Source organism: Rhea pennata, chromosome 12 (genome assembly GCF_028389875.1).
Source record: "Rhea pennata isolate bPtePen1 chromosome 12, bPtePen1.pri, whole genome shotgun sequence".
Classification (NCBI taxonomy): Eukaryota; Metazoa; Chordata; class Aves; order Rheiformes; family Rheidae; genus Rhea; species Rhea pennata.
The window spans coordinates 22152374-22224462 of NC_084674.1; positions in this window are offsets into that span (position 1 = coordinate 22152374).

A 72089-nucleotide genomic window follows, 5' to 3' on the forward strand; every position below is an offset into this window, starting at 1 on the left:
AGATATATTAACTGGAGTAATTTAAGTCAAGTGCAAAGTAACAAAAACGTCGTGTGGCCTTGGGGAAGAATCTGAAATCTTAGTTGCTGAAGACGTTTCAGCAGTTGGTGAGTTTTCCTTTTTTAAGTGCAATGTCTGGAGAAATTCTTTGCTTTCCCCTTGTAATCTAGGACTTGTTAGAACAATTTGCACCTTCTGACAGAGTTAAACCAACGGGCTGGTTTTGCCAGCCTTCTGTCATCAGGGAATGAGAGTGCCATGCCCCTCTCCAGTCTCTTTTCCTTTACCAGCGCAAGAGCAGAAGCTTCTATGATAGCCCGTCATCTGCACGTCCCACATGCAGGTGAAGTCCACAAGCGACTGGGCAGACCAGCTTCAGAAGTGGCTCATGTTTCCAGGCCAGCACAAGGCAGCTCGAGTAGAACTGAAAACCTGCTCCAAGTGTGGCAGCAAGTCTTACACATCAGTATGGTAAACTGAAATAGCTCACAACCTTGTCTTAACTTAAGCGAAAGTCTTTGAGTCTCAAACCCCTCACATGCATTTGTGTTCATCTCCAGCTCTTCTTTTTCACTTGTGATTTATTATATTTTTTTCCCTCTAGGACTTCAACGCTTGTACAAGCCTCTGTGAAAAATAAAGCAGCCCAAAGCCTTTTGGAATGCTGTTAAGTACAAGAAACATGAGATGATTAACTTCCTAGCTCTCTAGTGCATTTACATTTCTTTTACTCCACAGCCAAGGTTTTGTACAGGTTTTCATTGGTTTGGTATTATACGTAGCACAGTCCAACAAGAATGGGTCTGGATGTGCAAGAAAGTCCTGAATTTTAAAGCAGCAAGACTAGATTCTAAAAACAAGGAAATCATTTCAAGCAAAAAGTCTCCAGTGGCTTTCCCCAGCCACTGACATTAAAACTAGTCAAGAAGCAGCTAACAGAAATTATGGAAACAGCTAACTAAAGTTTCAAAATTAATACTGTGTTTAATATCAGGGGTATTTAACATCAGTAACAGATTGACCTGCCTGATCAGTCTCTATCAGTGCTTTATGCTCATATCACACAACCCTATGGTGCATGTTAGCACCGGGACACATTAGGCTTCCCAGTCACTGTCAGGAGCGCACTTTTGGCCCTCTGCACAAGCTTCGGCCTGATGGAAGATCTCTTATCTGCCTGAGGTCTTCCGAGACCCTGTTCCACCCTGCAGAGGCATCTGAACACACACTATGAATTGTCCACCTTGCAATAGGGCACAGCAGTAGCATCTACGAGCTTGTATGTTATGGTGAATTCTTGGGTAATCTTAACTGTTTTTTTTCCTTATTATTTATTTTTGCTAACATTTTTTTTCCCCAAATACCTTTGTGTTTTAACAAAAAACAAACTCTGTCACTACAAATCTTCCCCATGGCCTAGTTTCGTCCTTTCTCCTCCTTCCCTTCTACTCACAAGAAATTTTGCATGTGTATGGAAACACAAGATTTCTACCTGACCTCTCAAACAGTTGATGTTGAGGAAGCTCAGAAGCTGTTATTAGCCAAATGACAAACATTTTTCTCCCTGAATTTCTTATGCCTTGGCCTGTCCTGTGTTCATTTTGCAAGGACATAAGACTACAACTTTTGATTGAAATAGATGTTACTGTAATACCCAGAACAAGAGCTTGCTGAAGCAATATCTGGTTCATTACCTTAAACAGTATATCATCACTTTTTCAAATGTCAAACAGAACACAAGAATCCCTGTTGTGTCCTGATGCCCTGAACTTTGCTAATTCTCCATGTGCTACCCAGATGCTGCCCAGCTCCTTACCTCCGAGCTGTCAGATGCACGTGTGGTCCTCTACTCTCACTCAGCAACATGATGAAAATCTCACAGCAGTTTCTAAAAGAGCACAGCTATCTGAAGTTATCCAAGATTCTATTTTTTGTCCCTAAGTGAATGTCTGGGAAAAAATTAATTCATGGGAGAGATAAATATCATTATTGAAAACAACTAGTTAGGAAGTTAGTCCAGTATGGAAACAGCTAGCTAAAGTTTCAAAATTGTGTTTAATATACTGACCAAGCTTGAAGGCCGCACATGGAAAAGCTAAATGCTCAGACCGGCTAACATAATTTTAGAGAATTACCTAGAAGAAAGAAAGGTAGAAACAGAAGCCCTGGAATACAGTGAGACTGAACTCTTCCCTAAAACATCAGCTAGCCAAGCAAAGGAGAGGGAACTCTTCCTAATGCTGAGAAAATCCATTCCAGGAAAGCGGGTTACTGGCTGTTAGCTCAGAAACATCTATAAATTTGGCCCAGGTTCTCCCACAATTTTCAGCTGAATGTTTTTCTTTTCAGAGTAGACTCACAAAATTGAAGAGGACAATAAACCCCGTCCACCCAAGACTGCAATAATAAGGATATTTACTCAGTAGGTGGAAAACCCAGACTCTGAAGTTTCTGTTCAATTTGTAATAGGAATTTGAAACACATCTCCACTTTTCCACAAAGTGCTTTTGCTACTGAACTAGAGGGTGTTCTGAGGCTGGGCTCTGCAAGCAGGTGAGCACACTCCCTTGGTGAGCATGGAAGGTCTCTAGAGAAGAAGCAAATCTCTTGGGCTGGCCCTCGGAAGCCTGAGGGAGCAGGAACACAAGCCGCCAGGGTGGCACAAATGGCCCAGCCTCTCCCCCTGGAGCTCATCCAGTTTGTAACAGAGACCAATCGCTGCTGAGCTGGCAATGAAAAGAAAGTCGCTCCGGCCTGATTAGAGCATCCACTTAACAGGCAGGACGTCAGGGTATCACTTCTACTCTCACAAGTATTTAAATATTTTAAACAAACCGGAAGAGTACAGTGGAAGACTGAGAACCACCCTACAACCTCCAGCACAGCAGCTATCGGCTGTTCAAGTCCTTTCAGGCATGATTTTGTCATGTCTCCTGCAAATAATCTCATCCCTGAACTGAAGATGAAGGGCATCTGCACTCCCTCCTACCTCTCTCCATTACTGCTCCATAAAAATGTGTCTCTTCCTTTCCTTTGCTCTACAGATAATAAAGATACGTTGAAAACGGAAACAACTTTTCTCCAAACTGAGTTCTGAGTTTGAGCCCAATTCATTTATGTAGTATTTCTCATCTTAAAGAAATATGTGATAAAATTCAAACAAAATTGACATTTTTCAGCAATAAAAGCCATCATTTATGCAGTCATAACTAGTACTTCCTGTGAACAGCGAGAACAAGGAGGAGTAAAAAAAGATGCTTTAATAATAGTAACAATATTTAGGGGTTAAAACAACTTTGCATTCCTTCTTGAAGTTGACAGAATTATTCATTTTTGACTCAGGGAATGGGTCTGGGGCACTATTCAGTGCCTCAGACTGCTGAAGCCCATGGTAGAAGACAACCACAACCGGCGGCATGCTCAGTGGATTACTCTGCCCATAATGCCACTTGTCAATCATCAGAGGACTTGTAGTCAAACACAAGTTCAAGTGCACACTCCATTTTATAAGATACTCTCGTCACTTTGCTGACAGTTCAGCACAAAAAATGCCATTTTTTCTGGTTTTCTGTGTTTTTTACTTTTTAAGAACTGTAGTAAGATGTTGCCAAGCATCTGTCTGTTCTTCTAGCATCGAGCATTTTCTAATGGCACTCTCAGCTCCTTTAGTAACTAAAAATTGAGGCTGGATGGTCCATTGACAAATTGGACCCTGATATTACCAAGTGTCCAGTTTGCATTTTTTCCTGTATATTCTGAAGTGGAAAAAACATGGGCACCACCCTTACCCTGTGATCTCTACAGCAACCTCAACAGTTGCCTCTGACAGTGGCCCTCACCTTTTCACAGACACTGTGAGCCCATTCCTCATCCAAACGTTCTTCACTAAGTAACTACTGTGGTGCAGCAGAAGGCATCCTTGGTCCAGCCAGGTGGGACATCTCACAAAGGACTACAAAAGACAGAGTCAGAGATCAGAGTTTTAAAGCAAGGGAACTCGGGAGCTGCGCAGCTCAGCTACACTGTGAAAGCTCCCCAAACTAACAGCCTGCCTAAACTTCTGGATGGTACAATCCAGTTGGGAACGAGCCTTCTTCGGTCCCCAAATAACAGCACCTTTCTGTTCACCTCACAGTTTTAAGCAGCTGTCTGGATGCAAAGCCACGATTCCCCTACAAGCTGGGTCATCATTACCCTCAAACTTGCTGGCAATTACTGTGACTGCAGCTCGATGCAGCCCACAATCAAGAAGAACCGAACTGCCCTCTCCTGGGAGCACTATAGTCAGCAGGGTAGCCTCTAACAGGCAAATGGATCATTAGCAGGTGGAAAAAGCTGTTGAAATGGGAAATGAATGCATCAGGCAGCCTTCTCCAGATGGACTACCCAGCTTTTCAATTTGCAGTTTTTGCCGGCGTTGTGCTTAGTGTTTGGGATTCAACTTAAATGGCATTTCTTCAATAGCCTTCAGAAATAGGTCTTTTTGCATCAGTTTCTTCTCACAGGTTTACACCGACAGGAACCTACGTGTATTTTTAGATTAAATCGATAGGGCAAAGATTAAGTGGATGCGGTGTCAGAAGAGGAGTGTACAGAGAAGTTTAACGAGACAGATATAATACGCCTGAACAGGAGACTGCTACCGTGTACGGCAGAAGCTTATTTGCACCTAAAATTTTTCCAAATCGCCTGTTAAATTAACAGAAATAAGAAGGGTCCCAGGTCTGTGAGCGATGAGGGAAAGCAAATCAGCCTGCAACTGCAGCTGAAAACACAGTGAAAAGCTGAACTCATCAAAATCAAAAGCGCTTGTGTTGTTACGTACTTTCACGATGCCAGACTCGAAGCAAGGGACCTGTAGCGTCATACACCTTCCAACGCCATCGGTCTGCCCTTCCAAGTCCCTGCTCTCCATTTGAGAGAATTACTTTACAGAAGCTGCAGGCTTTATTTTATGTTTTACTTTTAAAGCTACTTCCAGCAATGAGAAACTGGAACAGACAGAACCATCTCTTCGCCAAGCTGCTGAAGAAATCACAAGGTGGGTGATTTCTGTGATTTAAAGAGTGTGGAGAATGGGAGTCGTTATGCTAATTACGAGAAGATCCAGGGGAAAGAGCTAAAGCAAAGCCCATCAGGAGTAAGATAGGTAGCTATTTTTATGATAAAAAACCCAAACAAACTGCCTACCTTAGCCTTGGATGTCCAAATGCTTTGGGTTGTTAGCTTTTTAAAAAACAAAGCTATGTTTCCCCAACAGCTTATTCTTCCTCTGCAGTTGCTTGAGAGAAGGATCATCAGGTGAGACACTTCAGGAATACTCCTGTGCCCATACAGCGCACACGGGACATCCATCAGAATTCATATTTCTTTGCAAGGTTATTTATTGGAGTAAGTCCTCCCCTCAAAGTGCTCCTGCTGTTCTCAACATAGTAATCCTGACAAACTGCTCCTCTCTTCAACGCTCTGTAAGCAAGGAACGTGAAGACTAAGCGCTGCTACATTACCACCCATTACTCCGCTCATTGCAAAGAAAACACCATATTTTCAAACACATTTCTCTCCCAACAACAGATGCCTCTCCACATTTTAGAAGCTTCAATTTTTAAGTAGGAAAAAACACCTCAGCTAATGTTGTAATTATTAAAAATTCATTCGTTTCTGGCTACTTACTTTTCGTGCACAAATTTGGGGGACATTGCCATTCTTTTCTGAAAAATCCTGGGTACTTCCAGCCCGCCAGCCTACCTGGCACCCTTCACAGGGCTCATGAGATACACACATCTGGTTGAATATTTTTCAAGTAACCGGATACAACAGCTAGATCCTCACGCTGATTTAAGCTGGTGTCACTCCGCTGAGCGGAACGAAGCTAAGCAATTTCTACCTGCTGAGGATCTGCTGAGCTTTCCATGTACGACTTTCCCATCTTCATTCTGCTCTAGTTAAATTAATTTCTCTGAAGAGCAACTGGCTTTTTTTTAATTGCATTTTGATCATAATCAGGTTCACTAAAGTTCCAGATACGTAGGCGAGTTCAGACAAATTCGAGCATGCTCCACTGTTTGCATTTGATTTAAGGCTATGTCACAACTAGGGGAAGGGATATCCAGAAAGGCGCAGAGCTGGCAGCAGGATTTGAAAGTCAGAGCAGAAATGGAAGAACCACCCGAAGGCCACAAGGCCTTACGGATGAAAGGGCCTTATCCTGCCCACACATAGGGGATGGAGAAGGTATTGTTTAGAGGAGGGAGTGGGAAGGAGAAGCAAAATAATAGAGTTACTCACAGTAGACTTTGGGAAAGTAGATAAACCAGACTCTGTAAATGAGGTTTCCTACCCTCCTTGCCTGAGACAAACTCAGAGCTGCTGGGAAGCTTGCACAGAGTAAAGCACTGGCAGCAGGCGGTGCCACCTGTCCCAGACTAATTCCTTCTCGCTCAATTTAAGACCCAGTTTGTGATGAAGGTAAAGAAATAAAATCCATGACTGCCTTACAGCCAGACAGCGGGGGAATTAGAGACAAGGAAGCAGAAGGCTAATTTTAGTTAAAACCACGAAGTGACAGTCGGTCAGTGCCTTCTCTCCGCAGTCTCCCTCTCATCCCTGCCCCTGGAGTTGCACGATTAGGTAGAAAATTAAACCGCCAGCCACGCTGCATGCCCTTTATGTAACGTAGGGTGAGAAGATGCTGAATGCTTTAAAAGGACCCTAGCACTATCATGCTTCTTCCAGCCTTTCTGCTCCACACTGGAGGGAGGGCAACCTTTCAGAAATGGTTGTCTGGACATCCCCGTCATGCCCCACACCCATCCTTGCAGCCCGGTCTCCACCGCATATGCTCAGTCCTTATGCACTTTGAAACTCTTCTCTGCAGACCACTTAAGCAGCGTGAGTGCAACCACCCGTAGAAGCAGCACAGCCTGGGCCAGCTTACACCATCGTATGGGTGCCGAAATAGCTGTACTAAAAGCTGGGGAATGATGTCTTGGTGTCGCAGCACTAGGTTTCCATACGTGTTCGTGTTCTGCTGCCGGGCAAGTTCAACCACGTGGAAAACTTACCTCCACTAACCTCCTTCCTTCCCGTACAAACCCCATGCCCCAAGCCAGTAACACTTTCCACCTGACCAGAGCAGCACCTTCGTCCCCGGAGCGCCCCTTCCACGCGCAGCGGGCAGGCGAGCAGCGGTGCAGAGCGCTCCCCCGTCACTGCGCAGCACGCGGAGAAGCAGCTCTCCTCGCCCCGTAAGGCGCCCGCTTCCCAGTACATCTGTGGTAGCGAGCTATCGTTATTAACTTGAGTTTTCCCCAGTTTCCCCTATGCCACCGCACGAAACGAGCGCAGACGCCAGCTGGCACACCCAGCCTTGCCTCGCGCCAGCCCTCGCGCAGCCGCCAGGTTTGCGCTACTTCCGTCGGTGCTGCTTTGTCGGCGGGCAAGATAAGGGAGCTTCTCTGTCAAACTTACTGCGCACCTCACGGACAGCGTCCTCTCTTATCTCTATTTTACTACGTACCTTGCATATTAAGCACCCCGGTAAATGCCGAGCAGTTAACATCAGCTCCGTGTTAGAAACAAGACCCTGCTGCAAGCTCACAGAAATTATCCAAGACGCGTTGCGCTCTTTGTCTCTACGCTGCGTATAGAATACGAGAGGCAATTTCCTTCACGCGATGTAACAGCGACTCGGACGAAGTTGGGTAGAAAGAAATAACAGTTTGTTCTCTGGAACTCACGACTTCTTTGGAGCAGATGTCAAAGCAAGCACCTTAAACACAAGGTAAAAGTCATGTTATAACAAAGCAGCGACACCCTCTCAATTTATGAGCTGCAAGAGTTATAACTAAGCCAGGAGAAAAATAAAGGGATTCCCTTCTGAATGATCAAGAAGTGACAATAAGTATTTGGCACAGCTTAAATTGATTTTATTTTGGAGTCATTCAGAATTTAGAGTTTGGAGAAGTTCCTTATTGAGGCAAATAGAGAATTTTGCTGGCATAACGAGGAATAATTTACCCCAACAAATGAAATAGAGTTTAATTTGCTTTAATTCCCCAGAGGTACAGTGTTCAATATTCTTTCGCGATCTGTGTTTCCACTAGCAATAGTTGTGGCTTTGCTATGCTAGACATCTGCACGTTAGAGACATTTTGCATAGGACGCTCTAAGAGACGCTCTCAGCGGAATCAAGATACCACCACGCTATTATTTTATTTCACTACCTTGCCCATCCAAGCACTGAATTGTGAGAAATACATCTAAACAAGTTGTTCAATACAGAGAATGTATCAAGATAAAGATAAGAGAGGAAGGATGGTTCTGGAGCTGGCATAGTAAGGAGAGAGAAGCGAATCCCATTTGCTGTGCCATGTCCTTCCTAAAAGCAATGCCTGAGCCCACTGAAAAGCAACATCAGGCACCTTTGCAAGTGGAAGAAGAAAGTACCAAACCAGTAGTTTCCAGTCTTGTTAGTGAGCAAGGAAAGGACCACAAGGTCAACCTAAGGGATTTAAAAGACACACGGGGAAAGAAGAGTTACTGGAACAACTCCACAACAGGAATTAATTCTGGAGATTAACTCCGTTTCTGATTCCAACTTTCATGCAGCAGCACCACAAAGGCCCTCTATCCACTGCCAGGGCACCCCTTCTCCCGAGATAAATAGCATTTAGCAAATACCAGGACATGCGATTACTGCTGCTTGTACCCTGACTTCCCATATCCTAAGCTTACCTAATCTTTTCTTACTTCTTTTTGCTTTTAAGCCTTCACTCTCTTGTTCTGTCTAGGGCTAAAGGTAACTGTGCTGGAACATGGCACAAGTCTCACTTTCCATCCAGCACCATTTCACAAACTGATGTTTTTCTTTGGATTTTCAGGAACACTGAGTATTTTGCAAAAACAAGCAAATAAAGCTTCTGGGAGGTTGCCCTTCACACTCAGCATGAGAACTATGTCTTTTTTTAACAGACCACCAACATTTGGCCTTCAGCACTATAATTTTCATCAGGTCCAGACCTCACATCCACTTCACAGAGGGTGACAGCACAATGAATAGTCACTGTATAGTAGAGACGCCCACAATTGCTCTGGGGATTTCTCCCATACTATAGTAACATTCAGCACAACTGAAACAACAGAATTTTTTGGACCTCTCTCCAGGTCCTGAGAGTAGCACACGTCAGTCTGGCTGTGTAACGCTGGCCACCCTACAAAATAGAGCTGAAGCTACTGACCAAGGTCAGATAGTGACACATCTCCGGGTCCTTCACGCTTCTTACTCCAAGTGCTTCCCTCCAGACATCCATGGCAAATCTCAGCCCCAGATAGCTTTGACCGTTTGCAATTACATGGCTGGAAGGGGTGTTCACCTGGGAACTTCCAATGGAGCATTAATATAATGCAGACCCTCCTATCTTCACCAGCCTGGCACAATCTAGAAGCCTGTGGCTATGTCACCATGTGACACGACCCCCTTGCATCTTCACTTGGGTGCTTTGTGCACAGATCCAAGCACTGTGCTGCCTGCAGAAAGCTGTGTTTCCTGCACAACCTGTGAGCAAGGGGTCTGTAAGCATCCTGATGCAGTCTCTCCCCCAGGCATAGAGAGGAGGAGAGCACCCCAGGGCTGCAGCTAGAACGGGCAACTTGTGATGGTGATGGGGGGGGGGGGGTGGACCCAGCAGCTGCCAACACTGAGCCTGGTGACCGCTAGCTGCTTCCACTTGTGCAAGGGCGCTCTGCTCCCCACTCTGTTCTGAGTGGTGCGGCACGGAGCTGTGCTTGATCCCGCAGCTCGGAGAAGGGGCACGTGTGTCACCATTTGGGAGTCCTTTCACAAGCCATCAAAGTAGCTAGGTGGCTGCAGTCTGAGAACAAGAACTACTTGTGGTCCACTTGCAGATGGCTTCTCTCTTGGCACTGCAGAAGGTCGCTAGCCATTTAGCCCATAGACCTAGAGAGAAGAATGGCCTCTCTCAGACCATTTTAAGTCAGCAGCAAACCAGCTGGAGTAGCCAGAGCAGGGTTAGTACACGGATGAGCACAAATACCTCCCATTCCTCCTCATCCCCTTACAAAGGACGTAATCAGAGTTCAGAGTCAAAGCTGGGGAAGCAGGGGGCTGAGAGAGGAATCAAGTTAAAATAGCCCCATGTCACTAGCAGCAAAAACCATCTTTCTTCTAAGCATGCAAAGACATGGATAGTGAGCATAAAGACATCTCCTGTTCTATCTGTATTGCAAGCACCAGAGCATGAAAGCTTCAGGCCTCCTTTGAAAAAATCCTCTGGCACAAAGCAGCGACCCAGCCTAAGAACGCTGCATTCAACAGTGACGAAGCAATGGAAAACAACATTTTCCTTTCTGCTGTCATTTTGAAGTCTGTTTTCAATTTGCAACCTTAAAAGGAAGTGAATTACCTCAAAAAAAGGACGCCTGCCTCGTCTCCATAGAATACCTCAGTACCAGATAAACGTTTCTCCTACAGAAATGAACGCTAGCCCCCACAGCTGGCATGTTTCATTCTGTGACTTGCCCAATTACTTCAGAAAGAGGTAGTGCTACTGTTGAATGCTGATATAAACACATTGATCTGTTCCCAGACTTACCAGTACACAACGGATTGGAAACACTGCTGCTCGGAGTTTCTAGAACATGCCTTATTGATTCTCTGAAATGCCACTCTCTGCATTTGTTTCCATACATGCTGCATTGCAAAGCCCTTGTGCACAGAGAATGACCATTCCAATTTGGGGCTTTTTTTTTTATACTGAAATATTTTCTTGTATGAAAAATTAAATCAGATACAAGTAATACACGTGGATTTTTGCTCGTGCTTATGGCGTGGTTTTAATTAGAAAGAACAAAACGTGGGTTTGTACAACGCACGAGTGATTTTTCGGCTCAGAAGAAGGTTTAATAAACTTGTTCAGATCCATCTTAAGAATGCTGGTCTCTACGTGGTTCATCGATTGGTTTGTCCGGTCAGGACTCTGGTGCTCTGCCTTCACTTGCAGAGCCTGTCCATAAAAGACATGAGGGAAGAAGCGAGTCAGGCCTTCCCAGATCTGCAGCATACAGTCACTGCACATACATATGCACAGAGTTTATTTCAACTCACATAAAAGCCATTTTGCTTGGAAAAGCCCAGGAAAACAGAAGGCAAGAAAACATCCAAATGCCACATAAACCTTAGCACTGACTTCAAGGGTGCTTTCAAGCTACTTTAACACTATTTATTGTAACTAAATACTGCGAGTAGGATGTTAATGTCTAGCTTGGTTTACTATCGCTAGGGTAGTTCCTAGTCAGGAAGATTTTGCTTTCTGACATGTCTGTTCCCTTCACCCTCAAAAAAAAGTTCTCGCTGATATTGCTTCAATCTCCAGGTGTGATTTTTCTGCCTATGCAGTTCTCGTGCTTTTCATGATACTGTGTGCCATACCAGCAAGATTGGTGAGAGCTAAAAGAGAACCATTTTGCACAGTTTGTTTTGGAAGAGATCAAGATTTTCCCTATACTAATTTTTATCATATTAATAGTTATTGCAGCCCACACAGTTTCCCCTGGAGCATAAAGATCTCAGAAGGCCACATTTGGTTTTGTTACACACGCAACAGACTCAGCACAGAGTGAGGCAGGAAGCAGACATAACTTCCTAATGGTTATAGTTTTATTCCGGTGTCTCCATAGGCTCTCATCAAAACTAAGAGTCCTTTGCGACACACAGCAGACGCTAGGCTCTCTACAGGGTAAACACTGTGGTTTTTTCCTACCTCCTTTCCAGGTAGAGATCGATCCCCCCGTTGACACACCGTCTGCGTGGCTGTCTTGGGACGGGTAAGTCGCTTGCCTCCAGTCCTCGGTGGAGCTCGAATACATCTCTGCACGCTGCCTCCCATAAATTGCATGGTGCTCAGAGTCCTCGCAGGGCCCGCTAGCGACGCACAAGTTCCTGTAGTCAAGAGTGGGTCCCACCAGCGCTCCTGAGCAACAGAAAGGGGAGAGAGATCATCAGCACTGACTGGGTAACCAACTGATCTTTGGGGACCTGGATTCTGAGGAGGAGCAAGAGAGAGAGCAGCAAAGGGGAAAAAAACAGCTGCCTGCCTGAAGACCACCTTTACCCAGCTCTCACCAAGGGGGGGATGATTTGTTCCCCTCAGTGACCAGAGAAGCAAGAGCTTATCCCATACCGACACGAGCCAACTACAAGAAAAGCAGGTTAATGTGTGACTCCATGATCCATAAGCCGTGTGCTCGCCCTCTCCCCAGGGATCTGTTTTACCTCTAGAGTCTAATTAAACTCTCCTCCTTAAGCAAATAGCATATTCTTAAGAGATTCTGGTGGACAATTTATTCTTCTCAGTTTATTTTCTTCCATTATTGCGTTTGGTCATCTTTTATTTAAATCACACCTTCTGCATATTCTATGCAGCAAACATAAGCACCCCACAGTTAGCATGCTCTAGCTGTACAGGCTTGCTCCAAAAATTACAGTCCTGGCCTGATCCCAGCCAAGTGCATGACGTAAAGATCAATTTAATCACGTCTGAAACGGACTGGATTTAATCCTGTCCAACGCATTTAAATAACAGGTCAGGAGACATAAGACTTCGTATGGTCCTGAGCTGAATTACAACCAGCGCTGAGGGAGCAGACTGGAGACGTCAGCCGTGGAATAGCCTCCTAATGTTTATTAACTTCTCTATCGATGGGAATCACTGCTCCTGCAACAGCCTGGCTTGTGCAAAGTCACTGTCCATCTACTCCCAGCTCACTTTCAAGGGTAAAGTATTTGCTTTTCTTGCTGAAGCAAAATGCAAAATCAAAAAAAAAAAAAAAGTATTCCGACTTTAAGAAGTACTAGAAACGGCTCCCCAGAGAGGCGAAGGCGAAGCGGCCAAGCGCAGCCGGAGCCGGGCGCGGGAACGGCGCGAGGCTCAGCCGCTTCCCGGCAGGCCCCACCGCAGTACCGCCCGTCTGCAACGCCACGCGCTGCTGCTCGCTGTTAGCTCACGTCCAAGGAAAAATGTCATTTCAGCATCTCCACAGCACGTGGTAAAACGCTGCACAAAAACCACGCAGCAGCCAGAAGTGAGTCATTAAGAACCGTAACTTCTGGTGCTTGTATTACATGTATAAATGAGTTAATGGACACCCTCCTGACAAAAATCACTACTGAGAAGCCTGGTACAAGTCTACGTAAACGATTAGATCCAGGGTTTTAAAAAATTCTGTTTCCTATTAACTGTGCTGTGCCACCTAGAAACCTTCAGGCCCCAGAACTAGATAGGTTCCACCAGGAACACTGTCACGATGATATCAACTAAATAACAAAACTACAACGTAGAACAAATAATGTCTAGACAAAAAAAAATACAGTGGGTGTTGGAGGGTTTTTTCTGTGGAGAGAACGCAGACGCGTGCGTTATTCTGGAGAGAAGTGAAGGATGACTTACCTAATTGAAACTACGGGGGTGCAGAGGTAAGGGGCGAGCAAGACAGACGGTAATTACGGGAGCTGGAAAGGGGCCAGGACACTGGGGTGAGCAGCTCCACACTTCCAGAAACTGTCAGGAGATCTGATGCGATTACAAACCATCACGAACCTAGTTTTAATTCTCGTCCAAGTCCAATTTGGCAGCAAGGTATCTGCTAATGTTTCAGGGCACCGCTTTCGTTTGGACTGAAGGACAGAAGTCACCTATATCCTCATGGCCCAATCATTTATGGCCAACTTATTTTGGTGGTTGCCTGTCCACGAGAGCCGTTCTCTGGTGAGATCGTCACGTTTCTGGCACTGTTTGGCTCTTGGCAACAGCCCCGTCGAGCGAGGTTTCCCAAGCCCTGGCACGGGGAGCATACAAACACGGCAAAAGGATGCACGAGCCCTGTCTGAGCAGTCAAACCCCTGCACACGGCGCAGAGCAGTCACCTTTGCTGGAGGTGACCTCCAAACCTGCTGACGCCCAAACCTGCTCCTGCTTTTGGAGATGCCCTTGTGCACTCCTCTCCACGTGGCACACAGCCATCACCTCCTTTGGGGACCTCCAGCAGGCTCGCATCAGCTTTGGCGCTGCTGTGCAAAGCTGACAGGGACTCTGGGCACATGCTTGGGCTGCCAACCCGCGTGGACGCTGCTGCTGCACTAGTCAGAGTCGACACAGCCTTGGTGAGGCACTGTCACCACCCTTTTGGCTTTACAGGAGGGCGCCAGACCCAGGGGCTCAGATTAGCTTAGCATCCACGGCAGCTGGGGATTTCTACGACCGTGGCTGCAGGGAGCGGAGATCGTGCTGCTCCCAAGAGACCGTGCTTGTTTCTGCTTCTCACGCTCTTATTACGCATTATTGCCTAAAGTTTTATTTGGAAAAGCAGCAGTTCTCCATTACACTTTGGCACTGTCAGCAGCAAGGATAACACTGGAGCTATTCATTACCATCAGACTTGCAAGAGACTATCACAAGAGTTCACATGAACTGCCAGTACTGTGACCTGCTGTTTACAATACAACGCGTGTTACTTTCAGACACCATACAAAAGTAGCCTAACAGCTTAGGCATATTAAATATGCCATAAACATCTAAATTGCTTTGGATATTTTTAAAGGATCAAAGCGAGTTAAGTGAACTCACTTAACTGATAACATTTGTGCCATCGCCACAGACCCGAGAGACCACTGCAATCAATAGACTCAGCTACCAAGGGCCGGGGAGACAAGCACAGAGCACATTTTGCCCTGCAGAGAGGCTTCTCATTAAACCCTGTCTACGTGGAATTCACACATATTGGTAATCAAAGGAGCCAGAGGATGAGATTTCAAAACAGACCTGCTATCCGAGGTCCTGGCCCCTCACAGCACATCAGCCGAGCCGTGTTTTCCCCCTAGAACAAACCGTTCGTATTAACGGTGTTAATATGATGCTTGTATAACGTTCCCGTGAACATATTGGAGTTTTGGAGGTTTTTTTTTTCCCCCCATTTGTTAGTTATTCGCACTGCTGCCCTGAGCAAAGTCTGAGTGCTCAAAGCAGGAACGGGGCACAGAGGAGAGCGCAAAACCTGGCCATTAGCAGAGCCTGCCAGTTCTCAGCAGCACCCGACCCGAGCGTACTTCTTTCTCTTCCTGCTTCAAAGGCAAGACTCTCCCTGTCTCGCAAAAGCGGATCTACTTCAGAACAAGCAACATGAAAAAAAATGCACCTTTATGTGAAGGAATTACATTCTAAGCTTGAAACTTCCTAGCACGTACTCCTATGTATTTCTTTCCAAACTTCAGCCTCATGCATCATTCAGAGAAAACACTATATAATAGTTAATACTGTAAAACACCTAAGTTGCTATGGAAAAGGCTCTTTGGGCACCCCAAAAAGCCCAGTGGTCAGAAGCATGTCACAATTTAATTTCTTACAGGCTTGCCCAGGACACCGGTTTCAGCACTTATAGGTACCTAAGGCACTAAGCTAGCACTACGGTCTACTCGGCCAACTAGAGGTCCCTCAAAGGTCCACTGATTTCCCTCTGAAGAAAACAGTGCACACGCCGCCACGAAGGATGCTCCTGGCGTATTTTTTTGGTGTGATGCATCCCAAGTGTCAACCCCATGATGCTTCACTTGGAAAATTATATTCCAGATTAGTAAACAGCTGAATAGAAGGAGTTAAACACGAGATTGCTTCATTCCTCTGAAGCTAGGGGACGAGATCAGTTATTCAGCACTTCAGGAAATATTTGCCCTCAGAAGTCATCTTAAGAGAATGCCAAATTTGGGGACATTTTTGGCCCCAGATAACACTAAGGAAAATAAATAAATTGAAAATCAAGTTCATTCTCCTATTAATAAAAATTTTCTCATCTCTTCTCTGTAAATTCCTGCTCTCAGGGGTTTACATCTTGGTCATTTTTAAAATCACATCAGGCACCAAGCTGCCACACAAGTCACAAACCTCCAGGCAGTTATTATTCAACAACGGACTTAAAATTAATGTGGCAATTTTTAGCTACCTTCAAGCAAAACAAGAACACATTTCCTAGAGTTTCCAGCTTAAAAAAGAAAGAAATCTGTGTCTTCCCTAGGCAGAAGCAGAGAGGATTCATACTAGTTGGATTGCAGAAGAGAAAAATAAAGCAACATAAGGAAGATTTATTATTCTAGGTGCTGTTCACTGTCTGCAGCATATTTTCACTGGGTTGAACGTCACCTTTTGCAGGCCCAGAAGCTGCCGTGCTTCCCGCAAGCACAGCAGAGAGGATGGCCTCGCACACGGCCGTCTGAGGACTGCAAAAAAGCAAGCCTGGATTAGGAGACATCACTAAGGGACAACTTCTCAAAAACAGGATTTTCCAGCATACATTTGAACTTCAAAAAGAAAAAAAGAAAAAAAAAAAAAAAAAAAGGAAAAAGTGGAGAAAGGGAGAAGAGGAGCAGTTCAGCTCCCCTTAGATACTTAGTGCTCCAAAAGTGGTTCCTGTGATTCTTTTGCCCTGAAAATGGATGCAGTTTTCACTCCTACCTCTGGCTACTTTACTTCAGGATTTCTTTCGAAAATCTAACATAGGGCTGATCCGGGGATGTAACACAGCAACCGGATAGACACACGCACCTTAGGTGCCACTTTGTAAAATCAGACTTATATTCTGGAGGACTAGAGATGGCCAGACAGCTGAACGGCAGCTTGTAAGAGTGGCACGAGCATAACATTAAAAGCCAAAAAGACACCAGATCTTCTTCCTGGCCTCTATGTTTTGCTGCTGCACATCTGCTCAACACGCGCTGGAGGGACTACCACAGAATCGTGTGCAATGCAGAAACCTTACTATTTAGGAGAGTCCTAGAATCCAGTATTTTAAAACCCTACCATATCCAAGGTTGCTCCAAGAAAGCAAACGTTCAGGAGAAAAAACAACTTTACTGCAAGAGACAGTCGTGTGATGTGACAGCTGCCTGTGGCTTGCTCTAGACCCCAACCAGCAGATCCGAGGGCGCTGCTGGAGTACAGAGAGGCTAGAGAGCGTATTTATGGACGCACACAGACACCAAGCTCGCTCGCAGTCTGCTTGTAGCCGCATCTGAAGCTCGCCGCTCGACTCCGAGCTCCTTCTGCTCCGTATCACACTCGGCAGCGAGCAGGTTGCACATACGGCTCTTACCGCGCTGTGCCGCCCCGTGCAAACTAATCTGTGTCACTGATGAGCAGAGCGCTTTGGGGGCCTTCAGGACCCTGTTCAGCAACCAGCGCCCACCAGCAATCTCCCAGGCACTTCCACAAGCTCGGTCATTCCCTGCCCAAGGAAAGCCAACAGAGTCTCCTTTCTAATGGGAATCTCTGGGTAGCTGGTAGCCTCTCACCTGCCTGTGCTGGCACTGAGGAAGTTGCAGCTCCCCACAAAACCCCTTCAGCTGGCAAGACGAGTGCCCTTTCCATCCTGTGAAACATGGAGGAACCTTGAAGAGGAGCAGGAGGAGGCCACTGCTGCCTCAGGAACACAAGTCTCCGCAGATGCTAGCAGGTAGGGTCAATGGAAGACAATCTGGTGGAAAAAGCCCTCCACGGGCTATCCTTTTAAATCTCTGCTTGGCACCAAGTTTCTCTGAGACCACGTTAACCTCTGAGGTGGGCCCTGCCAGCCTGACAGATTGCTTGAGAGGAGGCAGACAAGGAGCCCAGGTACTGTACAAACATAAAACATGGGTTTGTTTTTTAATTGCACAGTACCCAGGCAGAAATATTGTCCTTGCTGGCCAGTCTACTAAAAGCAACATGCTTTTTACTGTGCCAACACACAGTGACATTTTATTCAGAAATTCAATGGAACGGCATCTGCTGCTGCGCTGGCGCAGTTTGTCTCTAGAACTTGGACTGGATCCTAGCTAACTATCCAGACAGGTGATAACACAGCGAAGTCACCATCCTACTTTCAGGGTGTTGGCACTTCGCAGGAATCTGTGTGTGAAGAGGCTAACACTTAATTTTGTAGCTGCAGAAAAGCTGTGCTATAGACGCCACAGGCACCAGATACGCTGCCTTGATTGACTTTGGGGAGCAAACTCAAGAAAGTCCAAGTGAGTTGTACTGAGATGAGCAGAGAGGGAAAAACAGGAAAGGAATAAAAAATTAAGAATCAGCTCTAGATATTTCAGAAATCCATAAAGAGGGAGAAAACTCTGGCTGAGAGACTCCCTCCGTGTCTCCAGTTGTCACATCTAGCTCAGGATACAAGCAAATCTAAAAACAGCAACTCCCTCAAAGGGAGAAAAGGTACCTAGAGACATCCAGAAGCATTACTAGGTACAGAGAACAGCCAAAATCTAGTGGTACCTCTCCACTGAAAGATGCAAGTAATTGGGTTGAAGGAGTATACAAAAATTTTCACAGAAAAGGTTTTGTCCTGTAATTCTGAACTGTTCTGAAAAAGTTAAAATGATCTTAAAATCAACTGGAGGCTACTGAGAGAAAAAGGTAGGACAGTTGCGCTTCTGCAGTCGAAGTTCAGATCCGTTTTCCAAGCAGCTCGTGCCAGTCAGAAGCAGCATGCCATCTTGTTTAGAGAATGTCAGGGCTGTTGCACGCAACAGGTCACTGTACCACCTAGAAGAACACGTATGCCGAAGACTAACTGCTCTCCCTGTGACATGGCTAGAAGCTTAGACAGCCGTCACCCAAAACTACATAGAAATAGTAAGTGCTTTCCAGCAAACAAGTGCTTAGATGTATGCCATCACTTCAGATCATCGCCAGATACTTCCAGGTTAGTGTTTTAAACGCTAGTAAGATTAGTCAATGTTCATATCAGGCAGTAGATATCTTGATTTATGCATCTAGCAGCCAACAGAAGCCACGGTCTCCCTTCTACTGTGATCATGGTGGCCCTTAGTTCTACAAGGGCATGGAAAATGCAAGGAATACCGGCTTGGGAAGACTTTGCACACAGGAGATCTTTGTGCAGGAAACAAAGTCGGCAAGTCCTGGGAGCGATTTCTAGGGCATACTGCACACACAGGTGCTTCAATCCTGACCCGTAACACACTTCAATTGAGGGAACTCACCTCCCTTGGCAAGAAGCTTCAGCACTCCTGCTCCTCCTCACTGAGAGCTTCCGCTCACTCCCTCTACAAAGGGGAGAGCCTTATCCTCAATCAGGCTTAAGAGAACAGCCTTTTTTTTCCCAGCAAAACCAAAAATGTCTTTTCATCATCTTTGTCTCAGGCTGGGAGAGCGTAGACCTAATTCCCCGTCCTGTAAGGATGCCCTGACATCCCCTTCCATCCATAAAGGCTGCTTCTCAGCTTCTCCCAGCAAGCCTCAAGGCCCCAGCTTCCTCAGCCAAAGAATATCCAGCGCATGCTTCTACTTATTCCCATTTAACTCCTTTGGCTTCATACTGCAGATGACCAGTATAAGGAACTGTTTCCCTAGAGGTGGACGGGAGCAGAACTTGACCCCAAAGGAATAAAATCCTGCAGCTATCATCTCAGTGAAGAATTACCGTGAAGTGCTAAAGCGTGGGTCCTCCAGAGACTAGCAGAGGATGAACTGCACATGGGTGCAGGACTGAGTCACATCTAACTCCAGGTTTCACGTGTACAAACATTTTACTAGCTACCTCAGAACACGCAGATTGAAAACATAAGCAAATAAATGTAAAAACCAAAAGTGTGTCTTCAGTCTGTGCAGCTGGGGCCAACTGGCACACGGCTGTCACAAAGCTCTGCACCACTTCAGAGTCATCTAAACCAAAAATGCAAACTCCCCTCTCCTTGAAATACTCCTGAAACAAAACCTCACTGCACAGACCTGCCAAGTCTTCTTTATTTGGACTGAAACACACTCTCACTTGGCAGCAGTTTGGTGCAATTTTAAGCTGGCTCAGACCTAAAGTGAAAAGATTAATGGGATATTTGAAATCTCACTCCTATTTTTCCTCAGATCTCACTTCTGTAAAAGCTCTGATGTTGGTTGCTGAGCTCCTTAAAACATAATCTGCACAATGTGCCACAGTAAATAAACAGATTTAAGCAGCAAGTCTGTTTAAAAGGAGTTTGTTTAGAAAGCGCACACACTACTAAAGAGAGCTTATTTCTTATCTAACTCCAGGCACTTATAAGGCAATCCTTCAGGGGTGTGCTGTATGCAATGTAAGATTAATTTTGTTTGCAGCAATTATTTTCAGGATATTCTCCGCTCATATTAAGAGGTTGAAAGTTCAGTTAGTTTCTTGGCTTGGGGATTAGAAAAAAGTTGGAAACACTGGAAAAAGTTTAGATTAAACATCCAAAAGTGCAGCCTTCCCTGCTTGGATGGAGTGGCCTTCGACAGAGGAAGCAGTTGGAGTCTAAAACACTCTGATCTACAATCAGAGGATTTTACTGACCAGTATCTCTGCCTACTTCTCATCGGTGACCCCTTGACTGAACAAGTCAAGGTCTCCAAACAGTGGCTGAATTAACTGCATTCCCCATGTGCGCTTTTCCCAGAAAGACACACTGCAATAGCAGCCCCGGGAAAGAAAGAGAGGCTGCGAGGGCAGGCCCCAGGACCCCAGCAGCCCACCGGGCGGGCCGTGTCTGCTTCGCTGCGGCCTCCTCCTGCTTCTCACTGGAATATACAATACCACCAGAGAAACAGAAAAGTGTCTGCACACCAAGCAGCTCGTTTGATCCCTGGGGGTCTAGCAGATACAACTGAGCAAAACCAAGACAACAGCAGGAGAAATGGGATTGTTCTTTCTGCAGAGAGACTGGAAAGGATCTCTGTAACCACCAGTGGACATGGTCTGAGCACTGACCATCGTGGGACTAACCATGCCACCTATTTTTGAAAGTCAGACCTTGTCAGACCTCCCCAGTGATGAGCTGCACCCTTTTTACCTAAGTCAGAAGTGTTCAGGTTCATGCAAAAAACAGCATGTGTTCAAAAGCATCCAGCAGTGCTCTACAGCTTTGGGCTAGCAAAGCCTCTCAAATTCCCTCTGGTAATCAGGGAAAAGTAAATCCTCTTCCTCAGTCTGGAAGGCTCGTCAGGCCCTACTGAAGCCTGCTGATGTACCCCATGCACTCAAAGCTCACAGGATGGCAGGCGCTTTGATTTAAAGGGTTACAGGAGAGACGGCAACTTCAGACTGTAGCTTTCCTTATTACTATGCGGAGGAATTGGTTTAATGCTGACACAGGAGGGAGGCAAGCAGTTACTGAATCCACAGCCGCGTTTTCTTTGTTAGCTGCTCGTTCCTCTGTTCCTCAGGGTCTGGCTGCGGAAACGGACAGAATCGCAGGCCTGGACCATAACTCAGGACCTGAGAAGGCAAATGGATGTTAGATGATCTCAAAAACGTTATACTGTGGTTCAGGTTAAAAGGGGATTTGCATGTCGATTCTCTAATCTGAAATGATTCAGTCATTTCTGCTAGCAAAGGACCACATTCTGCTGCGTGGGATTACAGATTCTGACATTCACACAAAACATTTCCTGCATCCTAAATCCTGTCCTGCTCTTTCCTTTCATCCCTTCCTCTCCTGAGGAGAACATGTTCAAATCACTAACTTAAGTGCCAGTGAGACTGTGGGTTCCCTCCATTTATTTTCTTCTACTTTTCTGTGCTCAATGCAATACATCAGGCAACACTATCTAGCTGACTCCAGCTAAGCTGCAGCAAACAATGGTCGGACACAGCAGTGTAACTTTGCAATAGTAGTAAAAATATTTTTGAAGAAAGTAGGGGCTTCCATTGTTTCACGAAATTAATTCCATATGGCACCCTATTCCCTCATATTGCCCAAAGCAGTGTTGCACAAGCACGTTGTAAACACTGTAACTCTCCACCCTATGAATCAGAAATAACAGATACACATTATTTAATGTGTAACCTCCATTCAGGAAACATAAGGCTTACAGCTGACTGCTAGGACAGAATGAAAACCACAGACTGCTGAGGAAAACATGCAACTAGTTGTTTACAAACTGTGTAACCCCCTGACAGACCAGAGAGCGAGCTGACCATCATGACACCACCTTGCTAACGAAGACGACGGCACGTGGCCAGGGATGCGCTCTGGCTTGCTTCATTCAGGAGCGAGCCCTGATTGTAAGGTCTTGCACCAGTAAAAACTAGCTTTGTTTGCTCTGCCTGTGCAGTGATTTAGAAAAATCACAGTGTCTTAGCTTGTCCTTTGTAGCCTATTTTCATCCTGGAGTACATCATCTTCCACCGTATTACTCCCAATGAGAATTTCTTCCCAATATAATAACCAAAAAGTTGGGTTAAGTACTGAATGTGTTTCATTACACACACAGCTAAGGTTTCTGAGCAGGTGACCTTCTTCTCATGTTACTCTGCTGGTAACTTCCTTGTGAGTCCCTTTGGCTTTCAGACTTACGGCACACAGCACTGTTCCTTCTGCTCGCACCCCGAAAGGCTGCGTGAAGTCAGTCTCTCGTTTGATCTTAACATCTTTACACATTTGACTTTATTTACTGTAGCAAGAGGCAGGCATTAAGATAGCCATGTTTCTGAAAGAAAATGGGATAGTTATATCAAAGCACTCTATAAAAGCAGAGGTCAATGATACCAAGCTACACCATTACGGCATTTCATAGACACTTTGGTCAAATACAGAAATGTCACACTTTCCACAGTAGCACTCTCCGACTCTGTCTCTGGGGGAGGGTTTCTATGAATTTCTAGTGCTGTGAGGTTTTCCAATGTCTTTCAAGGTCGCAGCATTACGTGCTCTGCCACCTCTCTCAGTTACTTGCCAGAGGCAAGTTGCAAATACAACAGCTTATACTTTGGATTTAATGCAGTAGGTCTACACATCACTTAAAACCTAGAGAGGTAGCATCTCCAAACTTACTGCTACTATACATTCACTCACAGCAAGAGCTGCGTGTGTGTGTGTGGAGAAGTGTATTCTAGTCTTTGGTTTCTCCTTTCAAGCAGCTTAGTTTCCTGAAGAAACACAGGACACATAAGTATCAAAAATCTGGAAAGAGCATAGGTAAGGGACTGTGTAGCTATCCTGAGCTGAAGTAACACATTGAAATACAAAATTTACACGTGGACTCCAGTGTAATTTATAGCCATTTACAGCTTGAGGATCCTGCAGATTGCTGGGTGCTTCCTGGGCATCCAGCACTGCCACTCTCACCACTGTAAAGGGAATTGAAAGTGTTCAGTGATGAGGAACTTCAGGCTGTAAGATAAATGCATGAGAGCTCAGTTCAGATCTACAGATACACAGCAGTTATGGGTGAGCCGCATTTTATCCGCAGTTCCTCTCAGATGAACTCTTCAAATAATAGGATTTTGTCCTTGGGATCCCTACAGTTTAACCCTTTTAAAATCAAACATCTGGACCTCTGCTACTTGCTCGGTCTTCCCTGACCACCCCAACATGCTCACCTCCAACAGCATAGCATCTGTAGTTTCTTACAATCAGTCTGACAAGGAGTTGTCTACCCTCCACGAGACTGAGCAACCAACTGATCACATTTTTTTAAACTAACCCGATTTTTATTCATCCCATAAATACTTAAAAAGAAATAAAACAAAACAAAACAGAAATGCACAAAAAAGGCCTACTTACTTGGTCTTTACCTAGCTCCTATTTCTTCCTAAGGCATTCAAGCTTCCATAAAGTCTCTTATATTTCTTCAGTTTCTCCACTCTGCAAGCACTGCTGCCCACCTCTATGGATGTTGCTTGTATTTCTAGGTGGGCTTTTTAACATAAACTAGATCCTTTTGAGCCTTGGAACACGTGTCCCATTTCCTTAACCCAGCCAGACTGGCAGTAACATCCGTTCGTCCACCGGCTGTATGAGCCACTTGGTGACATCATCCAACCTTAGTGGGAACTTTCCCTATATTGTAAAGCTGCTAGTAGGCAAAACTCTTCCATGGAGCAAAACATGAGTAGTAAAAATCTCCAGAAGAAACATAAGGCTTTAGGTGACAATGAGCATTCCCCCCTCAGGAGAACATAATACCGTAAATTGTATCTGTGGTTTGTACGTTAATGCAGCAGTACGCTGTCAGAGAACGTAACTTCTTAGAGACACAAAGGAGCTATATGCCATAAATTAAATTTCTGAAACTACCCTGCACTTCATTACGTGCCTGGAAATGGCTATGTAGATATCCGTTTTGCTCAGTAATAGAATTTATCACTGCAGCAATCCAAACAGCACCGACACACATTGCCTCTTTCTAAATGCTCGACATTAGGACAGCCCTGGAGGTTTTTGTTCGAAGCAGGATCCTATCGCCATTGGTATTGTACCAAGCCTTAACACACACTGACCTTCCAGCCTAAACTTAAAATCCCCAAGCGCCTTGCTACAAAGCCTATATCAAATGTTCACAGTGGGTGATGAGGTCAGTGAACCAAAACCTTTAATCCTTTATGAAACATCAAGTTCTCTTCAGCTTGCAGAAATGCCTGAAAAAGCTGGTACAAAAAGCCAGAATGTCACACATTAGAAATGCATAGTCGTAGTTTGTTAATGGAGGTTGTTCATGAAGCTTTTAGGTTGGTAACAGGTATAAACAATTTACCAGACTGGGTAAAACATGCAAACATGAGTTGGCTTATAACTATGTTCAGAACAAGCCTTTCAATATTTTAAACAGTATAATAATCATAAAAGATGCTTGAATGACACTTTAGAGTTGACATGTCTGTCCATAGATCCTGGTATAAAGGAGTCACTAGCATTTACCAGTTCTGCTTCATGTGTTATCACTTCCACAAAACCATCCGACAAGGCAAGAGAGTGGGCTCGCAAAACGCACGTCGCAGCGACCAGTACCAATCCTCTTCCCACGTGCTCTGCGATGTACGTCCCATGTTTTGCCTATAACGCTTCAGAGCAAAAGCTGCCCATCTTCCTTTTAATTTCTGCATAGTCCCCGGTAGTATAAAGTCCAGGAATGCTTATCCTTGCCATCGCCATAAAACAATTAAAACACTACAATGCTTTCCTTCTCCTTTCTTACTGCTGACTTAGTACAATTTGCTCTACACTCCTCGTGAGACTGACTGTGACCATTAGCAAACCTTGGGAACAGTAACACAAGGCCTAGTGAAGGTACCCTTCCTTTGATGTCTTGAAGGGCACACAGACATTCCTCGCCACACAGCAGTGATACTAAGTTGAACGAAAACCACTGCAGTGAGTCCTATGTAATGAAAAAAAAAAAATTACTTTGAGGAAGCAATTTTTCCTCTTCCTAGAGGTTTTACTGGATGCTCTTCTCTCCAAAGTCGACCGTAAGCAATGGGAATTCCTCCAGAAATGGACAGTCCCATTACTATCTGTAACCATTTTAATAGAGTCTACCTCACAACCACCAACAAATGAAAGAAAAAGGTCTTACAGGCATCACAGCTACTGCAGGATGGACACGGCTGCATTTATCAGTGTTTCTTCAGATTCAAGATTAAAATATTCTCTTCACATCAGATGCAGAGCAGAGATATCTCTTGACTGGAAAGGGAAAAGACAGGGTTTAATATATTTAATATTGCACTCTGCCTATTGTGCAGAACTTAGTATCGCTCATTTGGTTTATTCACGCCAATTATTCAGCCTGTGGTTCAGGATCAACCCTTCCACTAGGAACGGCTAGAGCAGCTCTTCTGGTGGCTCTGCAACATGCACAGCGCCATGCATCAGGCACCCACAGCACCCACTCCAGGATGGAAAAGCCATTTGCACTAAAGGAATGAGATGGACAACACGGAAAGCAATTATGTGAGCTCTGCCCTAGGCAAGTTTTCACCCACTCAAACAACTGCAGAGGTTTTTTTATTACTTTTTACTTTGGAATGCAATAAAAGTAGTTACCATAGCAATTTCCACATCACTTGATACTTGTGCTACCTCTGCGAGTTAGAGCACCTTTTTATAGAAATTCTTACCAGCGCACCATGTGAACTTTCTGATTTTGAGATGTTTCCAGAGGAAAAGAGACATCTCAAGTATACCCAGATTTTAAAGTCCTTTGGAAAACTGATACCTTTGTTTCAAGGAAGAAAACTGTATATTGTATCATAGAAACTTGTTGCGTTTCAAAGGAGATTGATGAGACAGAAGAAAGTGGCTCATTCCAGAAGTATTCATCAGCAGTAGATCAGCCACAGAGAAGAGGTGAAAATGTCTGCCAAAAAGAAGGCTCTTGCTCTGTCAGAGATATGGCATGCTTAAAGAGAAGTTTTGTTTCCATGGTGACTGAATTTGGACTACGAACATCCCCTGCATCAGACATTGCTAAATCAAAAACCTGGGCGCTTTTGTTCCCTCAGCAAGCTGGGTTTTTAACCCTGCCTCATCCAAACATGTAATTAGCACTGCGCTCGCCCATTTTAGCGTGTAGGGTTTCCCTCTGCAGCTGAAGCAGGAAAAAGCAAGAAGGTACAACTAAAAAAGAGCAACCTTATAATGCAACTCTAATAATTAGAAAGGGCTCTAGTTTTTAATACCATATCAGATTTTTTTAAACAGATGTTATATTAATATATATATCACAAAACCAAATGTTGAAGGACAACTACCAGTTAGGCATAGGCCAATGGTGTATACACTTTTCTTTACTTTCTTCGCCTCTGAGGCATAAAAGCTAACCTAGTGCAAACCTGCCGCTTTCTGCTGCTCCCTAAATCCTCCTAGGCTGAGTGTCAGGTAACATTCATTAAGTGCCAATTTCTGATATGCACAGAATAATTTGCTAAGCCACCACAGTTGCATCAGACACAACGGAGATGAAAACTGGTTGCTACATACGTGGACATCTGCAGCCAAGCTTCCCGACCAGCGCTCCTAATACCTTCCTATACCGCCGCTCAAGAAGCAGGGAACGCTACAGCTGTAATCTGGCAAAATCCAACCAACATATTTACCAAAGACTAATTTCACCTGTCCCTATCGCCACAAGTCAGACAAAATTTCAGAGCCAGCCCTCTTTATGCTGGAGGAACTTCAGGGCTTTTTGCAATATAACTGGCATACGGTCCGCCCGAACAATTCCTATTTTCATAGATAGTTCAACTAAAAATAAATAAAAAGATAATCAGTTAAAGTGGAAGAAGCTGAGCGTAAAGTCCCCTCTCCCGCTTCTCTCTCACAAAGATCTTCAGAAAGGTGAAACTGGAAACCGTAACTTCGTATCAGAGTGGCACCGGTGAGACGACAGCATCAGCACTGCAAGCCTAGGTGACCACGATACAAATCTTCAAATCCATCGCTGCCCTGGCGACATACGTCTGGTGCTGCTCAAGCGCAGCACACCATTTTTGCCACTGAAACCAGAGGGCAAAGTTTAGTACTTACTTTTTGACCACAACCACTCAAAAGAAATCCTGGCCCCGCCACTAACGCTGTTAGCGCCTTCGGATAGCTGCTGCCTATCAGCTGTCACGTGGAAGGCACAGGAGCAACATGGAAGGAGAAAAGGAATGTTCTCGAGAGCTCAAAATGAAAAGCAGAATTCTGTTTGAGATAGGGAAACCAGGGCTAAATTAAGAGGATACTTGTCAGAGTCAGTTGGTCTAGCATTTCCAGTCAACGTTTGCCAAGCTGCACAAATCTCAGCACTTCAGAATTTGTTTTTCTCAGCAAACAAAACACTTTAGTACTTCTTCCTATATAAAAGAAAGAATGGCAGCTGCAAGCAAGAAAGCCAGTAAAACAATGGACATTGGATGTTTCCATTTAAATATATTTGAAGGAGTAGAGCTGTCATTATCCAAGTTGCCCAACGTTTTCCAGTATAAGGCCCTTTGTCAATTATTTATACCATTACCAAGCTTTAGACTGAATGTTGACATGCTCGGCATATGCCTCAAACAATTCCTTTTATCTTTTTTTGAATTTCAGCTAAAGCAATACAGCTGTTTCTGAACGAAGACCAAGAAACAAGGCGTCGCTCTGCCCAAAATAAAATGCTTTCCATCTTTGCTTTGCTTGACTCTACCCACTTTATGACTGAGAACACAGCTCAAAGTTATGGGGACTGGTGGCCTCCCGAGCAAGAACATTTTCTGCCAACACCAGCAAAATCCACCCAAATTTAGCCACTTTATTAGTTTTTGAAAACAGAACTTCAACTGGTATTTGCCCATAAAAATAAGAGTTCAAAGCTCTTTCTAGAGCATGATGCTTTGTGCTTAAAACGTGATGTTTTGTTGACTATTGCCAACAGCATTGCCCAGAGTCCCACGTTACACAAATCCGAGCAGGCAGAAGCCTGACACTGAACACACCGTCCCTCTTCTCCACCACCTCTTGGCTCTGGCGACTTTTTCAACACCGCAGTGCCCTGTCAACAAGTGTTCTCGCTAGACCGACTGCAGAAACCCACAAAAAGGTGCAAAGACAATCTAAGCCAAGTAATTCAGAAGCTCATTTTTCATGAACATCTGAAGATGCATTTTTTTTTCACATCCAGTTTCAATAGAACCTGTCGTAAGAGAGAGCAATTCAAATGGCATTTTCATTTAAAGCAAAACAAAGTGATCTTCATTCAATTAAATTTGCACACACAAGCTGAGGCTTTAAATTCCTCCAAAAATAATTTGTTTCTACTTTTATTTAGTTAAATGGAAGGAAAAGTCTTCACTTGAATGTTATCTATGCACAAGCCTATTTACTAGGGGAAATCTTGCGATAGCAGTAGTTAAATCCTTCAGAAAGACATGACAAAAGGGACTCTCAGCTCACTCGTGACGGCCACCTAACAAGGTGGAACTGGTCTCCGGAGAGTCCCATCTCTCTCAATTGACTACTGAGAGCAGTAAGACTAGGCACTTAATTTGTAGGTAGCAAAAGGTAAATGAAATGAGTCCTATCCTAAGGTTCATTTTTATTAAAAACATTGAGTATCAACTGCTTCTGTTCCCAAAAGGAGAAAATTCAGCGTGAAAGCTTGACTCTCCTCACTTGTGCATGCGCTTGTGACCTTACAGCAGGGACCCTGGCTGCAAGTGCCAGCTTGGCTTGTGTTACTTTCACCAGCTTTACAGGGTTTTCTTCAGAAACGCAACATGAAATATGTAGAGCAAAAAATCTACAAGATTTCTGGGTCCTGTCCAGGTCAGGATCTGGGAGTTAAGGTTCTCACTGTGTCACGATGTGCAGAAAGGATCCAGGGAGGGGAGATGGTCCTGCTACAAGTCTCAGTCATGACTGCCACCTCTGAAAACAAAAAAGGGAAAGGAAGTACATAACACCACTTTGGCCATGCCACTAATGTGCAAACATGCGCCACGACCCCACTACATGGGAGCAAAAACAATCTATCCCATTGGGTTTGTACTGGCATACAGTAAATTTTGCCTCCAATCCCTACCAAGAGAGCTCATATTCTTATGTGTCACAGCTTCTTTCTTCTATTGTGTTACTTCAGTTTCTTATAGCTATCCACTCTGTGATTTACACATAAGGGCTTATGAAAAATAAGAAAATTACTACTATGATAATCAGAAGCTGCTATGCAGAGTGCCTTTTACAACCTCCTGACTTCCAAAACTTTCCCCAAAAATGAGAAAAGAGGGGCAACAAGCAATTTGGAAACAGCATATCATGTCACTCAGCCCTATCAAAATCCAGTCTGCAAGAAATTAATTTGCTTAGTGCGGTGCCACATTTCCAGTAACACTTCAGTCTGTCACTGCCTTGGCAAAGCAGATCCAGGGATTCTGCATGAGTCATTACTTGTCCTGGAGAACCAAGAGTTTTTCCAAGCTCCTGGTACTCCCATTCCAGTTATTCTGATCCCTAGAGCACAGTGATTTTCTGCCAATTCTGCATGCTCTGCTGTTTCCAAAAATTCCTGTTCAGTGTTAACACGTGTTTCACAATGATCACTCTTAACAACCATGGAGAGAGACAGTATTATCACATTTTAATTTCCTACAAACTGTTGGCTAAGACTGTGTAGCAAGTCATGAGTGCCAGATGGCCCAATTTATTTTATTTATTCTTTCAGCATCTATATAGAGCCATAGGCACTTCACACGCTTTTCCATTTAAAATCAGAAATACTTCGCCATTACCCCTAAAAATCTGACAATTGCTTTGGCTATTACATTCATTATATAATCAGTTACCAGTCAGCATTTCATGCTTTCCAACACCATGGCTGCAGTACAGATGGAAGAACTACAAATCTTGAACTGCAAATTCCTCTTAGACAAACTGTCTGTCAAGGAAAACCTGCTCAGTGAGCAACCGTAGTTTTTACCAGGAAATCCTCTCATTAGTCTCAGACAGTGAAAGTCGAGTATACAAAACCCAATGTGAAACCAGTAGAGCTTGCTTCCGTTTATTGTTTCATGGTTCAAGTAATGATTTGAAACCCTTTATAGAGGCGAGAAGGAAATCTAGGACCTAATATTTTTATTTCCCCAGTTGGTTCTGACTTGTCTGGCTCCAGAAGACATGCTTCTCTGGTGGCTCAAATGTGTATAGATAGTAAAAGCACTATCAGCTGGAAGTAGCTGTCTTGATAATAGATGGAAAACACCGATATATTCCTTTCTCACTTTGAAGTATGTCTAAGAACAAAGACTGTCAGCAGCCAAATAAGAAAGAAAAGCAGAGAGTTATGAAGTACTTACAAAAGGCTATTAGAGCTCACAGCTCCAAATCAGCAAGCACATAAGAAGATACTTGAGTGGTTTTCTGAGCAGAGATAGGCTGGAGCAGTTAGGTGAGGCAGGAGCCACCTCCCCACCCAGGAATAACAGAAATTGTTTATTAGTCTTTTAACATCAGTATCTTTGTTTGCGAATTCACATTAGATTTTGTAACACAAAGGAAAAGCTACTTTCCAGCCAGTCGTAGATCCAGCCAATCTGAAAGTGGGATCCTTCCCATCTGCTGCCTGGAACCAGTTCAATACGTCTCATTTCTACAAGAAAAACGATGAAGGCAACTGTTGTGGTACTCACAAACATATTCAATAGCAAAACGCCCAAAATCTCAGGTTCTTTCTCAGCCCACGGTTAGAGCTGCTTCTCCCCCAAGCTGAACTTGCTCTCTCACGGTCCGTAGCCCCCTGGTTTCTGGATCTGCTACACTCTGCCAGTTCAAACCTTAAGCATTTTGTCTGCACAACAGTCTGCATGACTCCGGACGGAGTCCTGATGAGAAGAGAAATCCTTAACAGCATGATAAACATTTCAGTACTATTAAATGTTTCCTAGTATTTTATTTATGGACTTTAACTTGAAACACTTTTCTATGTTTGTTTTGACACTTATTGAGCTATTAGATTTCAAACAATACCTAATGTCCTGGAGGGGGGAGAAGGGAGAAGAAAAAAAAAAAAAAAAAAAAAAAAGAAAAGCAAGGAGCTACTTCACTGAGACCTGTAGCCATGGAGAGGGTCCGGTTTTATTATTTAACTTGCCTGTTAGATTCCTCTTCATCAGCTAATGCTGCTCAAGTCACTCTACAGTACCATGCTTTTCCCAACAGTCAGCCAAGAGAACTACTTCTATGCCACAGCACAAGGAAATACAATAACATATATAATGCAGGCTAGTCACTTAGGAGGAGGAACAGCTTCCAGCCCCTTTCCAGGGGAAATGGTAATTTGCTTCACACATGAAGTATTCTGGATCAGATAACATAATCACCCGTCTCTGCTCCCTGGAGGCCGGTAACTCTCGTTCAGCATCTCACCTAGGAAGAAAGCTCGGCTATCTGAAATAAGTGCTAATTAACTAAAAATTAGTTTTGAGAAAAAGTATGTCAAAAGGCATCAGAGCAGGCTGTGACACAGGAGAGTTTGGCAAATGTTTCTTTTCCAAAGCATTTAATTTATTTGAACAAAACACTGCATTTCAGCTTTAATTACAGTTTGATCAGCTATCTTGCTGCTTCCCAGGGAACTGCAAACCTGCAACACAGAAGCAGCCATAGTGGCTGCATTAACTTTCTCCCCCCCCTGCTTTTTTTTTTTTGGGGGGGGGGGGGGAATGTCTTCAAAAATGCTGTTAAGTCAGTTGTATGACAGCTCTTTTTCAGATTAAGAGTCATATTGGGTCTGGCTTTGCAGTTAGGCTGCAAATCCACTGCCCAGAGAAGCTGCCTTGCAGCAGTATCAGTCTTAATTAACATTTGTGGAACTGCAAAGGAGATAGAAATATTCCTACTTATCTGATAGATGACTGGAAGGAGTTTTTTCAGCAGGCAAATTCAAAACATCATGCGGGTGTCCTTCTGTAGACTTTTAATGCAAACATCTGTGGGAAAAGGAGAGGAGCAGGACAGAGAACAGTAGCTTCCCAGCTCAAACCATACCCTCTCAGACGGTACCTGTGGTGGGAGGGGAGAATTTTTTTGGACATGTAAAGAGAGCCCTTAAGAGACCCTCTGGGTAAGCATAGTGTAGCTCTTCAGAGGTTCCCAAGTCACAGAGACTAGATGAGAAAGAGCAGTGCTGAGCACCATGCTGCCTTCATGCTACACAGGAAGGAGGGGAGGAAGGAGTTTCTAGGACGAGTACAAAAAAGCCTGAGTGTTATTTTTTTTTAGACATCCTAAAAACATCCTTTGATTACTATGTAGGAGGTGGCAGGGGAAAGCAAGCAACGTTGGCTGAGGCTTGCATTGCTTCACCTCTGTGGCACGGGAAGAGATGAGACTGGCACACGCTGCTGGGTGCAAGAGCCTCCAGGAGACATTGGCATGAGCCAGCTCCCAGGACCCAGCACTGCTGAGCCCCAGGGCTCCCTATCACGTCATCTCCTAAAGGACACACACTGCAGGATTCCCTACGGGGTCTTATCCAGCTCCTGGCTCATATTCTGCCATGACAAAAAATTCATTAAGACAATACTGGAAATCGCAGGCCAGAAAATTATTACCTCTGCATTACTAGCATTGCAGTTGACTTATATTTTCCTTTTGACAGGTCCCAAACACTTCATGGGCATCTGGTCCATGATCTGTCCTACAGCGTAGTTTGAGCAATGCAGCTCTGCACATGGGACTTTTCCCATGATTGAAGGAGTTCAGTCATCATTCAGTCAAAAACAAACAAAAGGATACTTGTAGTTCTCACGATGTTACAGCCTGTCTTGGAGAAGGAGACAGGACTGCACTACACAGCTAGAGTTTTGCCAACCAGATCTTCCGCTGGTGTGGATATAAAACTTTGGCCAGGCAGACAGGTCTTGGTTTTGGTCCTAATCAAAGGCTATTACTCCCGCACCAGCCCCTCTTCCTGGGATGATGGGGAGGCATCGCCTCTCCAGGGTCACCGTGTTCTCCATCCACACCAGGGCATTTCTTGAGTATCTCAGTTATGCATGCGTCAGGCTTCAGCACACTCAGTTTACACCTGCGTTTTGTCACAACCTGGGGTAACGCGGCTGACCCAGGACAAAGTGGCCTGGCTGTAGGAAGACTGACGCAGGCCCTAGGCCAGGGTTGCTGGAACGGAGGTGTCACTGCACAGTGCGCGTACAACCAGCGCACGCAACGCAGCAGCACTTCTGCACACCCGTGGCAGCACAGCACGGCTGCTGGTGCCCTCTAGTGACTTGCTCTCAGGTTGTACAGCACAACCTACTTCCAACACAGCCTTCAGCTGCTGACTAATCGCTTTGGGGATTTCTGGCTCTTATGAGCTAGCTAGCAGCTGATGTCTATAAATTCAGATATGGTCTCCCCAGTTTAAAAGCCTGTATTAGGCTTTAGTCCCTCTTACTCAGTTCTCAAATGGATTTTTGCTGTACTATTGCACTGACTGCCAGCAAAAGCCATGAGCAATATGAAATGCACAATATACAATATCTCCTACAGCAGTCCAGAGCAAGAAGCCTAATAACAAACCTCACTGGTATACCACTCCCGCAGCTGTGGCTGAAGGGAGAGATGTCTCACGAGCATATCGGATATCCTCAGCACATGTTATAGTCACAGCCCCAACCTGGCTGCGCAACTTGATTTTTGGACTTTCTGGAAATCCACATATGGGTCTGAGTTCCGCACTAAGCGTTAACTGCCAGACCACCATACTAAGCTAGGACACCTACGGAGCCATGTAAATGGCTTGTCTAAACTATGAACTCTCCAAAAGCCTGGCTGTCCCTTTCCAGCCCGGCTCAGCGGTTTCTACCTTCACAAGCTGGATTACTTCCTGCAGCTTCCTGCAGGGAATTGGTGCCCAATTCCAGTTGCAGACAAAAGAGCTTACAGGACAGATATCACTCTCTTGCTCTTGGTAAAGCTGCACAGAAATGGTATCATCTCATTAATTGTCCCTGTTTCATTTGCATTATTCATTCCTCTTCCAAATCAACAGCCGGTGTCACTGATGTTCCATACAGAAGCAGTCACTGCCTCAGCACCGAGATTTCTGGACTGTTATTGAGGCAGGAAGCATCCACTTGGACATGCTGGGCTGCAGACTCAAAGCAGGTATTTTTGAGCCTGGGGGAGTTATTTATTGACAAGTGAAATCCACAGGTGCTTCATGAATTTACAAACATGACAGAAATTCCATCACTGGCAGAGTTCACGCATGATAAAATAATTGATTTATCTCAGGGTAAAATATGCTGCTTCCTTTAGAAGCAAATGACAAAAGTTAATGATACATTTGATGTTACCAAGTTAGCTTGATTTTTTTAAAAAATCAGCAAGATGTTTCCTCTGAGTCAGTTTTATTTACAGCCATTAAAACCAAACTAGACAAGAATTAAAATCACAGATTTCAGATCTTCATAGAAATCTTTGACTCACTACGTTGTTATTTTAATAAAAGACTATTTTGTCTAGTTTATGAATATAGATAGTTGAACATAAGGGTTTCCCCTTATTCTACAGCACTTATCACAGACCCTGAAGCCACACAGCTCCAAAGACATACAGAGCAAGCCTGAATACAAGCCATCTTTCTGCGGCTTCTGTAGGATGTAGCTGCGGTCAGTCTGACCACCAAAAAAAGCCAGAAAATACTCTTAAATTACAGCAGTGCTGCCAACAAGATATTTCAGAAACACAGATATTTTCTCAAAACACTTTCTTCAGCTGTTTCACCCCACAGTGTGCTTTATGTCCCAACGTCTCGTAGGAGCAGTCACTTCAGAGCAGCTACCCCAGGTCTTCATGGTTTTAGAAGGGTGGTTTTTCTTTCCTAGCTATGCAGTTTTATGCCCCTAGGGCATGTTCATGGAAAAAAAAACCCAAAGATATTGACCCAGTAACCAAAAGTCCCAGGCACATGATGACACAGCCACCCTCCAGGAGGGGGTTTTGCTGTGTGCCTCCCAGGCTGACGAGTCTGAGAAGTTCCACCTTCAAAGCTGAACTGAACACATGGGGAGGCTGGAAAGGCCCCTCGCTGGGGTCATTTCACACGTGTTAACTTGTGCTTCAGCATGAACAAGAAACAGAAGTCAAAACTTGTATTTCAGATCCTAACCCAGGCCAAAAGTACCTCTTACTCTCAGACAGGGTGTCACTGACCTTTTGGGCGAAAAAAAAGCCAAACTGCTCTGAGGCACGGGCAAACCCAGCTCCGTGATTTACCTGTGCTCGAGCTCGGACTGATAGGCGCAATACTGCACTTGTTTAGTTTTCAGACTGCAGAGCCGTGGCTATTCTTTCAACACTGGTTTATACTGCAATGATTAAAAACTAAGACAGACAAATTAATTTCAAAATCTGTTATATCTACAGCCAAAGACACTTCACCTTGTTGGGAGCCTGGTGGGGAGAGAAGGGGTTTGCCTGTCCAGTTCTAGCAGAGGTGTTTTGCAGTTCACACACTGGAGAAGCCAATTTAAGAAGAGGAAACAAAAGAAAAAGAAAAAAAAAGGCAGAAGAACAGCCCCAAAAGGATTGCAGAGAGGCTGATCATGGAGGTGTTTTTCACTCAAAACAATTTGTTTTCAAAGGGGCATCAAGTTTATTGCCTAGAAAGAAGTGAATGAGAGCCCAAAGCGGACACAATTCATCATCATGTCTACAGACACAACTGTACGACATAGAGAAGTCTGAATTTCTCCTTCATGAGAGTTTGGCTTTGTTAACAATCAAAATAACACGGCAGTGAGCATTACTCTATGTCACCAGGCTCCCTTGCTCCCTTGCACTCTCCCAGGGCTGCTCAGCCAGTATCTGAAACCCTTTGCTCAGAGCCTGGCTCCTACTTCCCTCTTATCTCAAGGAGAAAATGCTCCTTCATCTTCATGCAAAGCAGTAGAGCTTGCTGAAGCCCTCTCTGGCAGAGCAAACCCTTCCCCACTCCGCGCTGGGAGACGGATTTACAAGGGACGTAGGATGAGACCACGATGACAGTAACTTTGCCCTTGCTCAGTTACGGATCAGGAGGGAAAACACAGATGAGTTAAATGATGTCTTCACCTCCGCAGACACCCCAGCAAGGTGGGATGAAATCAAAACTCCGAGACCCACAGATACCCAGGGCATCTCGTGACAACCATTCACCAAGACACAGTAGCAACTCGGCTCCACTTTTGGCAGGATACTTTACCTGAGGCAATTAACTCATCCTCGCTGCTATTTATTTTTCTATCTGTATATGAAGCAAAACTACCACCTGACAGCAAGAGGGCAAATGATTAGTTAATGTTGTGAAGTGCTAAGAATTGTTATGACAGACCTTGCTCCTGCCAAATGCATAAAAATCAATTAATCTCAGTGCCATGAGCAATCTAGTAATCAGCTCTCTAAATTCTATTTTCTATCACTTGCACATACTTACATTTTTCACCTTGTTTTAATACAAGCATAGTTTATTTTGGCAGAGATGTTTTTTAGAGTTTTTTTTTAAACCACATTTAAGAGTGAAATTAAATTTCACACTAGTTTTCATTCCTCAGAGTGTTTCTCTAATCTCTGCTTTAGCCTCCAGCCAAGCACCAGGAAAATATATATTCAGGTTAGTTCCTACAATCAGTATCTTGATGGATCTTGAATAGACAAAATGACCAAGGACCAAAACGCAAAAATGCAGCTTTTGGTGAAACAGAGAGTTGGAAGAAGTTGTTCTCAAACTACCTAAAATTGCCTCCACTGTGTTGTTAGGCGGCTGGTGTGCTGTGGCTGCTGTGTGTCACTGTCACCGCCGTCTCAGTGCTACCTCAGAGACCCCCATTTGCTTGGTATAGGCAACTTTTGCTTCTCACAGCTAAAACGCAGTGTTTCTCAGCTGAACATGCTTTTGTTCTGTGTCCTGTCCAGCATAATGGGGACTTAATACAGGTCTCTCCATACTAAATATTAATATTCAGCATTTTCACATCTTCCATTATGACCATTCTATGTTGGCTTGTGCTGCTGCAAAGGAAAAATAATCAAATGCCTCCACTGTAACCCTCGTCATGGGGAAGAAAGAAATTGAACCCCGCTATAAAATGTATAGTAACATTAAAAGTTTTTTTTTGGAAGCAATTCTTCTGTTCTTTGTTCTCTCTCAGTTCCTTTAAAGATTTCTTTTTTTCCCCTTGAAAACAAATCACGCATATAATAAAGAGATCGCTGGCCTACATTCTCACGGCTACGTTATTCTTAATTGCAAGGCATGTCAAGCAGAGTTCAGGAGTTAGGACATCAGTACCAAGGCATGCTGCTGTCGCTACATCTACCTCTCATATTTCAAAGCCTCTCATTTGAAACCACTAAAATACTCTCTTTGAAAGATCCAAACAGGATTTCCCCTGATTGCATTTCTCTTGTGATATACATAAGAACATGGATTTTTCATACCACAGAAGCCATTTGCTCCAGCCAAACATAAGCATATTAAAATAAGGTTATGTGTTATCTAAAAACATATTCAGCAATGCTACAGCCTGAGATTACTTTGGCTAGCTGAAATGAGAACAAGGACATTATGCTAAAGCAGGAAATGCATACACCTGTATATTCTAGCTAGAAACAGTTAGAGAACAACAATAAAAATACTGAGTATTACTGAGAGCATCTGTTATTCTGGTTTATGCACATCTAAAAGGGATACTCCTTTCCAAGAAGGTCTGTATGAGTGCACATGGAAGTGTGCAGGAAGGCAGAGCCAGTAGGATTTTCTATATATACATATAGAAAAAATACACACACACACACACACACACATCTCTATAAATAAAGCCTCCTGCACCAGCAGTTTGCTGGAGGTGGACAGCCCAGAGCTGAATACAGCAGAGAGCCTCAGGAGCCTGAGGTACAAAACGAACCAAGACAACCTCCATCACGTCAAGATGCTCAGAACCATTCCACAATCCTGCACTCACCATCCAGCATATGAACTCAGCGGGGGGAATGGCTTGCAGGGAGAGGGAGCACAGGCAGAGAGGAGAAGACTATCTGAAGGCCCGCATCTTCGGGGGGAAAAGGGTATAAAGACGTACCAGATGTTCTCAGAGCAAAGAGCCCCATTCTGCTTGGCTTTACTTCAGCCAGGATCCAGACACAGCTTCTTGTATCCTCCTCACCACAGAATACTCGTGCAACCTTCTGCACTGTTACCTCCACTAATCCCAGCAGCAGATCACCCTCAGCCATCATGCCTTAAGTCACATTAACTTTGGAGAACAGCTTCAAACAAGGGACACGGCTCAGACTTGGTAAAGGTTTTGCACAGGTCCACAACCTTGTCAAGCATGGAAGGACTCAGCATTCAGTCTTCTTGGACAGTCCTTCTACTGTTTGGACACAATGTTTCTGCTGTAGTTTTGGTCCACAGCCAGGTGAGTATGTTTGTTTTATCGAAAACCACATTCAGAATATATCTTTGAGCATGACAAAGTGCCACAAACCAAGACGAATTTGAATCATTTGAGTTGCAAAGTTTCCACAAGTCACAATTCTACCACCTACCAAAAGTACCAGGAATTAAATCTGATACATATATACAAAATAAATATACATTGTGTGCACACATATATGCGTGTAGACATTTCTCCAATAAACTGTTGCCTGAATAGTGGTTGTTCTCATTTTGACTTCACTCAAAGTCCACTATGGCTATAGCTTTCAAAAGTTTCCTTTAATGTATTTTTCCACTGTGCATCAGAAATTCCATAAGGGAACAAAGACCAGTAGTAAATTTCAAAGCTCATTTTAAGAGGCTTTTGCTTATCTTGCTTTATTTTGTTCTTCGTTGTCTCAACGGTCTCTTGAATGAAATACCTAATGCTTACAAGGGTGACAAATTTTCTAGCAAGCAAGCAGCACACAAAAGATAACATTAAATACAAATTGTCGACTTGGTGCAAATATTAACTCTTAGGCTTCTGTTTAGGAGAACGAAAGAAATGGGTCTCTCTGTACGACAATCCAATCCACCGTCTTATTGCATCACGAACGTCTGCTAGTGTGTACTTAACAACTAGCTACCCCGACATCTGGGATAACGAAGCAGTCAAGGCTGACGAGCTGCTTCACTGGATTTGTGCGTATGAACTTCGGTTTGGAGAAGGGGGAAGTTACCAGCAATAAAACAGAGAATGATTTAATAAGCACGTTGCATCTGCTCTAGTGTACACATGAAGGAGACACTGAGCAGAAGGTGAAGTGACCTGCATTGGTTCTGTAATGAAGAGGCCGATACACCCACGAGGCACAAGGTCACGAGCCGCAGACCCTCTGTTGCCTGTCGGCCTTCCAGGAGTCAGAAAAGCATCCTAGGATTTCCAGGGGAAGAGTAAGAAGTGACTGCACTTGGAAAATCTGTTATTTTCTAATGAAATATAATCCTTTGGGAGTCATCCTTTTGGTAAAAGTGTATTCAGAAGGCTGGTGACTACCTGCCTGGTTCCCCCATCAGGCAAGCCCCGAGGTATCCAGAGATGCTCACAGTGTGGGATGAGTTGGGTTCAGGTGTCTGTGGAAACCCACCAACAAGCAGACCAGTGACAGGACTGTGCTTCAGCTCTTGCAGAAGAGTTAAGCAGGAGGACCAGCACTTCAGCGAGTGCCCTGAGAGTTGAGGGTTGAAGGAGTATGTCTGGACTCAGATAAGGTTTCAGAAGCACAAAATAGAAGAAACTGGGGCCCCATCACAGCAGGTCACATTCTGGCGCACCAATGCTCCAGGTGGGCATTTAGGCAAAGCTCACAGCAATACCACCGTACTCCTAACACTCCTAGCCTTGTGCTAATCTGACCGTGCCGAGCTGTGAATCTCAGCCTAAAGGAAAAGCAACTGCCTCAGCGCTGCTGTCTCTCTTCTACTTTGACAACTCTTGAAACACCTGATGGGTGCTCACTCACCACCAGCACGTGGAAACTGCTGATCGCCAAGGCAAGCCTCCTAATGAGTCCCACAATATTTACTGAGGGATTGTTCATTTGGACTTGTGTTATCTTCTGAATAGTTTCCCAGCATAAGTGGTACTGAAGCACACAGGGGTATACCTGACTGTCGTCATTCCTGCTGCTCAGTACCATGACTGTCCTCAGAAATCAGGTCAAAAACATCCTTGGCATTATAGATAAAACACAGCTTCCCGACAGGTGTACCAAGTGATACATCATTTTCAATTATTTTAAAGTGAAATTTGTCCAACTAGCCTTGCTAGCGCTCAGTTTCATATCTGAATGCCCACTATTCAACCAAAAGCAGCTCATCTTTGTTATATTCTGTTCTGAAAATACGAGACACATTTATAGTATTCTCCAGATACACAGTATCTATACCTGAAAACATTTTTTCAGTACTTGTGTAATAGTTTTAAAGAGATTTCTCCTTGAGACACTGTTTTTTTTAAAAAAGAAAAGGCTATTGAAATACATCGCCATGGATCCATATTTACCGTTCTTTACCAAACCTATTTCATCTTTCTCTGTTCTCAAAATGAAGTCTCAACAGACTATAGCAAAGAGATCATGGTAAAAAGTCAGTATTAAGCAGCAGCTTCTCCATTCAGAGCATTAAATAACAGCTACTGATCTCTTGATGAATTCAGGTTCAAAATACCCCGTAACATACCTAGCATCCACACTCACTGGAGCAGCAGGACTTCGAGAGCGGGGAACATTTTGCCATTCTTGCTTCAATTTCTGTGGAAACTAAGGAATCACTCCCTGCACACACAAAACGAAGAGTAGCTCCTCCAATCTACGTCAGTCTGAACCACCCCAGATGAAAACTCTGAGCACAAACCTCTGTTCAAGTTGAGGATTTAGTTTCAGGATAGTATTTACTATTATTTGGTTATTAAACCACATTGGTATTATTGCTGCTTTTCCAGAGCACTGTGCCGGGAGGGCAGTGAAGGATGATGCGAAAGCAGCAACGTTCACTGCTGCCGCTGGCTCACGCTCGGCGCCGTGGGAACCTCAGATTTTGCTCCTGTCAGATCTCCTGTCCAGTTTTGTTGACAGAAGAGATCCCATTCAAATAAGCAATGAAATATTGATGTTTATCCAAATGGAACAAGACGGGATGCAAACTTTTCACCTTTGTGTGTTGTTTCAAAACCAAAGAGCATTTTTACTTTGAACTTTATCTCAAACGGTATGAAAAAGATGCCTTTCAGGTAAATAAATGTAATTCTTATCAGGACAGCATATGCAGTGCAAAACCTTCTACCCGAGTGTAAGGCAGCCAGTATAGTATTATATGCAGGCAAGCTGTAAGTCATCCACACCAAGATGTCGTAGTAAAAGCATTGACAGACCCTTAATTATAATAGTGCCTCCTGGCATGCTATAATTAGACTGAACATAACTATTAGTCATCTTAATTAGTATACACATTCCTTGTTTAGCACAATAACAATTACAAAGCAAGGATGCCACTTAATTAGGTGATCAGGGAATTGATGCCTATCCATATTTCACTTTTATTTTAAGTGTCCTGACCAAGATTAAATCTCATATTTATCACCAGCTCTGGGTATTTATATGGCTCTCCACCTATACATAAAATTATCGGTTAAATTAATATATATTAAATAGTTCAAAGACATTTCTGAAGTTACATTAACAGTTCATTTAGAACTGTATTCCAATGGAAAAAATACATTGAAATTTCAGAAACTCAAGGTTAATCGCATATTCTAATAGGTGTCTCACATACCATAAATTTAAAGAAAAGAATGTGCATTCACTTACTTATATGCCCATCACCCCTCCAGTTCTGCTGCTGATGCCTCGTTGTTTCCCCTGTGCCACGTTTGGACCCTCTTAAAACCTCAGCCACCGAAATCGCCCAATGGCTCCACTGCTGCAGGGAAGAGAGGTGGCAAGTGTCAGATCTGAGCTCCTGCTGAGCTTCCCTTTCTTCCAGCAGTGCAATATTTATCCTCTTTCAAAACAACAAGTATTAAAACCTATATTGCACGCGTCTGAAAGCTACAAGCCTCGCACGTGCAGCTCGGGACCTATCCGGGCATCTTCCCGCCAGTGCTCCCACATCTTTACACAGCTATAGGGCACGAGTACACTGGGAAAGAGGGGACATTTCCTCCAGGGCTATTGGTAAGGAGTTGAATTTTCAGAAGACAGGCACACCATTTTGAGCATGACAAGAAAAGACCTCTATTAAAGAAGCAAACTCCTGCATACTTGGAGCAGTATCATCCAGCCGTGACTTGGAATTCATTTGCTTTTTTCCTTTTGGTTCCTTGCCTTCTCCATACGCGTTACAGGACATTTACATAGGAAACTGGAGAACTGGTACTTTGCTATTTACTAGTGCAAAGATGCTCCCCAACACGTGACACGATACCACAGTCCTCTAATAATTTTTGATTGCCTAAGTAGTTTATATCTTACAAAAACAATAGCAATACATATCATAGAAAAGCACAATAGAAAGCATCATCTTAAATATAAATTACCAATGAGTCAAGACTATGACAGGTACCACAGCTGACACTGATTCCTAGAATACCCTTTGCAGCTGTAATTTTGGCAGATTCTTTTTTAAGAGCAGAACTAAGTAACCAAATGTTTTTATCAGAGAGGTGGATTTAAGCATGAATCTCACCCTTCACAAATCTGAAACCAGCGGAAACCTGGTATTGGTAACGCCTGGTACTATGAAACGCTCTTGCACTTTGCAAGCGCTCTAACTTGCACGCTGTTGGCAAGGCGCTAAGCAGAAGGCAAGCGAAGGCCTCAGGCCAGCACTCCAGAGGCTGGGGTTTGCTTTGAGCCTCTGCCTCAGCGCGCAGCAGGGCGAGCTGGTCTACGCGCTCCCCCGTTTCACAGGTCTACCAGGGAGCTATTTATCTGCAGATTATTGAAACTGGTGGCCTAAATTAGACCAGATGCTAATTTTGTAGCATCAGGCAAAGCTGCCGCAGAAACGCTAATCATGTTTAACAATTTTAATTGCACTAGTTTCATACAGAGGTTTCGTTTTTTTTTTTTTAAAAAAAATGCTTCCACTTTGCCATAGATACGCTACACACACGAGCAGTTGGCAGCCTCCAGCATGCATCTTTAATGGTACGAAGGCCACAGCACCACCCCGCGTTTAGCCTTGGGCGCGTGGAGACCTTCAGCCCGCCGAAAGGCTACGCGAGAGCATACAAGAAACAGCTTACGGGAGGCACAACGGCATTTTGCAATAAAACTGCTGCTCCGAACAGGAGCCCACAAAAAAAAAAACGAAGACAAACCAAAAATGTCATGACATTTGGTGTAGAAAACAACCGTACTTTCTCGCCAGCTACCTGCTGACGTTGCCAGACTTTAACCTCCTCCCTCCAGCCCAGAAAGCCCACCACAGCAGTTAGCAATCTGTTCACATCGTCATTAAACCGATTATCCCTTAGTGATGGAGAAGTCTCTGGAAATGCCACAGTGCCACGCTCTGTGATAAATCCCATTCCTTCCAAGTGCAGAGCATTTAATATTTACTATTCTGGGATTAATTTGAATTTAAAGAAAAATAATGAAGAAAATTGCTACTCTGGGCAGACTGTGGTAAATATCAATGTTTCACAGCTCCTCTTTCATCAGCTCAAGGCCAATTACAGCAGCTAGGATAACTAGGATAATTCTTCTAACTGCTAAAAAAAAAAAAAATCTCACTACTTCCTCACTGCAAAGGCCATTGAAATGGTAAGACTTGGAGAGTTACTGTATGCCACAGATGAAGTGTCTTGCCAAAAACAGAACAGTTGGTTTTCAACACATCCAGCATTAAAAAACAAGATAATTTAAAATTTAAAACAACAGCAATACAGGTTTAGGCAGTAATTTTTCTTACCATGACTAGCTTCTGGTTTCTTCTACCTCCCCCAATCAGAAATGTTCAGACCAGGGGTTTGTTTTGGAGTCCCCAGTAAAGCTGCTGGATACTTCAAGAATATCTCTTAGAGATGGGGCTCCAAGGCTCTGATTTAGGCTGCCCGTGTCCAAATCCTTTTCAGAAGATGCATTGTGCTGGCGAGCTTTTGGGGTTGTCCTCAAAAGGCAAGACATTTCTGCCAAAAAGTCTGGCCACGTAAGTGATCAACACTAACCAATTCAGCAATGCTGAAGCTGCAGTGAGTGTTATCCGTCCTGCCTGAGCAAACTCCACAGGTCAGTCAGCACTGTACAACACCACGCTTGCCAGATTTCCTCCAAAATGATAGCCTGCTAAAACAAAATAACAACAAATGAACAAAGCGCAGAGCCAAAGGTTCAGCCTCAGAGAAGTGGCACCTGAATAAACTGAGACTCAACTGACTGACACAAAATCCAGCACACATTTATTTATTATTTTTGTTTTTTAAGGTGAACATAATGCTTGCTGTCTCATAAGGTAGCCTGCAACCACACAGCTAAGTGATCTTGTGGATCTTTGCAGAACATCCACCTCTTTGAGACGACAGGGCTGTTACCAACATTTCACCAACAGACGCTTTCACCACCAGTACCACCACAGGCAGGCACAGCAACAGTCAGGGCACAGCTTGAGCCTTAACGAGAACACTAGCGGTTGGGCCAGTGGTTGTGCCAGAGACAGCGGAGTGGGCAACAGGACTCGAGCAGGGATGATCACCCAGGACACATCCTTCGAAGTGCTGCATTTCTATGCAGCTTTCCAAAAGCATGGTGCACACAGAGCCCTGGTTGGCTCATTCCAGCAGGTGATGCATACAACCCAAGCGAAACAGAATTACGGTCTTAATAAATCTTGGTTTTGTTGTTTTGATGTTCCGAGTTCTCTCTCGAGAGAGCAAGATTGCTGCACGAGATCCTGCTGAGATGGACATCTCACTCTTCACCCAGAAGCAGCCACTGCCAGGATGAAACGGGATAAAATGCTGCTGTACACCCAGAAATCAGTTTTACATTAATCCCCCTGCTTCCAGATAATTTCAGTGAAAGCTGTGCATTCAGGCCAGGACACAACACACGGTAATCCAGCCACCAGGAGAGCAGGGCAGCACCACCCTGGTCTCAACGTGGGCAGAGGGCAAACGCCACCAAACGGAGGGGCTGCCTCTCAGTAGCACAAGCAACCGTGCTGCAGTAGAGGCACGTATTGCTAAAGGGAAAAGCTACAGCGCTGCCCACAGTGTATTTACACTTAAAACAATGCAATAAATCTGCAGCACAATATTTAGTGAAGGCCGTGTCAGCATTAGGGTGCAAACTTCAGCTTAGATGTAATCCTATCCAGACACACTGCTTAGCTACTTTCCCTCCGCAACACTTTATAAAGCACGTTTTACGTTGCCGATCATTCAAACGCAACTGATGGATTTTTGGTGAAGCTTTAGAAGAACTGCATCTTCAAGTAGGCGCTCAGCACAGAAAATACAAGCACCTGAGCACAGAAAAACGGAGGTCTGATTTTTCATTCAGTTACCCAGTGTTACGTAACTATAACCTCATTTAAACTTGAGTAAAAAGGAATATGGCTATTTCATTGCAAAGGGCAATTAGGCCCAAAGGTTTAAAAATTTACAGTGCTGATTCAGTGAGAGACAAGATTATCCTGAAACAATTTTTCCATAGCAATAACCTCCTGCAGGATGTAAGTTAACACAGAAATGTCGAGATCCTGGTCTACCAGAGAAACATTGCAAGGATAACACTTGCTCCTCTGCCTTTCCTCCTGTTCCCAGCCCCCTCCAAAATCAAATCATTAGTAGGAAAAAAAATTAGGATGAAATTAGGAGCAGTTTAAATTGTTAAGGCTGCAAGTTGAAACCAAGACTTTGCCGGAGGCTGAGAACGCATGCTAAAGGGAGGAAGGAGGGCACTAGAAAGTTGTTCTTCTTAAGGAAAGTCAAAATATAAAGCAACTTTTTTTCTGTTGGAAGTGCATGAAATATGACCAATGGCCTGCCCTTGATACATTCAAAACCTTCTTGTCATAATTTTGTGCTATTTGTTACCAAAACTGAAATTAAAGAATCAATCCAAATTAAATGATGTGATTTTCAATATAAGCTACTACTACTTGAAAGATAAGCCCCTTCCTTACATCCTTGACAGAATTTCTCCCTAATCATGTGCCCAAAATCTCCATTATTTTATGATAAAGCCAGTTACCAGTAATGGAGACAGGAAGGAAAGCAGAGGGTTATTTGTTTCTGAAGAGAGCACTCTTCTCCCAGGTTTAAGGCTCTTGCAGCGAGAGTCCTAAGAAAAGGAACAGAGCAGAGCTTCCCTTTGCCTTCTGAAGTTAGCTGAACAGATTCTAAAGGGAGAAGTTGTAGAAAACTGCCCTAAAAAAAGTCTTCCTCCGCTTGCAAAACGAAGGCAGACTGCCACCCAGTCTTCACAGAGCCCACCGGGCTGCGGCCTTCTGTACAAGAGACATGACGCTGCGCAGTCAGTTTTTGTAAAACAGTGTAGGCAGAAGAAATAAATAAAAAACCACAACATATAATTGCATAGGGCAAGGGAGAGGGAGAAAGTACAAGCTGCTATGAAACTAGTTAGGCACTGAAGAAATTTTGCAATATCCTACATCTATTTTCTGTTGCCCACCTTAGCACAGAAGTATAGAGCAGCTAAAGCTGGCAGGGATCTCAGGAGATGAAGTCAAGCCCCGGCTTGAAGCGAGGTCAGCTGGAGCAGGTTGCTCAGGATCATGCCCAGTCCAGCTCTGCATACGTCCAAGCGTGGAGACTCCGCAGCCTCTGGTTCCACAGTTGCTTACTGGCAATGCTTTTCCTAATACAGCCCAGGACGTTGCTGCCCTTTGCTGTGAAGACATATTGCTGGCTCACGTCAATCTTGTCCACTACGACCCCCAGCTCATTCTCTGCAAAGCTTTTTTCCAGCTGATCAGTCACCAGCCTACACAGGTGCACAGGCCATGCACCTCCCCTGACCTGCTGGCAACACTCTTCCTGATGCAGCCCAGGATACCATCCACCTTCTTGGCCACAGGGGCACACTGCTGGCTCGTGGTCAACTTGTTGTCCACTAGGACTCCCAGATCCTTCTCTGTAGAGCTGCTTTCTAGCAGGTCAGCCCCCAGCCTGGGCTGGTGTGTGGGTTATTCCTCCTCAGGGGGAAGACCCTGTGCTTGCCCTTGTTGAACCTCATGAGGTTCCTCTCTGCCCAGCTCTCCAGCCTGTGCAGGTCTCTCTGAATGACAGCACAGCCCTCAGGTGTATGAGCCACTCTTCCCACTTCTATATCATCAGCAAACTTGCTGAGGAGGTATTCTGTCCCTTCATCCAGGTCATTAATGAACAAATTGAACAAGACTGGACCCAGTGTTGATCCCTGAGGAGCAACCCCAGCTACAGGCCTCCAACTAGACTTTGCACCATTGAGCACAACCCTCTGAGCTCTGCCTTTCAGCCAGTTCTCAATCCACCTCACCATCTGCTCATCTAGCCCACACTTCACTGTCCACTTATCTAGGCTATACTACTTCAATGCACCTGCGAGGAGGCAGCACCTCTTAACGGCAGCCAGCAGGAAAAGCCTTAACATGTACAATCTATAATTCAGAAGATGCTCTTGATTCTGAAGTCCTTCCTCTCTGTTTTGCCATTTTCTCCTTTCTTTTCCAGAGGGAACATACTTCTGTGATTATTCTCTTCTGCAGTCCTTCTAATAACTTTTCTGGGGTAACATCTTTTTGTTCTTATTTAACATAGGATTTTCTATTTCAATTAAAAATGTAAAGCAAGGCTGAACTTAGTTTTCTTAGTTTTATGTTCTTTAACACAACAACCGGAAATATTTTCTCATGGCTCATATGACCTACCCCTCTCTCTTCCCTCACATTGCTTCTCCAGAATTACCCACCTTCAGTGGAGATTTTTCCAGTATCCTTATGAAACCTGCCCACAACCCTTCAGATTTTAAATTCTACCTAATGCTTTTTGTGATTAAATATATGAACTCATTAAATCCTGTAAATTAATGCAAAACATTTGAATTTTACAGAAATAATGCAAATGATGTCTATGTTAAAAAACCAATGCTTTGAAGTGAAAAATCCATTTTAAATAGTATACTGTTTTAGCACTTATTATTCTTAAGTTTATACTTATTTCCCCACTTCAAGTTCCAGCTAGACTACAATCTTGAAAAACTCTGTAATTTAAAACAAACCAGGGGAAGTTGATTTGTTATGCAAGGAGACAATCTATTTTTGAAATGAAACTATTCTAACAAGTACAGAAAGAGTTAGCTTTTATCTTTACCAAGAAGAATATTTTGCTGTTGGGGGGAATTGAATAAGAGATGTAGATTTTGTTTTTATGCCTAGAAATAAAGGCAATTATTTTTTGAAATATAGCACTGAAGGATTTTTCTCTAACAAAAGTTTATTCACAATAAACAAAAAAAAAGTAGTTTCAAGCTCAACAGCCTTGCAAATTAAAGCTTCACTTCAATTTTTTCCATTTTATGTGTAAAGGCTGTTGGTTTTATTAAAGACGGTACAAATTTCAACTTACTTGTGGCTGAAATAGTCCTTCATTCAACCCACAAAAAATACTCAATTTACTGAAACATTTTACTTTCAGATCATTCCAAACTAATAATATTTCTTCAGCTCAGGTAAATGGGAAACCAAAAGCACATCTGTATTTAATACAACAGAATAATTTCTCTCATCCCTGCATCTGTCAGACTAACCAGGTCACTGGTGGGAACTGTTGACTGGTAGAAACATGAGGCTTTCTCTCTATGAAAAATGACTGACCTTGCTTTAAAGCAATTTAGTTTATGTCAACATCACCTTTCTCATTAAATAATAGGCTCTAAGTGGCATATCTATTCTTCTTCAGTATAGACAAGAGCTCTCCAGGCAAATCCTGGAAGGCTATTTTTAGGTACCCCATAGTAAAAACGTGCTCACGGCAATGCTTGGAGCGCATCTACAATAATTATTCCTTGTCTGCCCGCTGTATCGGTCAGCTCCAGAGAGGACTCAAAGCTCACTGTGAGATACTGCACCTTTGCTTGGCTGTAGAAGGGATATCAAATAAACATAAACTTTTGGTAGTGGTTTGGCTGGCTGTAAGTAATACCATTGCATCAAATTCATTAAACACAAACAACTACTCCTCTCTGAAAATGCCAAACAACTTAACTTCAGTATAGTTCTTCCTAGACAGTTGCTAGAAAACTTGCCTTGCAACAAGTTATCATTAATTCTCCTACTTTTGATGTTTCCTGTTATATATTACCTGGAGAGACGTACAACTACCGGAGATAACGCAGATAACTTCATCCATCGGAACTGGACTAGCAGTGGGTAAGGAATATTCAGTACAATTGCACTTTTTTTTTTGCGTAGTCGTTTCAAGCCTTCGTCACTGTATTTACACCTTACTACTTCTCATGCTGCCTTGCAGGAAGGTTCTCAGTCCAGTTCTCAAGGTGACATATATTACACCAAGTCTGTTAGTACTCTCAATAATTCCTTAGAATTTGCAGCTGCATTTATGGAACTCTCAGCAAACTTGCTCCCCTGGAATGGAACATTAACAAGATGCAAATCAGCCCAAGATAACTTAACATATTCAAATACGTATTTATGTCATCCACATTATTAGACTAGGTCTATAAACAGCTTTGCTCAGCACATGGATACTCTGAATACCAGAGAGGCAACGTGACTTACTCAAACTGTTCTTTAGTGACAAGTCATCTCTAGGGGAAATGATTTGAGATGTCAGTCATATTGTAGCATACATGCAGCTTGTTAGAGCTTTTCTAATGATTTATTAATGTAAGTCAATCTGGTAGTAGTTTAACGCTGGTTATCAGAGAGTTGCAGTCAACAACACTGATTGTAAAGTATAATATCCTAATGGATCATTTGCAATGTAACAACACAGGCTTGGCTGGCTTTGACTAGACTTAAGTCGAATTTTAACAAACTGATGTCTGTCTGCATCAAGATGAGATTCAGCCTCTGCCCTCTACAGACATTATTCATGGGACCCCTCAAGGTTCTTGATCAGATCTAGTACAATATCAGGTTGCTATCCTTAGTCTAGGTATTGCTGTTAAACAGCAAGACAGGATTTGTCATTTGTGGGTTGATGGCATCCAGCTTTGTGGCTTTTCAAAGCCTGGTGTTGCATACGCTCTCGCACCATTTCAAACATTGAAGGAAAGCAATTAGTGGGTTGCAGCAAAACTGCTTTCACTTGAAACCAAATAAAAGAGAAAGTCTGTTAATGGGTCATTAGTAACTTGTGAAAGAGCTGCTCTGTCCCACGCTAAATTCTGAAAGTGGAAACAATTTAAATTCTTGGGTTAAGAGTCAGAGTGTTACATTTGCTTCAGCTTGGCTCAGAAAACCTCCCAGGCTTGAGACCTGCATTGGAAGCACAAGTATTGGTTCTTAAAAGCTCTTCTGAGCTCTGGAAAACCCTGTCAAAAGACAATTTCTCAATGTCCCTCGCCCAGGAACTAAAGACAGGGTGCTTTATCTGCAAAAATGAGTCATCAGTGATAACAATATAAACTTGAGAACTTGATCCAAAGCTAGAAACAGTAAGAGATGCCATCATTAAGTCTTTTTCAATCCCATATCTAATAAAAATACCATTGCTACAATAAACCACGTTGTTCATGACTCCAGCAGCACTGCAGTCAGAGTAAATGTAGAAGCAGGACCATTCCCAAGCCACATCAGTACTCTCTCGGTGGTAAAGGTTTGACTCTTCGCTGCCTTGTATAGAAGAAACACGCTGATACAAAAACAACCGTAAGATGAAAAATTCAGGCAACTGATCCAGGTTTGAACTAAAAAGACAAAAGAAATAAATTAGGAAAAATGATGTGATTTGCTGATTCCTCCCATGTCAACAAGAATTAGTTTTTTTTCTTTTCTGCTTTTTTACTCCCCCCTCTTCCTCCTCTTAAATAGCTCTTCTGATCCTTTCAGGCAGGTCAAGGCTTAAAACAGAGAGAGATACCAGAGCAATAAATAATTAAAACGCCTGTTTCTGAGACTGTCGGTACTGATTATAAACCAAAGTGATTTCCTGATAAGCATGGGTGAAAACGAGACCAGAATATTTGGTGACATGAAAGAACATTCTGATTCATTAAAGGTTGACAACAAGGCCTAAATCTGTTGTGTGATATACACATATTTATCTCATTAATACTAAGTGGACCAGAGAAGTTTCCTGAGAAACATTTTAGCAAACAGTTACTAAAATTGCTGAATACTGTTGCTTAGATTCATCTCCTTACCTGTTTAAAATGAATTTTGAAAATTATTTAGAAGCTTTTAAAATCATTATTGTTCGGAAAAGTCAAATTTTGTCCAACTCCCAGGAATTGTACCTAGTTAAACATCTTCTCAATCAAATTATACAAATTATCAGAAAGTTAAAACTGTGTTGTAGAGATCACTTCTAATCTTAGAGATGTTGAAAACCAGGTGACAGTTAAGCTTCCAAATCTGAAATGGGAACTTCTATAAGGATAAAAGAAGAATCACAGGAGGAAAAAAGGAGAAAACTTAATTAAGAGGCAACAAAGGCCCAGTTCTGGATTTTAAAGATGTAGCACTTTAAAGTACTTCTCCATCCCTTAACTAAAACTCTTAAAGTTGGCTACCGTGTACTCATTTGCTTGAATAGTGAAAAGATTATCCAACAAAAGCGTAACAATTGTTATTGATCTCTAGCATCTTCCAGAGATGCTATTTATTATTCCTAAACCTGTGAAAGGCTTGTTGACAAAAGTAACACTACTCCCTGAAAAGAGGCAGCTACTTGTGCATCCCAGTTTTCCTAAGCATCGGAAGCAGGGATGCACAGAAAGGCTCCCCAGGCCGATCGCTGTACTGCACCAGCCTACCATAGAAAAAGAAACTGTTTTTTTTTTTTTTTTTTTTTTTTTAAGGTTCAGCCTTTAAAAAGTTCAGCTGTCAAATAAGCTCAAGGCAGCAAGGAATAGATGTGTGTGCCAATTCTTGAACGTAGCGGAGCCCACAAGACTCACTGCATGACTAAAATTCTACATATGCTGCTCGAACCTCAATTGCTTCCAACAGTGTTGAATTATTTCTTGCTAAAAAAAAAAAAGTGCATAAAAACAAATAAATGTGCTTCCATACAGCAATATAAATTCCTTGCCAGTAATACTACAAATTGAGGACTTTGCTCCAGAATATCTTTAAAAGCCATGAATTTCTATAATTAACAGATTACGCACTATAAATATCATGGCAGTAATCCACTTTCTCATCAATGAGTACTTGTTTCGAGAGTACAACGGTCAGTTTACACAGGTGTGAATTTTATTTTTATTTTTGAAAAATCCAGGTAATTTTTCTATGTTAGAACAGTAAGTAAATACTTCACTGTTTTTCCCCAAAACAAATGGTGTTTCAGCAGTCCAAAAATCCCCAACAATTCTAGACAGGAACAATGGAGACAGGTGAACAGGTTGAGAAAGTTTGGGCTTAATAAACAAGTCAATAAAAACACATGAAAAGATATGGAAGTATTTTAACTGACTTTTGAACACCCCGAACATTGGCTATGAAAAGACGAACTGAGGTATGCTTGTATTTAGTCTCTACAAAATGTCTCCAACAGGCTTCTCTCCCACGTAGGCAATGAGTGAAAACAAAAAAGTAAATTCTGGTAAAAAGAAAATAGAAAATAATTTGCTTTGATCTCTTTCTGATTCCTGCTTGGGGAGTTGTCTAATCTACAGCACATGGACACAAGCAACCAGTTGAAGCAGTGGTTGTAGAAGTCCTTTGGCAATGGCAAGCAAAGTTACTGCAGTCCATCCTTTTGGACTAAGGATGCAAGAAGTCAGACTTCCTGAGACCTGTTCATAGATCAATTTGAAATATCACATTTTGAGAACTAGAGGCCTTGCATTCATTTAACAATAAGCAGCAATCACTTATTTAAAATGGGAAGATGGAATCTTTTTACAATACCATAACAAGCATTAGTCAGCTCTAATTGAATTTAATTATTCTTTTGTTGCCACAGTTTATATACATTTTTATGGATATTCAAACAGAGGAAAAAGTTGCAAATCCAGAGTTCTGGGGTCGTGTTCCCTGTCGGATAAGCAGCTCCATTATGATATTCTTCCCTATGCATTTTGATCTTGATATCAAAATCCCATGAAAGGACCACGAGACGCTACGTTTGGGCTAGCTATTCAGGCTCCAAGATTGATTTATGTTGCATCAGATCCAAACGTGAGCCACACGACATTTTCCACTCAAACCCAATGGATTTTGTCCTGCCATTGAAACATTTGAACTGCAATAAAATTAGAGAAGATGTGGTTTGTAGGACTTGAGCAACCTGACGTGACACTGAAGTTAGTCCTGCTTTGACCAGAGAGGCTAATCTCCTGAGAGCCGTTCCAGCTTGAATTATTCCTTGATTTTGTGATGTTGCAGATTATTAACTTAAAGGAAGTCCATATTAGTGTCAGATCGTGATGCCATACACCATGGGTAAGTCTCCAGGGCTCTCACTCTAGGCCACTAGCTGAGCTCCAGCAGCAGACAGACTAAATTGTGCCAAACAGACTTTGGTCTCTTTCCTAAAGTAGATATCTTCTAGGGTTGGAGCACACAAGTTGGGAATTTGATTCTTAAAATATATTACACTATTACTCTCTCAGTGGTCTTCAGGGGTCTTTGAGAGGGTTCAGTGAGGAGAACTGAGCATGGCCCATCTCCCCTCCGGCTGAATCCTGCCAAGGCATGCGTATCACATCTGTCTGACCTTGTGTTTGCTTCAAAACACGAATTACTAACCCAAAGATTTCATATTCTTCACTTTCTTGTACCAGTGGAACAGAACGCCTCATGCTTTCCAAATATGATTCTGAAAAGCTGAATCTCTGCATTTTCAGGAGTTATCCTGGGAGTATAACTGCATGGGAGGAGCAGGGAAAAAGGGAAGGGAAGGCCAAAACTGGAGGTGTAGTAATATCGCAACTCCATGAAAAAGTGAAGGTTCTCTTACGATAATAGAGTACCAAAAAGGGAGCAGAAATTCAACTGCAATTCAGTAAGAGTAATTCAGGTCACAGTTTAAGCTTTTCACATAATTAGTTTACATTTAATCAGACTGCCAGTATGTAAACATAATTACCATTCTCAGACCTTTAATTGAAATTGTCACTGCACTACCGCTAGCTACTTCTCCAGATCTGCTAAAACGGATTTCCTTCTCATGGACACTAAGTGGGCACGACAGTTTTGCTGAAGTCTCTGCCACATACCAGACTAACCATACCAGGCGAGGCTCTTCCCAGTTACACTGGTGCAACTAGACAAAACACCATGTTTAAGTCCAAATCACACAAGCAATGAACAAAGTTAAACTGGCATTAAGTGGGACAAATAAAGCTAATATTCAGCCACCAAACTCATGCAATCACTTCTAATCATGTCAGTAAGGCTTATCTCTAATGGGATGAATATAGAATATATACAAAGTATAATTTCTGTGCAACGGTTACAATAAGCATTTAAGACTTTTGACAGGCTTTTGCTTTTTTGAAAGAGCTTACAGTTCAATTATCTGGTCACAAAATAAAGTATCTTCAAGAATCTTAGGTGCATAATGCTCTTTAAAGTGATGCTTGCACCTAAGTCCTGGAAACTATCAGGCCCAGTATTCAGAAACAGTGTAGAGTAGTAATCTCTTCTGTTTTCCTTTTAAGTATACAGTAGCTGAGTGCACATTAAAAAGAACAAAGTAGAAGCAGCCCTGCGCATGAACACTGCTCTCAGAGGTGCTCTTGACAAAAGACACCTGCAGGGCCTTCCATCTCCATCACCACTGTCTCTCCCATTCTCAACCATTTTAAAAATAGGGCTGTTGAATATTCTGAAATATCTTTAAGAATTAAACACATCTTTATTTTTTAATGCTCTGATTTATATATATATATATTTTTTTTTTGATAAACCTCGGGGCATCATCTAGTAACTCCTAACTAAAAGCAGGTACTCACTGCCCCATCTCCCTATGGCCATCTGTACAGTACAGATGACAATCACCACAGAAAAGGGACAACTAACTTCATTAATTCCAGCTCAGAATGCTTTTACATTTTTTATTATTATTTTATTTTTTGGGGGGGGGGGGGTTTAAGTCCCTCTTGTTTGCTTGGTCTGCCCAGTAAGCCCAGCACTGATTAGCTTTTATGGGGATGTGCAGTGAATGTAATTACACTAACAGCTGCTCAATATTTGATGAGTAGCAGCCAAAGCTTCCCAGAAGGGTCAAGATAGCATGAAGCTGGGGAGAAATACAAATTTTACTTTCTCCCCAAGTTTAAATTACTTTCAATGAAACATTAACTGAAGATCTGACACATGATCCCCTGAGACTTAAAGTTGCACACAGAATTTGCAGTGACATTAGTTTCAGTGTATAGGTTTTTCTGTTAAAACAAAATCTTTTCACTACTTAATATCTCCATAATACATCACACACATTTCATTTTCTCTTGCATGTAATACTCATTATTTACTCCATCTTATTTACTAATGCGAGACTATCTCTGCCCCAACTCCTTTTAGGAAACTGCACATCCTTTAAAGGGCATCTCCAAGATCTCCTCAAGCACAAAGAAAAATCACAAGGTTTTTCAAACATTTAAGGCATTCAAGATTAGATCTTTCGTTTGTCTGTGTACTAGAAGTTATTTAACTTCTTCTAGTACCTTCTTCTCCAGGAGTGAAAAAATGCTGAATGATGAAAGTAAAGATTTTTACCTCACAGCTATTTCTGAATGAATAAATAATAAAGTTTACTTCACTGTTGTACTAAGCTTGCCTCAAGCAGACATATGGACATTTACAAATCTATCCGGAAATTCTAGGTGCAGAAACAATGCTTTGTAAAATAATGCTTTAACTGCACACTTTAAATGGTTTTCAGTTCTGTCTCAATATTTTTGCTTCTTGAAGCTGACAGCGGTTGAGAAAGAAAAATATGAAATTATTGAGTGCCTTTTTTTTTTTTTTTTTTTTTTGTTTTTAGCTTAAATTGATTACTCAGAACCCACAGTCAAAATAGTGATAATTATCCTAGTGGCTAACTTAAGTAACAGATTCTGTAAATAAATTGCCAGGTCTCTCATTAATTGATTGGAATTTCTGTCCTTAAAAGTTCTCCAAGGATTAGAAAGCACTAAAAGCAAATTGCATGCTGGCCACTAACATCCAATTCCACCCTGGTCCAAGACCACAGAGACCAAAAAATCTACAATTATTTCCTGTGAACCAGTGAGACTATTAAAAATAAATAAATAAAAATCAAACATGCCAAGAGAAACCCACTTTGCAGGGGATATCCAGAGGCCCCATCAGTTTCAAGCAGAACCCAAGCAGCTCACAAGGACTTTTGAAAAATTTCCCCCACACAAGGCAGCTCTCCCTGCGGCCTGACCTCTCCTTCTGGCAGTGGACCAGACCCCGACGTAAGTGCTAACACAACATGCCCCAGTTATTAAAGCATCTGATATACTACACAGTAGTTTGCTATTCTCCCTTCTAAATGCACGGATATTCAATGGAATCATGTACCTGAAGAGGTCCATGCAGCCCCACTGACAGCACGGGCACAGATTAAATTGTACATGCCAAGTGCCTTTGCACTTTTTAACAAAAGTGTTCAGAACGACCAAACGCATGCCAAAAGTTAAAAAAAAAAAAAAACAAAACAAAAACAAACAAACAAACAAAAAAAAAACATACTGAAGGACCGTACCCACTCTGAAATCTTGCACCGTACGGGAGCACAGCGTGAGTATCTGGGCTTCTTGCAACGAATGTACAGATCACGCGCAGTCTGCAACGCGGCTGTATTTTATCCCCCTCGGGTGGTACCTGTAAGAATAACTTTCTGTGGCAAACAGGGCGAAGGGCATGTACTACGTTTTTCTTACAAAGGTATCTTAAATCTCAGCTTTTCTATAGCATCTTTTTGTTAACTCTTATTTGCCCTGGACTGCTGAAATTCAGGCTCAGTGCTTTTGGTTTGAAAGCTAAAAAAAAAAAAAATCACAAAACAAATTTAAATTAAAAGTCCCAGATTTAAACCCGTTCCTTCAGGTCAACTTTTCTGGAGGCTTGAAAAGCTAATTAAACTACATTAAACTTGTCCTGGCTTTTAACCCTGATCTCATATATAAATGCAACACTCAGGGAATTCTCAGGGAGTCCTAAGAACTTAGGGAATTTGCTAAGTTCCCAAGTTCTTAAAAACTGAAAAATTCTAAGCAAAATATATATATTTATAGCCACATATGATAACAATGCATTAGTATGGACCATGATTCTTTTCTTGTAGTTTAAATTATACTTCTCATTGAATGTAGAAAGCAAAATAAAAAAGTTCTGGGACTTAACGGAGCCTCTAATGTCTAGGCAGTTGATTTGAAAGCTAACACATAACATTAATCTTATAACATATCGTATTTCTTTCTAACAGCTAGACTGTAATAAGTCACGGAGAGATGAGTTCTCGCAGGATCCGGAGACTTGCCTTGCAGACAATTAAAGAAAGAAATCTAGAGATCTTCTAGCAAACCTAAGCACCTGTGCTAGTATAGTAAGTCACACAACATTCATCCTAAGCTAACTTGAATTTTGCATGCAATGTGGAGAGCTGCATTTCCCATTACTAGCTCACTTTGGCCAAGTGGGTCAGGCCAAGCATCCAAATAAACTAGCCCAGCTTATGAACAATAAATCTGGCATAGGCACAACAGCAGGCTTTTATCTGGTAAAGAAATCTTCTGAAAGCTCAGTCTTCGTTGCCCTCCTTCAGGAAACTCTGCCGTCCGCAGGAGCTGGTTCGTAGGCACACAGGCTGCAGGACAGACCCGAGACGGGGCTGCTGCAGCCTCTCCCACAGCAGAAGGCAGGCAGGCCGTCGCGCCTCGTGTCAAGAGGAGGCTTTACTGGGCTACCTATAAGCTTTATTGTCTCTGCTCCTCTAACACAGGGTCTAATCAGGGAATTTTGCTGGCTAAAGAAACTAAAGATTTTTCCCACGATGTGGCCTCGACTTCCCAGTCGGACGAGGGAAAAGGACTACACTAGCTTGTTAGAAGGTGGCATGAACAAGGAGCTTTTTCATTCTTCCAGAATTACAAACACAGCGGTCACAACCTCTTCCTTTCATGACACCCCAGCAAGCCAGTGACCTAAACACTACCTCCACAGTCAATTCCTGATTAGCATTTGGCACTGTTTTGAGGAACAAGGCTCAAGAACATGCTCCGGCACAAGTTAAGTCCACCACCTCTCTTCCACCAGGCGCCTGTGCTCTGGCCGACCCACATAAAATCCAAACAGGAACAGTCCAGCTTCTTCCCTTTAAAAGGATAAACCTGTATTCTGTATTTAGACCCCTCCTCTTTGTTACATAGAGCATTCTAACACAACCAGTATCAGACCACAATTAAAGCAAGCGTAGTAAGTTTTTCTGCCAGCAATAATCAGCCTTGAACACAGCTCCCTCACAGCCCAAGCTTTGCCATTTTTCAGAGTAAATTCACTGTCTAGGTAAATTTGGCAGAACGAGCTGAGTTCCAGGTTATTCCAGGGTACAGGTGAAGGTAATCCCCCTGCACGTGCTGCTGGCCAGGAGGAAGGAGCAGGCCTCGCTCCATCACTCTGGCTTTTGAAGTTATTAACGTCTGGTTCTTCTATTAAAGTGGCTGCTACATTGGCTCAGCATCAGAACCCTTCCTGAGGCCAGTAAGAGGGTACACTAGACACGACTATTCTCAAATATCTTCCACTAAGGTTCTCACAGCACTTTGCTATTTTCTTTTAACAACCACGATAGCTTCTCCAGCCAGTTATCTACGTTCAGAGCTGCAGAATAATGCATTTTAATTAGGTTTCCAGTCTTCAGCATTGAGAAGGATAAAAACCTTACCTTGCAACCTGAAATGCACCACTATCAATAAGCAACGGTGTTGTGCGATTCATGCAGTTGATGCTGTTTTGTGGAGCAGAATTGCACATATAAATTCCAGTAGTACAACTTGGCTGATTCTGGTCAATCAACAGAGAGCTTCTCTCGCTAAATGCAGGGAAAAAAAAAATCTTGTTTAAGATTAGTATGCCACTCCCTGGTATTTGCTTTATATGTGCCTTCATTCTGGCACAGGAAGCCAAAAGGTCAAAGAAAGAAACTGAAATGTTTCTTATTGTATGAGAAAACAAACTCCTTTGGAAAACTTATTCACACAACTAATAAGAACTATACAAGAACCTGACATTTTAGAGGATATTCTGAAAATTTTAAATATTGTGGATTTTTTCCTTTTTGTTATGATTTAAAAGAATAAACATAACAAAAACATATTCAGAAGAATACGAACATTTTCCATTACATTACAAAATTTGTTTGGGTAAATTTGTTTTAATTTCCACTCCCTTAGACTATGTAAACAACATAAATCTAGGGAATAAATTTGTCTTGGAATAAATTCCCCAGCCCTGCTATACTGAAAATGATCAAACACTGTATTTCAGCTTCATCTTCAGAATCTTTCAAATTTTCATGGCAATTTTCTGAAACGGATGGATTCTCAAGGAAAAGTTACACTCCTGTAAAGTAGTATTTGCCAATGGAAAACTGCAGAAAAAGTTGTACTAGCTTTCCCTAGAGGCAAGATGGGATGCACTCTGGGGAATGAAAATCTTCACTGATGGTAGGGGAACACTTGGATGTTTAATGAACTCAGTCCAGTTCCAGGTTTTCTATTGAATATACCATTATCTCAGAAACTAACCAAGAAATAAGATTTGCCTTTTCCTTTCCCCCCCCCCGCCCTTTTGTCTTCCCAAAGCAAACCTAGTCATCAAGCGGTGCCAGATTACTGTCATGAGAGGGCAAAAGCCTTTCAACGCCGAGCACGCAGCAGCCGGCCCATCCGTTCAATCCGCACGCCGCGCCAGTGTTCCCGCCGGCAGGCACGGCCGGGCTGCGCCCGCTGGCTCCCGGCTACCCCGGGGGCCGTGCCAGAGCAGCACCCGTTCATCACGGCCCTTGGGGCAGTTTAGAGGGACAGCTCCCGGGCTGCTATAAAAGCCAGCTTCAAAGACCAGAGAAGCACTTGCACGTAAAACGCAGCCACGGCCAGCACTGCAGCGAGGAGAGCCAGCAGCAGCAGCAGCGCGCAAGCCCATTTACAGCCTTTCCAACGCAGCTCTTAAAACTCGAGCCGTCTCGGAGACCTAAGGGCTGAATTCAGTATCGTGACTTCGCTCCCCTACTGTTGCCTGGAGAGCAAATGACTGCCAGGCGCCTCCGGGCTGACACACCACTGGGCCACGCCAGCATTTCTCTCTCCTCTCCTCTTCCATCAGGAGAGCACGGGGAACAGCTGGCCTTCAGCCTCAGAGCAGCGGTTGTCTGCAAGCTCTTCAATGCAGTGTTGAACCTGGCAGCCTGGGCCTACTTAGCAATTTATCTGCGATTCAAATATAACAATCTGGAAGCAAAACAGCTGCAGATACTAAAACTTCTTCCCTTGTGCACACCCCCTTCCTCTCCGTCAAACCTCGATTTGGCTGCTCCATTGCAATGATCTGTTTGGCTTTTCTTGTAGAATTAAAACGTTGCTTCATCTCAAAGGTCACCGAGTGGTGGAAGCTTTTCTTTAACCAGCACATTTGCCCACGTGCACGCAGGTACGCTCAGGAGGGAGCAGCTGTAGCTTTCAAAGCACTAGTTGTGAGCCACGAGGGCCTTACAAAGCCTCAGGACAGAAGCAGCTCAGAAGCCAACATTATCAGAGCAGGAAGGAAGCAAATGGCCAAATAACTGCATCTTTGTCAGTGCCATTTAATGCTTGCAGGGCTGTTATAGGTGATAACTGACATTTTCATGATGCAAACAGCAATTCTCTGTGGGCTTTTATGCGGAACATGTGCTGTTCCGAGCCATCCTCAACCTCTGCAAATGAGCAGAACGATCTTGGCGACAGCCACATCATGTAGTCAGCAGCTTCAGCACTGCTGCTAGCGTGATCTGGCTAAGGCAGAAGTGCATGCTTCCCTAGCGTTAAAAATTTTCATAGGCACAACAGACTTAGAAGCCACCAATTCCCACAATGGAGAGTTGTAGACTCAAATGAAAGCCCGCAGTGACGGTTCAGATCTCCTGATTTTCTGACATATCCCCACTGTGTTATGCATGCTGAAATACGTTGCCTCCAGAGAGAGGTATCTCGGAGAGGTACCCTGGCTGCAGCATCACTTCCAAGCATCCCAAGCTCCTACCTGAGCAAACAGCCCGGCATGCCCAGTGCAGGCTTAAGAATACAAAGGATATAAAATTCCCTCCACTGATATTAATGTCTCTAACGAACACAGTATCAAAGTGTAGCAAATAAAAATATAGGTCCTGATTCTGTGAAAATGGTGTGTTTAAATTCACACAACAAGTTCTATTAACTAAAATGATATATCCATGGAGCAAGGTACCCACAGAGTCTCACAGGATCAGGGCCTCAGGTAATTACAGCAACACCTCAACGCACCATTTTCCCAACAATCATTTATAAAAAGCACGGTTACAATTTGCTAGAAGTGGCTCTTTTTCCACTCACACTAAAAACACTTAAGACCTGGACAGAATTATCAGTGCTCTTCCACTGACATGCAGAAATACTCCAAATACCAAAAACTGAAAGCAACAAGAAATGCAGTGTGGAAAAATGAAGGGTTATAGCTGATGTGGTGACTACCAGAACAAAAGTAAAATAGTCTATATCGCTGTGTACTTAGGGCCAAGTCCAAAAGCTGTCATTTACATTAGGCTACCTTATACTTTCAGAGTGCAAGTAAAAACAGAGAAAGAAGTTCCTATGGAACTGCCACTTGCTGTTTTAAAAGTCATTCTTAAAGCAAAAGTGCAAAATAGACAATCCCTGCCAGCTGTGAACAGGGTAAGTGAAGGGGAAAAAAAATGTTAATGATACGAATTACAGGGCTACTCTTGCTCCAGCCTTGCAGTGATTTTTCACGCTACGTGAGCACTCAAGCGCCGGTCAGGGGGATACACAGAAGGCACGTACTCAGCTTGCGTGCTCGGGTATTTCTGACTTGATTAAGTGCCTGTTTAGGAGTCCAGCTTGTGCCAAAGCGCAGGTTATCCCAGCTGTCTGTCTGAAGCTCCTACGTATTTTTCTGGCAGACAAATCTTTCGTTATTGCTCTTCTTATCACATATCGATGACTGGGGAAGACGATGAGTATATATGATGAGAGATTCCCCACGGTACCAAGGATAAAAAGGGTCACAGCGTGGCACGCGAGCGAGGCTCTGCGCTCCCTGCCCGTTTGCGGGTCCCCGCAGAGGGGTGTTTCTGCGCACCCCGCAGGATATGCGCTGCAGCACTGACCTCTCCACGCAGCTCTCCCGGGGGGGCTGAAACAGCTCCTGCTCCGTACGGAAAAGCTCTGTTGCACAGTCACTTTCCTTCACGTATTAACTCAATGCTCATCTGAGCCTTCCCATATCTAGCTGTTGTGATTAAAACAGTCAGCAGGTGAAAAGCAACTAGAAAAACTTCTGCTACACAACTGCATCGATGTGTCAAATACTTCCTTAGTACTGCCAAGCCACATCAGACACAAAGGAATGGCCCTGAGGAGAAAGGGACATTAGATTACTAATATACTACGCTATCTAGTTGCTTTCCAAAATGCTCCTGACAGCCTCTGTGGAAGGTATCCTGCAACAAACTATCACTCAGGTGCCTTTGGCCCAGCAGCACAAAGTCCATCCATAGCATGTGAAAGGTTTAAACAGAGCTGACGAATTATTCCCCCGGCCATTTCCACCTGCTGCAATCCAGCAAAAACAATCAAGAATTTCAGGCAAAAGTAGACAAGAACGAGGCAGTCTGCAAGTGATGACAAGGGGAACTTCAGCTCGCAACTCACTTCATACAAGATAGGCTAAGAAAGCTATCAAAAGAACTAATAAAAGTAAATAATAAAAAAAATTATAAATAATGGCAGCTTTTCTCTTTTTTTTTTTTTCAAAACTAAAAGATGTTACTGGTCACTGTCTGGTTATTTAGTGGGCCAGTCTAAAAAAATTAATCTAATGCTGAGTCCAAAATCATTGCTCCAAGAGAAGCAAGGTTTACTGAGCTACGTTTCTGCAATTGTTTTGCTTCAGTCGTGCTCTATTTGAATATTAGATGATCTAATGAATTCCATTTCACTTGCCAGATTTCTGTTTGTGTGTTAAAAGTAAAACAGCCAGGCGTTACAGCATCAACAACTTATGCGGCTGTTGGAAATTTTCCTTCAGTGAAAACATATTATACATCTTGAGCTTAGTCTAGCAAACAAAACATACAGAGAACAACGTGGTTAGGAAGCTTTGGTCAGCCTCCCATCATTAATAACAATCTCAAATCATGAAAAATGCAATGGCTTAACTTCATTTACCCTCGCAGAGCAAAACAGATTCCAAGTGTTTCAACATTATTCACATAAAAGCAGCAAGAGTGGAGTTAATCCTTTTTTAAGTACTCAAGCAGGGAAAAATGAGGCTAAATGCATTCATCAGAAAAAGGGCTGCGCCTACATGGCAGGGTTCACGCTCGTTTGCAGAGCTAAGGAAAATCATTAGCTTTCCCACCCTAGTTAAGGGCAAAATATTTGCTAAAAACAAAGCCCTTAGAAGCCTCTACAAGATCATACAAGTTTAAACTGAAGAAACTCGACAATCACTAGCAGGTTACACTTTTCCGCACAAGAATTTCGAGTTTTGACAGGACTTCCCCAGCTGGTAGTCAGGTAAGACATAAGATTAGCAGCGTCATTTCTCCTCACCAGAGGACTCCATACCTTCTTATCAGCACTGCCCTAACATCTCTACACCTCATCCCATTTCATTGTCTAGAACATTTATGGGAAAGGACAGTGCATGAGTAAAACATGAGCAATGACTTCCAGCAAAGTTCAGTCCAGCAAAAGCATGACAAGCTTAAGAACGTGGTTTCAGAGCTGTAGGTTGTAGCACCTTGCTATTCCTTTAAAGAAAAAAAAACAGTTTTATTATTGGATTTCCTGCTGTCAGTTTTGCTTTTATTTCTCTGTGAAGGAATTCTGAAGGATGGTCTGTATAACTGAGCGCGTGCTATCATCCCCCACACCACCTTTGTGGCATTTTCACAAATTCACAGCAAAGGATATTGCCCGCTCCAGCACGCCAACACAAACACAGATGCAAATGTTTGTGCCCAACACGATGTAGCAAGAGCATTTCTAGCCTAACATTTTAGGAATAAGAAAAGTTCGAAAGGAGAGGGACTTTCTCTAATTAAACTGATACACCTGAAAAAAACTTTTTGGGCATGAAGGTCCTCCTTCAAACAGCTGGAAAACTGAAGGAGATTCTTGGGAGACAGTCCCTTCTTTATTAAGGATAAGATATTAAGAGTTAGAAGGGTAAAGTGTATTTCATTTTAGCATGTTCATGCTAATAACTTTATACAGTTATTCATAGAGCTGGGCAAAACAAAAGAACTTACTGACAACCGGAGGCTGGAAAAATCTATCCCCCCCCCCCCCCAAGAATCATTTTGTGGGGTGAAGCTGGTCAGTCTCACACCCCACAGAACCAAGCAAAATGTGTAGGAAACAGCACCCAAATACCTATCTGAGGACTGAATCAAACCTGTGAAAGAAACCATACGATGCTAAAAACCAGGAGGTGGATAGGTCTCAGGCTTTGGGAGAGCAGCAGCTTCCATGCCCCAGGTCCTCTCTGCAGCAGACCCAAACAGGAGTCCCAGAACTGAACGCTGAGCGCACAGAGCAGAAGACTTAACTCCAGCCGCAGTAGCTTTACTCACATTAACAGTCAGTGCTGAGGTGCCTGTCCATTGCCACATGACAACAAGCTTTCCATGCTTTCTCTACTCCAAACATCTGATATTTTTGTTCAAATTTTCAAGTTACTTAGCAAATGCAGTCATTGCCTCACTCTACTGAGCTCACTGGAGTTAAAACTAAATCTGAATCTGGCTACACAAGACACTGACTTCTCTCTACAATCCATCCACTCCAGGAAGAGCTGAAAACACTGAAACTACCAATCTTTATATTGGAAACAAATCTCAAACGTGGTACAAATGTACACAGAATAATCAGAATTTAACAAAGTAATGTTCTAGGAAGACTAATAAAATAATTAGAACGTATAAAGTACAGAACGTATAAAGAAAAAAAAAAAAGCTTTGACCTCAGTCTCCGAAGTCCCTATCATGCAGTTTTGATGATTAACAGCATTAGATGGCTGCTGGTGGTGGCTGGTGCCATGAAGTACTTGGAATTCACTGCAATACCACTATCCAAACTCTTGTACCTCGGGATTGACTTAGTAACACACACTGTATTGCCAATACACACAGATTTTGTGGTCTCTGCTGCTGCTGCAAAGAGAATCTACTTCAGAAAAACTCTTTTATCTTCGTTGTAGAATCGATCTCTTTAATCATTTGCCCAAGCAGGTCTGATTGATCAGCTCTGCTAACAGCAAGCCCGGCTGACGTTTTATAGAGTCGCCGCAAAAACAACAGAGGAATTATGAATCCGGACGCCCTCGGTAAGGTGCTTTCCCTCCCCCGCGACGCGGCCGTGCCGGGCGAGCTGCAGCAATGAGGAGCGTGCGCTCTCAACGCGGTGCTCGCAGGGCAGGGCAGGGCAGGGCAGGCCGGCGTAGCTCTGCGAACGCTACCTGTCAACACCCGTTAAGTCCAGCCTCACCTCACACCACCTTTCACGCTCCTGGGGGCTAGAGCTGTCCCCGGAGACGGGGTAAGAAAGGCAACGCGCTAGGTGTTCCTGCTCGCTCAAGTGCCTATTAAGAGTGTTTTGAAAACTCTCACTGCGTACACATACTCTTTATTTATGTCTTTATTTATGTGAGATCTTTATTAAAGTCAGCAACTTGAGCTAAACTTAATCCCACAATCTAAAGTTTAAGAGGATTCTCCAGGAGCTGCACAGTTTTATTACTCCACTAATAAAGTTTAATACGGCACCTTAAACTAAAACCGTGAAAAGCGGTAAGCAAGGAGGTTTTTCTTACATTCACTCTCATTGAAGTCGTCCAGCAGAGAAGGCGTTTAATAGTGTACAGCCCCGTGTTTTAGGTAACAACACACCGATGTGCTTAACATTTGAATGCAGGGTTGCTCTTGGCATGAATTCAGCCCCATTTCACCGCAAACAGCACAGACACTCGCGCCACCCTGCGTTTGCCAGCTCAGGAAAGGCACCGAGCGTTACGTGCCACATGTCGGAGTTAGCTGCTGCTTTACGTACTAGCAACCCCAAAATCTCATGCAATGCGATAGTTGCCAAGGTAACTACTCTTCCAGAGGGAAGATGAAATCAAGCTACAGTCTTGCTACAGCCTCACTGAAGAGAACAGCTGCCCTGGGTAATTTAGGCACCCGTCAATCTGAACAGAGCTCTGCACTTTGGTGCCCTGAGCTAACACGCACCCGTGTGAGGGCTGCCCAGAGACAGGCCTGGTCCGGGCACAGACCTGGGCTTTCGGGAGCATCGGCACCTTGCAGCCCCGGCTCCGACGGGTCCCTCTGCTCAGGCGAGCGTTACGTGGTTCAAGCCTGCAGACCAGGAGCGAGGCTTACCTTGGAGAGGCCTGTGAAAGTGCCTCTGCTACAGGCTGAGAAGCTGAAGAGCAACACATGTTTCTCTTGACAGGACAATTTGTGAGCTACAACGTGCCTGGAACCACTAAAATCGTACAAAAACTGCATTACCTACTGTAATTTCTGAAAACAACACAGAAGCGGGGCTGAGATTATCTAGGTAGCTGAGGAGCACGGCACCGTACAGCGACAACGGTGCAGAGGCCAGACACGAAGCAGCGAACACGGAGGACGTAACGCGGGGCGACAGCCTCCGAGAAACAGGCAGAACTTCCTCCCTTCGCACGGGCCGCGGCAAGCCGCCCCGCGCGCACCGCCTCGCACGGAGGGGAGCAAGGGCACCTCCGCCAGCCGCCGCCAAAAGGCGTCTCAGCCGAGCAGGGACACTCAGCGGGGGTTTATCAGCGCCAACGCGGCTCCGCAGCAAGGCAAGAGTCAAGGCTCTCAAAGCCGAAGGGCACAATCCGTAAACTGTACTTGAATCAAAAACCTTCAAATAGTTTGTTGTACCTAAGTACGAAGGAGGCAAATGCAGAGCTGGAGTACATAAATATTTTCACAGCCGCCAAAGGGATTTATCCAAAGTTAAGCCTTATGTGGGCTCTAAATCGCATAATAAAATCTATTTGCAAAGGACATGACATTATTATTGGTGCAAAAATATTAACTGTTTTTGTAAATTATTATTCTAGCCTCAGGAAATTGCTTGAAAAATCTGGCTGTGATCAATGGGTTTAGACATTTGGGTTTTTTCCCCTCATAACCGCTGACAACTGGGTATGAGGGATGTAAGATACAATTCACACAGGCTGTTCCACAGTAAGAGTGAGATACAGGAGATGCACAGCTAAACTGAGAATTTACCCAGGCTTGAGGATTCACCCATAAGCGTAACTGTCTTACTGTGCTTCCATAACTGCAAAAAACCTGTGCCACTCCTGTTCCCACCCTCCTTCCCTTGCATTCCCACAGAGCAACTAACCAACTGACCCTAATAATTTTTCACCGAAAAAATCCTTAATAGTTGGATCATCTTTTATTCTAAAAATGTTACTAAAGCAACTAGCCTAGAACTGCACCTTAACAGAGCAGTAACCTTAACTGAAGTGACTTAGTGACAAGTCAGAGAGGGAAGATTTATAGTACTAAAATAATGGCACAGAAAAAAGATCAAAACCAAACCCTAGTGTCCCAGCAGGAAGTCAGAAAGAGCCCAAAATCCACACCACATACTCCCTGTCTGAGGGTTCACAAGCCCTAATGGAGCCTATCGACTGCTCCCTTGACATCTGTGAAGTTAATGAACATTCTTAGCCCAATGATACACTCCATGGTGCTGTGACTGAAAATACGGCCAGCACCACCACCTGGGCCAAAATTCAGCTTCACCTCCACCTTTCTGACACTGCAGAAACCTTCAGTCACCTCTGTGACTGAACCTCCTCTACTCTTCATCTTTAGCCCTTGCTGGCAACAGCTTGATCCATGAGCTTCACCTTCCATGAAGCATGTTGTCGATGTTCTGCATAGACTAACTGATGCACACTCATTTTCCTCATTCACCCCTTCTCCACACTTTATTTTTTTTTTTTAAAAAAAAAAAAAGTCCACCCTCTAACTACTGCCCTGGCAAAATGTGGTGCAATAAATCTAAGAAACTAGTACAACTAATAAAAGCTGAAAAGATGATTTAACAGCATGAGCCAGAGCTTCATTCTTTGCAACAGAAGCCACATGACCCAGCAGCTGTAATCTGGAAAAAAAGATTGTTTAAAACTTATCTATCATTAAATCACTCAAGAATAATCTCAGCTGACAAGGTAATGCCAAACCAAATGTCAGTCTTGAATATTTAAAATGTTTCTACAGTTCCGTTCACAGAGTAACACATATGCCTACAAAGAGCGAATAACACAATGAGATAATCATTTATCCAAGCTGAAAGTGCCTGTGTATAAATAAAAATTACAAGGGCATGCATGGATCCATATATTAATCAGATTCATACCAACAGACCAATTTTTCTCTCTCTGAGGTGTGAAGAATGAGGTTATGAGTCATGTGAAAACTTAAAGATCACACTTGAATAACCTAATTGTGTACAATGATAGGATTAAAAGAAATTTAATCAAACTCTGTGCTGTAGTTAGATTTCATCCTTTAAAATACAGTTGCGACAAAACTTTAATAAATCAAGCAAAATAAAAAATTGTGTTACCTTATTAACAGTCTGAACTTTCTCTGCCCATTTTCTCCAAGCCTTATCTCTTCCTCTGACTAGAAGTACATACAGTTACAGATAAAAATATCTGGTTTTAATGTGAGTTTTGATTCTCATTTGTTACAAGTCACAAAAAAACACGTTATAAATTTACTGCCTTACGTCGGAATTAGAGTTTTGTTACATGTGAGAAGCATTCAGCCAATCTTTAAATATTTATCTTTGAATTCCCTTGGTTGCATGTACTTGGGAATGTTTTCATAAATACATCAATAACTGTCTTGTACAGCTCATTAAGGAAGCTTTTTATCCTTTAGTGTAATAGTTCAGTTTACAGTTGCCAGTGAATCATTTTTATGGACCTCCATTAAGCATGCCCTTCAAACTGCAATTATTTGTCAAATTTTGTATATATGGGAGCAATCACCAGGGAAACCATGAATGCTGAGAAAATGCATAAACATTTGGAAACAGGAATTTGCCAGGAGCATATTCCCTTCTCTAACATTGATTCCACAGTGTATGAGATGCACTTAATAAAAATAAACATGCAAGCGAGGAAGATTGTCCAAAGGGCAGAGTGGGCACAGTTGCTTACATTAACCAAGACTTGACTTTTTGCATTTCCTCCTCAAACCCGATACTGGTCTTTCTCAGAGGTTCCAGGACATTATGCCCTTACTTGTTTAGTTTTACCGCTTTCCTCGTGGTCTTGTGGATACGACTGACAGGTGACTTCCACCACAGCAGACTGCTACAGCTATATCCCTTGCCCAGCCCAAAGCAAAAAAACATCAGCAGACTTCTCTTACAGAGAACACTTGGCTTAGAGAGATGTTGCCCCTCAAACTAGAAGTAAAACTTCGTTTTATTTTCTAGAATTTTGCAAAACACAGACTCAGAAAAGCATGTTTCAAAGTATAAGTCTTGCAGCAGAAGTTTAGGTGTTGCTTTTTTTTTTTTTTTTTTTTTTAATCCGCCAACTCAGTGTGAATTCAGTCACAACAGAATAACAGGTTTGAAAATTTGCCTTTGGATGTTCAGGTTTCTCATATTTGTAGCAGAATCTAATCTGGGTACATCTCTGGGATGTTTAGTGGTGAACATCAGAATCTGCAGGGCAGAACTGACTTCAGTCCCAGGAAAAAATTCCCATTGCCTAAGGTGAAGGATTGTTGAGAGCAGGGGCAACTACAGTTCTGTGACCTGCAAATTCAGCCCTGCCAGTCTTTCTCTCTTCCCAGTAATAACTGCAGCAAAGACTGGCGTTATTTTACTTTTGATGCAGCAAGCATAACCTTAGATTAAGCATGCCCTGCCCAGGCTGGAATCATCAGTGTTTGAATTTCTCCTCTCTGGCAGCATTAGTTGACCTTGGACAGGAGGAGAAATCCCATCTGTGGGAAGACCAGTGGAGCTATACAGTTGCATCCTAGCTGGGATGTCTTTCAGCAGGGAGCACAAAATGCCCATTCTTCCCTAAACTATGCTGAGGTAGCAGCTATGAAGACCACTGAGAAGATCCTGTAGGTTTCATAGCAAATACGGGGATTAGAAGATTTTACCCATTGTAAGATCTCACCTGCATCAAAATGGCAATCAGTGTTTTTCCAAAGCTATATTATTAAAATTGATAGCATAGCAGTAACAAATCATCAAGATACACACAGAGAAGCAGTCCCACTTTCCAGACTAGGAATGCTGTTCTCAGACATACCATGTGCATGCACGGCCACCAGTTTGCTAAAGATACCATCAGGCTATTAAGACAATTATGTGCTTCATTTGAATATTGCTAGTGACATCTGTCTGCACTTGCCAAAAAGATGTCACACAGTGACATACATTCAGTCCTATCATACACCTGGTCCATAAGAACAATTCAGCATGGATACCACAAAACTAGAGGAAAGACAGGTAACCTAGTAACATCTGTCTCTCTGATGTTTCACTGGGCTGGTAGAGAAAGCCGAATCTATTATTCTTAAATTCTCAAATTAACATGATTTACTGATTTGTATATTCTATTGAAATATATTTGAATATTCACATATTACATATGCGAATTCAATATTTCATGGCCAAATTTCTCTTCCTAAAAGGACTGCGGGTCACAAGTTAATATACATTGTCTATTGCTGTTATTCTATACGCATTTCTGAATGTCAGCTTCAAAACAAAGTGCTCTCCTAACACTACAAAATACACTGTAACACGCATGGACGTGCCTGTTGTAGTTTGTCACCACTGAGCATCACACACTGCATTTCTCCAAGTATCAAAACAACCTGTGACTAACGTTATGAATACCAAAGGATACTCACCGTGATTTTCCTCTTACTGCAACACACGCTGTGGTTAAATTGCACTGCATGCTTATGTTATAAAACTAGATACATGACCCTAATGATCAGCTGGCTGGAAGTTAAAATAAGTAAAGTATTATTAACAGTTTTATCAGTACTGAGGAATGACAGCAGGATTTTTATCCAGTTACAATACTGAAGAGTAATGGAGCAATAGACGTGGTGGCTGGTGCTAGCTGCAGTGTGCACACACAGCAGTGTACTTCCTTGGTTCTGACGTTACTGATAGACTCTACCACTCCTCACATTTTCATGAAGGCAGTGTTGATGGATATTAAAAGGTAAAACTGGAGAACAAAGGGGAAAGCTCACTCAAAAGCGATACAAAAACCTATCTCCTTACCTTCCAAGTTCTTTTTCATTTGATCTGGTCATTTCTGGCCTTGCCTAAAAATAGT